The sequence below is a fragment of the Myotis daubentonii genome, chromosome 10 (genome assembly GCF_963259705.1).
Source record: "Myotis daubentonii chromosome 10, mMyoDau2.1, whole genome shotgun sequence".
NCBI classification, from domain to species: Eukaryota; Metazoa; Chordata; class Mammalia; order Chiroptera; family Vespertilionidae; genus Myotis; species Myotis daubentonii.
The window spans coordinates 59,642,498-59,703,445 of NC_081849.1; the positions used below are offsets into that span (position 1 = coordinate 59,642,498).

The 60,948-nt window shown below is 40.2% G+C and overlaps 1 protein-coding gene across 1 annotated transcript; it reads right to left on the reverse strand.

Moving 5' to 3' along the window:
- Window positions 1–41,396: 41,396 nt before the first annotated feature.
- POLR1F (RNA polymerase I subunit F) lies at window positions 41,397–53,632 on the reverse strand. The gene is made up of 4 exons (XM_059712496.1): window positions 53,337–53,632; window positions 47,745–47,886; window positions 43,618–43,826; window positions 41,397–42,377 (listed from the first exon to the last, which is right to left on the reverse strand). The coding sequence occupies exons 1-4, from the start codon at window positions 53,588–53,590 to the stop codon at window positions 41,663–41,665; spliced, it is 1,320 nt and encodes a 439-aa protein (XP_059568479.1). The 5' UTR covers window positions 53,591–53,632; the 3' UTR covers window positions 41,397–41,662.
- Window positions 53,633–60,948: the final 7,316 nt, after the last annotated feature.

Sequence of the window (60,948 nt, forward strand, 5' to 3'; positions counted from 1 at the left end):
AACGCTCAAGCACCATTATATTGACAATTAAAAACTGAAATTGGCAGACGATTTCCTTCTTTTAAAAAGGAAAAGCAAATCCCTAGAAAAATAATACTCTCTATTAACTGCTTTCCAATCTAGCTTGTTGTATAGAAGAGAAAAATCAGGAGTCATCGGCCCTCGGAGAATTGCACCCACCCACAGGTAAGCCTTTCTTGTATGATGAAAAACAAACATACAATTGAACAGTTCTGTTCAAAATAATCCATATGGCATTTTTAAATATGTTCATTTGTGTTTGGTTTACGTAGAGTATAATTCTCTACATATCACATGTAGACTGATTTTCATTGTCAAAGCAATCCTCTGTGTCCACATTTGACCAGAACACTACCTCCATACAAACTTTCTGTGGTACCTCATTAACAGTGTCGACTGCCTTCCATATCATTCCTCAGAGCACACCTCTCGCATTTTCCCACTTTAAGGAATACATAAGGAATACCTTGGGAATCTTTATTGCTATCAGCCCGTTATTCTAACTCATAATTATCTGGATCAGAATTATATTATAGGATGCCCTAAGTAATATGTTTTATGTATTATTAGTAACATATAAGTAATATCAGATAGCTTCTTTCTCTCTCTCTATGACTCATTCATTCTCACTTATTTTCTTTCCTGTAACATGTCCTTATATGTGTACCTGAACCCAAGTTTATACTATGCAAGGCCTTTCCCCATCCTGACTTCCTCAATTCAAAACTATTTTAGCATGGTATGTAGACATGTCTGATTGCAGATTAAACAGAAGGGCCTGCAACTTGATAATCAGGTGCCTCTGTTTCCATCTGACTCTCCTACTTACTAATATTTGCATTGTCTGTGACCACACATTAAGGGTTCCATGTTAAAGCCTAAATGTTTATATGTTTGTGTATTTTATTTTTCATTTTGGAATTGGCTGGTAGATAACTGCTGGTGAGAACACCCACTTAGATAAAATAGAAATCAACCCAGCAAGGCCAAATATCACATGTTTATAAACTGTTATTTTCACACTTTAGCAATTTATTACCCCTGCTTAAGTATATTACACTATCCTGAAACCTTTTAATTATTATTTCTTCCACTTTCCCTTTTGCTACTATTCAGATTCATCCCCATTCTGATTTATAATTGAATAAGTTGCTTCTAGACAAACATAATTCTCAAGTCTGCAACCTGAGACGGAATTTCTTTCAAGAGGAATCCGATTATCTCAACAAATGAGTCATTAAGTTTCATTTCTACTGCCAAGTGCACATTATCTTTTCTTCAACATGATACGCCGAACTCAGAAACTTCCCTCAATGCCAAAATGTCATTTCTCTCTCTCCACACTCTTCTCCAGGGATCCATGCGATTCTGCTCACTCACCTCAGCCTGATCCACAGGCCTGTTCTTTCCATCGCGGCCATCCCTTCGAGCTGCCAATCACCTGCGCTTGGCCAGAAGGCTTGGAGCTTTTGAGTTTGTCCAGCCAACTATCAGAGGCTGGGTTCACTCCACCCGGCGCTTTTGGATTTGGATTTTGGCATTATTTTACACGCAGACTTCCAGAAAGGAAGAGTTGCTTTACCAAATCCCTCTGCCACCAGGCTCTTCCTACTTATTTATATTGCGTTTCCCCAGCTACACCGTAGCAACCACTGGGAGGAGGGAGCAGAGACTCTTGGGGGTACACGGAGTTTCACCCATGCTGCCCAACTGCTGCCCAGGGGCCTTATTTACTGAAAATTTCACAATTTGGTGTTTCCTTCTAAGCCACCTCAGCAAGAGCTTTTCTATCTTTCTTTTTAAATGTGTCTCTATTGTTGAAAGTATTGGAGAGGTCCCATTCCTCCCTTCTTCTCCCCCTCATTGGCTCTCTCCACCGCACTCCCACCCCCTCCCTGGAGCTTTTTTTAAATTTCAGTGGAGACGGATGCTAGAATGATGACAGGTTGGGTGATGCCACTTTCCCGTTTGAGTAGAAAGAAGTTAAAGGTTTTGGAGAACATACCTGGAAATAGCTGGACACCATTAGCTTTGAGAGTGCTGACTGGTTCAGTTGAGTGAGTCTACACCGCTGAAAGTAGCCCATTTGCTTCTCACAGTGACATTCGTATTCTTCTCAAAATTTGGAGTGAAAAGTTTTTGGAATTAGTATATTTTATGTCTTATCACCTTGTGTTTGATAATGCTTATTGTTGGGATATAAAAATTTACAAATACAAATCAACTTGACCAAAAGGGTTAAAAATATCATTTCATCATAGACAATTCATTACTTGCACCTCGTGAATTAAAAAACACACATTACATTTCTTAAATCCATCCCCCTAAAATAAGGGATTTATTATTAATTAAAACTACGTTCTCCTGCACCAAGAGGGTAGTTTTACTGCTATTTGTTAAAAACAGGTGTTTAAATCATCACAGAAGCCAGTCATCACAGCTGCGGAACATCCTTCTCATCCAAGCCGAGAAATCAGAATGGCTGCACCCTAACCCCCAGTGGCACGCATTCGACACGGTTTTCTCGTCTGTCCCTGGACTGAAACGCACTCTGCATTTTCCTCGGGTGAACACAGGAAGGTAAGGCTCAGGCCCTATCATGAGGGTCTCCATGGTGTTTCTGAGCCTTAATGGAGTCACCACAGCGGCCTGGTATTCAGCTCTCAGCTTTCTTTGTGCACGATTTCAGTATCCCAGTTCTTCAGTAAGGTCTTGGGAAATTCATGAGTCTGATCATATATGCATCAGGCAGGCATTTATAAAGCAAATTTCAGGAATATGTATTTATTTGGGAACATACCTGGCAGTAATAAAAAAGATCGCTATCTGCCCCGGAGGACTACTGCAGTCACCTGAAAAAGGAAGGTGACAAGCCACTGTAAGCCTGCAATCAGGAGAACATTCAAGTGTGCATCTGGATCTTGGGAGTCTCCCTCCCGGCCTGCTACCCAGAGCCAGGAGGGGTGCTGCTCAGTTGCAGGGCCTCGGCAGCTGGGCAGAGGAGGGGAGGAAGGGACAGATGGGAAACCAAGGCTCCCGTGGTGTGCAGAGGTGGGGAGGGGGAGGGGGTTGGGGGTTGGGGGGCAGAAAGCGTGCAGTATCTTGGACCAGGTCCCCCTTTTTGTCCCCCTGCTTTCTTCCTCTCTCATGCCCAGCCCCCGTGGCCACCCCCGCCCTGCCCCGTTGGTGTGATTATTTCATCTGTTAGATGTGGCAGTTTTGGCGTAGCATTGGGTGCCACCCCTGCCTCTACCGAATCCCTGTGTGCGCCCCCCTCTGCAATGTATGCCCCTTGCCCCTGACCCACAGTAATAATTTATATATACAAAAATATCTATATGGTGCTCTTTAAAAACATCCCAACCAAAACCAACCAAACAAAACATCCTCATAACTCCCTCCCCCCAAATAAAAGATCGCTTCTATATTAGATAACCAACTCTCAGTATGAAAGTACTTAGATATGAAATTAGCAAGCAGCGGTGGTTGAGGAGAGTAAGATCACATAGAAGGACTGGAGTGGGACTGAGAGTGCCCTCACTCCGCCCGTTGAACAATGTTGCTCTATCGGTCACTTCTTTCTGAGGGCCGGCCCTTACAGTCTCACTCGCATGCCCTCTTGTTCTCTTACTCTTTCTGGCTCTCTTTCTCCTTCTCTTTCTTTGTAAAAGGTTTCTGATAACCACCAGTACAGTTTTTTTCCTGGCATGCTCTCTTTGTCTCACTCCATTATAACTGGGTTCATTTATGCTGCAATAGCACCTTTCTTAATTTCAGCATACGTTCATGCTGTGTTACAATTCACAAGGGGATAGATTTTTTTCCTTTACAATTGCCCAGTGAGGTTACTATTTCTCGTTTTTAAAAAGATTAATCCTATCAGTAAGCAATATCAAGATACTTGGTTTTTGTGGGTTTTTTTGTTTGTTTTTTGTTTTGTTTTGTTTTTGTTTTGTTGTTGTTTTTTTGTTTGTTTGTTTTTTGCTGTGGATGATTTTGGAGAGGGAATCCCATCCATCCATTGTGTACACATTCTATTTAGCTTCTTTACAGTTGCTTACCTTTCCTTTGGGAATCCACCTTTTTCTGGACTTTAAGCCTTATATATCCCCTCAATATCCCTCCCCAAATGGTCTTTTACAAGAATGGCTGGATTAGAAGTGCCATCTGCAGTGAAACTAAATGGGAAAATCAATTGGCTGTAGCCACAACCAATGATTGCATCAAAGGAGGACTGTCTTAGTGGGCAATGCTGCATGCAGGACAGAATCAGTTCTCTTGTGAGAGATTTGGATTTGAACTACAGCTCCACTGCTACTGCAGCTGTGGAGCCTCTCGTAGCTGTAGTTTTTGTATTTGTAAAATGTAGAAAATCAATCCTTCTCCCACTCCAACCCACTCTATCCCACACCACCACTAGGGTTGCCGCAAAATTTCAATGAGACCTTTTATTCTTGGAATAGTTACAGTGGCTTTGTTTTCCTGACTGATCCCAGGCTGATAGAGCTGGCTGTGGTCAAGTTCAGGAAGTTTCCGGAGAGTGGAATTCATTTGGAAGAGGGCAACTATTCTGTCCTCCATTGAGAGGACTTATTTATAGATTATTTGCATAATATTGTTCTACCCCACTACACTGTGGCACCAAGTCCAGCGCTTGGCACAAAGTAGTTACTCAAGTAACATCTGTTGAAAGCCAGCACGCATGTATGACTGCTTCTGTTTATTCCACTGCTCATTCCTCTTCTTAAATATATTCTCTCCACCCCTCCTACCACAGAATGGCCGGGCAAAAGCCACATTTTCTTATGGATCCTACTCTTCTGGTCACATTGCATTGTTCCAGGTCACATCTGGTTGATCAAATGTTTCTATAGAGTTTTTTAAGTGGAAACCAGCAGAAGGACCTCTTTCCGTATCGTAATAGCCTGGCAGCGCCCAGCAGCCATTGTTCCAACAGTGTGGGGGAAGTATCTGGAGGAATGGAATGAACGTGGACATAGAAGGCATGTGAGATGGTGAGGGAATTCTGCCAGTAGTCAAATCTCCTAGCTGGAGTAGTCCCCAGTGGGTGGCATATTCCTCACCATTACAGTTTGGGCGCAGAGGATGGATATAGCACCTTCTTGCCTAAGCAAGTTTGAGTTGAGTTTCTGTCATTGCACCAAAAGATATATCTGTTCATGCACCAATAACTTTTTAATGTTTATAAATGAATGCATTCTGTTCTAGCAAAAGGAACCAAGAGCTGGTGTCAGGACAACCATTTAGTTTCCCATTACATGATCCTCAGGATCCATGCTAACTCACAAGTGCATCGAATCACATGCTTGCAATGTTACGTCACGATTTATCTGCCTACTAGTCATTCTCCTTCATCAGTCTGTAATCGACAGGAAAGCAGAGACCATCTGTTATTTGTCTTCACATTCCCAGCATCCAGCATATTGCTTACTCCATAGTAGGTGATCAGTAATTTTGTGCTGGATGAATGAAATGTATTTAGACAAAGTATATAAAAAACAATATCTCTGTTTTGAAACTCTTTTAAAAAGCATCAATAGGTACATTCATTTAAAGAAATATTGTACTTATTATAGTTAATTAATAAGAAATTTGGACAGCTTCTGAACATTTTGATTACCTGGGGGAAATACAAACACACACAATTATGCACCACTTTAAAGTGTTTTCTTGAATTCAGAGTTGAAAAAAAAAACCGCTGGAAATACTATGAGGTAATTCTTTAGTGTCTTATCCCTATCTCCCTTGCTCCCTTTCTTCTTTCTGTGTGCCCAGCCATATGCTATAAGAGCTGGGGATAGTTAGATGTACAAGCAATCAGTCCTTCCTTAAGACAGATGGTGAAATCTAGTAGTAGAAAGTAGATATAGATACCCTGACTATCTATCTATCATCTATCTATCATCATCTATCTAAAATGCTTAGACTTATTAGAGAGAAATATTATTTTATAGCCAAATGACCAGTACAGGACCCAGTAGCAATAATCATTTTGTTTCTTAGAGTAAAAATTGCCTGTTTTTCATTACTTAAAATATTGAAAATTGCTTTAAAATTTTAACAACTTAAACAAAAGTGGAATAAATATATGGAAAAGAGTACCTAGAGTGACTGCTTTAGAAAAAGAATAATGATGATAATAATAATGTCTAATAGTTATAGTGCTAAGTACCATGAACTCTGATACATGTATTACATATGATATCCATATCAGTGTATTCCTACAAAATCATATGAGGTGGATATAAGTTACCAGGTGGGACAGCCAACATTCAAACCCACAGGCCTCTCTCTGCAGAACCAGCGCTCTCCTGAATATAGCGAGGCAATGTCCAAAACACGCACATGACAAAGAGGAAAATCACAATGTTACCACTGACAATATGGAATGTGGGCCTTATGAAGCTGGTGGAACAGAGTCTAGCACAGGGGTGGGCAAACTTTTTGACTCGAGGGCCACAATGGGTTCTTAAACTGGACCTGAGGGCCAGAACAAAAGCATGGATGGAGTGTTTGTGTGAACTAATATAAATTCAAAGTAAACATCATTACATAAAAGGGTACGGTCTTTTTTTTGTTTTAGTTTTATTCATTTTAAACAGGCCGGATCCGGCCTGCGGGCCGTAGTTTGCCCGCGGCTGGTCTAGCAGAAGCCTAGTGATGAAAACTATGCAGTTAGGGGAGTTGGGAATGAAATTTAAATAGTTTAGAGATGATCTTATCAGGTAAAGGCAAAGGTTTACAATGTCAGAGGTGGAGAACTACTTCAGTACACATGCACATGAAATCCAGCATAGAAACACTGCTATGGAACAGATGATGATCTTTATCAGGTCAGATCTCAGAATTACCAAAGGCTTGGTAGAATATTCTTGTATCCACTTTGTAATGTTTACTCTACAAATGTTTAAGACTCTGGGTCAATAAAGCGAGAAATATACAGATGAGCAACAAGGTGCTCCTAGACTGAGGGACTGAGTCTGGAAGAGGCAGTTCACTGAGGAAGACTGGAGTATTCTTGTAAAAGAAAATGACACCAGGCAGGAAAAATAAAAGCAGACATTTGCTTCATGTCGCATTTGCAATATCTCTGAAATCTGCCCAGTATACCCAGCTGGAGCTTTGCGTCCACATGCGCTCCTCGAGCCTCGACTCCACTACTTTTCCTTTCCACGCTTGGCTTTGCCTGTGCCCTGTCGCTACTGGCCTTAGCCTCAGTCTCTCATGCAGGAGGTGAGATATTATGGTGGAAAGAGTACCAGATTGAGAATCCCGAATTCCAGGCAGGACTCTATGAATTCTTCGATGAGGCTCCAGTTCTCCAAACCTCAACTGAACTTGTTCTAATTCAAAGGAGATGAGTGACCCTGAAAACCCATTCACTTCTAAAATTCTATTGCTCTTTGCTGCTCCTCAGTCCTGAAGGTATAAAATCCCTTTCCTGCAACCTTCCCTCCTCTCCCCGCAAGCATCCCGAGTTGGTACCTTCTCTTCCTGTACACATTAGCATAGGAACTTGTGATCTCTGCCAAACAGGTTTGGTCAAGGTTGGAACATTTATTGATTTGAACATTTATTGGTCAGCTCAGCTCTGAATTATTTTTTAAAGGGCTATATATTATATACTGTGACAAATACAAATTAAAGGCTCAATATATAGTTGTTTAGTTAACTAGAAGCCTCCAAGCCAATTCACTATCTCTTACAATGAAAAAAAAAAAAAGTAATCTGTCTCTAAGAATTGTTTTCATCATTAGGAATCAGTCTGTACTGTTTTATTTTACAGAGGTATAATTTAAAATGAGGCAAAGCCAAGATTCATATCTAGGTCATACCTCATGTTTTGTGATTTCAAATCACATTTTCTTCCATCTATATCACATAACTATTTATATATGTGAAAGGCTAATATGCTAAGTGTCTGACTGTCCGACCGGTCTCTATGATGTGCACTGACTACCAGGGGGCAGATGCTCAATGCAGGAGTTGCCTAGCTGCAGTGACTTGGCAGCAGCGATTCTTGGGTAACGCCCCCCAAAACCAGAGATGAGGGAGCCCGATTCCTCGCGGGGCCACGCAATTCCACCTTCAGCCATGGGTTATGTTGTTGCTGGGGCACTGTTAGCCCTGAATCTGGTTTACTGCACACTTGTGTTTGCGTTGCACACCCTGTATGACAGCAACTTTGCAGAGTGCCTTCTCCCACTCCGGAACCCCTCGGGGGATGTCAGAGAGCCAGTTTTCAGCCCCATCCCTGCAGGCCAGGCCAAGTGACCCCACCTGCTGGAGGGACCCCCGCTCACTCCGCAGATGCCAGGGGGCGGGGGGGGGGCGGGGAGGGACCGTGGGAGGTTGGCTCCAGGGCGTGTCCGGCCCACCTAGCCCAGTCCCCCCCCTCCAGCCACCTTCTAATTAATTTCCTTTCACTGTGCATGAATCCATGCACTGGGTCACTAGTCTGCTATAAAATGTATGTTTGTAATTAACAGTACAGCAAGCTGATTCTGCTTCCAAATGCTCATCCATTTTTTCAGTCAATGTACATTTTGTACCTACTGTGTGTCAGGCCCTATGCTTGGCACGTGCAATAGAAAGAAAAGTAAGCCAGTGATTGCTGTAAATTGACTTATGGGGTGGTGGTGGGTACATGAAAGCAACAGAATGACAACAATCTAGTGTGAGGAGTAAAATGAGGGGCCAGGACACAATGTAGGGGCACCTCTTCCAGACTGAATGGGACAGGGAAGGTTTTCTGGAGCTAAAGATAGCTACATTACATCTTAACGGGCAATAGAAATCAACCAGGCACAGAAGGAACGAATGAACATTTTAGGCAAATGAAGCGGTATACACAAAAGCAAAAGGAGATGAAGATGCCTCATACCTGGGCCCAGGGGCAAAGAGAAGACTCTACATATAAGAATTCTTCTTTAGTAAAATCATTAAATGGGTTTATACTATACTTAAAAGGAACCTGTAATCCATCACAAAGTGAAAATAGTTTTTTTTTAAGGTGTGACAATAATATAAGGGCTGAAAGAACAAGACCAACCCCAGAAGGAAGGAAAATGAGACAGAGAAGTATGAAAATAGCTCGACCTTTGGTAGCTGGGACACAGATGAAGGTCTCTCTGTGGTCTCCCCAGCACAAATCAAGTCAGCCAAGGTGCAAGTCACCTGAAGAAACAGACATAAGTCACCATGTGCATTTATTTTCCCCACCACAATCCAGGAGGAGGACAAAATCAATTCAGATCTTGTGGCTTTGCCGGCGTGAGTGATAGCAGGTCGTTTTCAGTGGGCCAAGTCCAGCACAGTATTTATTCAGTGTTGAAATGTAGTGAGGGAACAGGGAATTGGTTGACTTCCAGAATTATGAAATAAAACATTTGGCCTCAAAATTAACCAAATGAACAAACGTCTTTTGAGGTCTGTTGTGGTAGCTGCATTTTGCATCAAGCCTACTTTGGGATGTATAGGATTTTCATCTTATACTACATCAGTTTGCCTCAGCCAATGAAAATCATCAATGTCAGAATACATATGATATTATGTATTACAAAATCCCCAGTCGTTTCCTTGAGCCCCAACAGAAATTGATACCTGAATCACTCTAAAGGCCGCTTGCTTTCAACACTGGCCATCTCACCAGGGAGGTAAGTTTCTAATTTTTTTAAAATTCCCCAAAGCCAATATTAACACAGACCCTGAGGTTCTATTCACTTAAATTCTGCCTGTTTCCTTTGTCAGCTGAGGTTGAAATTGGCTACCCAACCAGACTTAATTAGGTTGTATTCTATTAACTCTGGATTTTATTACTATTCAGTAAATGCCTAATAAAATGGGCTGGGCCCACCCAGTCTATCAGAATCTCCAAACTGGGAAGAAATACATCAAATTATTTTCTGTATTCTTTGTATTCCATTTTGAGTTCTAAAGCATGATTTTAAACACAGTTTTAAATAAGAGCTATAAATTACCATTTTTTAATAGCAAAAGCAACTTCTTGTTTTGGCATAATAGAAACATCGCTGTGTTTAGGGATTAGAAAACCTGTTTTTCCCCCCTAGATCTGGAACTAACTACACTCTTTATATTGAACAAGTCAAACCTCCTCATTCTTTAAATTCTTCCTATGTAACAAAGGATATGGACGAAATGGCCCCTATGATTCCTCCCTATGATTTGTTGACTGTTTAAACAAACGTAGTTCATTCAAGGCTTCTATTAAAAGAAATCTAGAAGCAAAAGATATCTTACCATGAAGTCGCACCATTAAATGATTTTTTGAATAGGTGATTATGAAGCCCAATAGTGATAGCCTCAACTATCATGATATAGCATTTATCAAATGTCTACATGTTCACGTCACCATGCTGGACGCTAAGATATATCAAATAAACGAAACAGATGTGGTCCTGGCTGAACTCCTAGGAGCACAATAGATAAAAAGAGAAAATGGTTTCCCACATGAAACTGCTCCCTCAAAGGAACTATTCTTCAGGCTTTTCCTTCAGCATGATTCATGATGTGTAGTATTCTGTTCGCTTCCAGGTTAAGAAAGAACAACCAAGAACAGAACTGACAAATTAAGTCAGTCAGTGCCACCTGCAGTTGGAACACTGACACAAGTCCTACCACTTTTTACAAGGAAAATCTAATGGGAACTGTTCAGAAGAAAATCAATGAAGTCATCAAATATTGGGCACTGGTTACATAGAGTTTTCAGAGGGAGGGAGATGGGAGTAGAAGACAGAAATCTATACCTTAGTGCATTCATACTCTAGGTAAGAAGGCAAGAAGTAAAATTACAAATTAAAATGGACTCCAGAGATTATTTGCCATTTCATTATAGTTAAAGCTTGTAAGTACAGAAATACTTATGAGCAAATATAGGACCTGATGATTGTCATAAACAGAAAATCGTCTCTGAGCTGAGCACAGAATGACTGCTGTGCTCTTTCTAAACTCATTTGTGACTTGAATGGGGCACAAACATGGGATAACTTTTCATTTATTTGTGTCATCTTTAAATTTTATCTCATCAATGTCTTAGAGTTTTCAGTGTACAGATCTTTCTCCTCTTTTGTTAAATTTATGCCTATTCTACTCTTTTTTGATGCTGTTGTAAATGGGATTGTTTTATTAATTTCCCTTTCAGATATTTCATTGGTAAGGTTTAAATATGCAACTGAATTTTGTGTATTGATTTTTGTTTCCTGCAATGTAAATGAATTTGTTTATTGGTTCTAATAGTTTTTTGGTGGTCTTTAGAATATTCTATATACAACATTATGCCATCTACAGAGACAATTTTACTTCTTCTTTTCCAATTTGGATGCATTTTGCATTTTTTTTCTTGCCTAATTGCTCTAGCAAGAACTTCCTGTTCATTCTGAATAAAACTTGCAGCTTTGTCTTGTTCCTGATCTTAAAGGAAAAGCTTACTTTCAGCATTTCAACACTTAGTATATGATGTTGGCTCTGGGCTTGCATTTGTGGCCTTTATTATGTTGAGGTATGTTCCCTCTATACCCATTTTGTTGAGTTTGTATCATGAAAGGATGTTGAATTTTGTCAAATGCTTTTTCTGTACGTATTTGGTACTTTTTAAAAAAATGTTTCATTTTGTTTTTATCTTTCATCTTGTTAAGGTGGTGTATTACATTTATTGATTTGCCTATGTTGAATTATTTAAGCCCAAGAATCAATCCAACTTGATCATGGTATATGATAAATTAATTTGCTACTGAATTTTGTTTGCTAATTTGTTGAGGATTGTTGCAAATGTACTGATCAAGGATATTCACCTGTAATTTTCTTTTCTTGTAGTGTAGTTTCATAAAATGAGTTTGTAAATGTTCTCTCTCCTCTTCAATTTTTTGGGGGAGAGTTTGATAAGAATCAGTATTAATTCTTTTTTAAGTGTTTGATAGAATTTGTCAGTGAAGTTATCTGGTCCCAGACTTTTCTGTTAGATTTTTTGATTACTGGTTCCCATCTCCTTACTACTAATGTCTGCTTAGATTTTCTATTTCTTCATGATTCAGTCTTGATAGGTTGTATGTTTCTAGGAATTTATCTCTTTCTTCTAGGTTATACAGTTTGTTGGGATGTAGTTATTTATAGTAGCCTCTTATAATCCTTTGTATTGGTATGAGTTGTAATGTTGCATCTTTGTTTATAATTTTTTTTGCCAGTTTTTTTTATTAAATCTTTATTGTTCAAATTATTACATTTGTTCCTCTTCCCCCCCCCATAACTCCCCTCCTTCCAGTTCCCACCCCACCCTCCGCCCTCACTTCCCACCCACTGTCCTCATCCATAGGTGCACGATTTTTGTCCAGTCTCTTCCCGCATCTCCCACACCCCTTACCCACCCCAAGAATAGTCAATCCATTCCCTTTCTATGTCCCTGATTCTATTATAATCAACAGTTCATTCTGTTCATCAGATTATTTATTCACTTGATTCTTAGATTTACTTGTTGATAGATGCATATTTGTTGTTCATAATTTGTATCTTTACCTTTTTCTTCTTCTTCCTCTTCTTAAAGGATACCTTTCAGCATTTCATATAATACTGGTTTGGTGGTGATGAACTCCTTTAGCTTTTCCTTATCTGTGAAGCTCTTTATCTGACCTTCAGTTCTGAATGATAGCTTTGCTGGATAAAGTAATCTTGGTTGTAAGTTCTTGGCATTCATCACTTTGAATATTTCTTGCCATTCCCTTCTGGCCTGCAAGTTTCTGTTGAGAAATCAGCTGACAGTCGTATGGGTATTCCCTTGTAGGTAACTGAGTTTCTTTCTCTTGCTGCTTTTAAGATTCTCTCTTTGTCTTTTGCTCTTGGCATTTTGATTATGACGTGTCTTGGTGTGGTCCTCTTTGGATTCCTTTTGTTTGGGGTTCTCTGCGCTTCCTGGACCTGTAAGTCTATTTCTTTCACCAGGTAGGGGAAGTTTTCTGTCATTATTTCTTCAAATAGGTTTTCAATATCTTGCTCTCTCTCATCTTCTGGCACCCCTATAATTCTGATTTTGGTACGCTTGAAGCTGTCCCAGAGGCTCCTTACACTATCTTTGTATTTTCGGATTCTTTTTTCATTTTGCTTTTCTGGTTGGGTGTTTTTTGCTTCTTCACATTTCAAATCTTTGCCTTGATTCTTGCGCTCCTCTGGTCTGCTGTTGGGAGTCTGTATAGTATTCTTTATTTCAGTCAGTGTATGCTTAATTTCTAGTTGGTTCTTTATCATAACATCGAGGGTCTCATTAGATTTCTTGTAGATCTCATTAAGTTTATCGGCGGCTTCTAGACAGTTCTTGAGAGACCTTAAAAGTGTGGTTCTGAACTCTATATCTTCCATTGACAATTTTGTCCTGTTTCTTTGTCTCCGCATTTTTTATGCTTTCTTGGTGCACCCCCTAGTGGTCTTTGTGTGCAGTCTTGTTGTAGTTAAGCCTTGATTGTTGTAGTTAATACTGGGGGGATTTGACCTCCAGGACAACTGGCTGTGAGAGTCAGCTGTGTCTGCAGTGGGAAAACTTCTGTCCTCTGAGGAGGTGCTAATCTAGCCTTTGCCTGAGGCTATCCGGCAAATGGCTCTGTGCAGGGCTTGGGCAGGGCGGGTCGCAGGGGATCAACAGGGCGGGCAGAGCAAGCAGTTATGGCTGCTCTCAGTCCCGTCCCCAGAGGCTCTGCCTCTCAGAGTCCCAGCAACTGCTGCAAACCTCGGAGAGAAAGCTGCCCTCGAGTTCTGACTGATGCCAGACAGTCCCACTTCTCCCGTTTGAGTCTGGGTCCCTAGAGACTCGCCCAGAACTGGAGCTCAGGGCCTGAGCCTCCCTCCCGATTGAAAACGACAACCATGCCCTCAGCCACCAGCCCACTCCGCACGCACCTCTGCACCTTTGTATTTTCCACACTGCGCCTCCTCTGAGTCTCGGTATGCTGTTCTCTTTCCTTCTAGTTGAAGAATTTCCCCTCATCCAGCTTTCCTTTGGTTCTGGGTGATGTCCATTCTGTCTTTTAGTTGTATTTTTGAAGTGGTTGTGCGAGGCAGCATTCTCCGGTGTTTACCTATGCCACCATCTTGGTAGAAAGTCCAATAATTTTTTTTTGAGTCTACTCACTTTCCTTGGTTAGTCTAAGGTGTATCAATTTTATCTTTTAAAAATCACTAGTTTAATTTTTCTATTGTCCTTCTAGTCTACTTCATTTATTTCAACTCTAGTTTTTTATGTCCTTCCTTCTGTTAATATTGGGTTTCATTTGTTCATTTTATAACTCCTTGAGGTATACAGTTAGGTTATTTTTTTTTTTAGAGAACTTTCTTTTTTCTTTAATGTAGGCATCTCACTATAAACTTGTCTTTTAGAACTTTTTCTGTACCCCAGAAAGCTTGGTGTGTTGCATTCTCACTTCCATTTGTCTCAAGATACTTTCTGATTCCCCTTTTTTCTATGACCCATTGTTTTATTCAGGAGTATGTTGTTTACTATTCATCTATTTGTGAATTTTAAAGTTTTCCTTCTGTTATTAATTTCTAGTTTCATATCATTGTGATCAGAAAATATACTTCATATTTTTTCTTAAATGTGTTAGGACTTGCTTTGTGGCCTAATATATGCTCCATCCTGGAGAATGTTGTGTGCACTTGAGAAGAATGTATTTTGCTGTTGTTTGATGGCATGTGTTTTTTTTTTAATTTTTATTTCAGAGAGGAAGGAAGAGGGAGAGAGAGAGATAGAAACATCAATGATGAGAATCATTGATCAGCTGCCTCGTGCATCCACCCTACTGGGGATTGAGCCCACACCCTGGTATTTGCCCTGACATGGAATCGAACCGTGACCTCCTAGTTCATAGGTCCACACTCAACCATTGAGCTATGCCAGCTGAATGGGATGACATATTTTATATTTATCTGTTAGGTCCATTTGGTCTACATTATTGGAACATTATTCAGCCTTTTGAAAAAAAAAGAAATTCTGCCATTTGTGACAACATGGATGAACCTAGAGGACATTATGCTAAGTGCAATAAGGCAGACATGGAAGGACAAATACCACATGACACCACTTATATTGGGAATCTAAAATAGTCAAGCTCATAGAAACAGTAGAATGATGGATGCTGGGGACTGGGGCAAGGGGAAAATAGGAAATATTACTCAGAGTACATCAATTATGTAATATGAATAATTCCTAGAGGTCTACTGTATAGCATAGTGGTTGGCAAACTGCAGCTCATGAGCCACATGCCGCTCTATGGCCCCTTGAGTGTGGCTCTTCCACAAAATACCACGTGTGGGCGCGCATATAGAGTGCGATTGAAACTTCATGGCCCATGCGCAGAAGTCGGTATTTTGTGGAAGAGCCACACTCAAGGGACCAAAGAGCCGCATGCGCTCGCGAGCCGCAGTTTGCCGACCACTGAGCATATTCCCTGTAACTAATGATACTGTATTATATGTTTTTAAATTTGCTGAGATTATATCTTATTTTAAGTGTTCTTACCATTAAAAAAGTCTACATGCTGTGTGCTTCTATAAGGACAGTCTACAAACAGGGAAGAGATCGGTAGTTGTAAAGAGGGTTGATTGCAAAAGACACAAGAGAATAATTGGTGGGAGAGAGGAAACTGATCTATATCTTTTATCCCCCCCCCCCCCCCCCCCCCGCAAAAAGCTTTACTGTTCCCATCTGGTCTAATGCATGAGAGGGCTCTAGCTTGGTTAAAAGAATAGCTAGTGATTTCGGGGAGAGGCTCAGGCAAAAGCCAGACACCAGGGGATGCAGAGGGGCCCCTCAAAGGCCTCTGGGCTTCAAAGGCTCCATTGTAAATAAATACCAACTTTTATCTGTTCTTCTGTTGATGGACATTTAGGTTGCTTCTATGTGTTGGCTATTGTGAACAATGCTGCAATGAACATGGGAGTGCAGTTATCTCTTTAAGATCCTGTCATGTTTGAGGGTGAGCCGCTCGAAGAGATCCTTACCCAGCCCCACCTGGGTGCCGGCAGCCTGCCGAGGTGAGTCAGGTGTTGCCCATCTTTTTGATGAGTTTCACCTCCTCACCTAGGAAGTGGTTCTCCCGGAAGTCCCAGAGCTGAGCTCTGCTCAGGTAGACCCCAGGGCCTGCAGCTCCAAGAGGGCCTGGTTCAGGTTCCTCTCCCAGGGCCAGGGCGGCTTCCCTGGCGTCCTGAGTTTTGCCCACTCATCTTAGGAAGGCTTCAGCACATCCTGGAAGAGAACGCGGCCACTGTGCTGGTTTTGCATCTTTAAGAGTCGTTGCCACCCTCGGCCTTCTCCTCGGCCTTCTCCCAGAAGTGGCCCACGCCCTGGACAGCCGCATTGTCACGCTGAAGTAGAAGCCCAGAGGGAGGGAGGTGTAGCGGATGCAGGTTGGCCAGGCGGTTGACGGCAGACTCCACCTGGGCGGAATAATGCTGACTAATTTGGGAGCCCATGGTTGTTCGGCAATAAGGTAAAACAACAAAAAAAGCCCAGAAACCCCCTCCCTCCACCAAAAACACCCACAAAAAAAACAGTGTTGGCTGGTCTCAGAGGCTGAGGATGGTTGAGGTGGTTCCAAAGATGGTGACTGGAAAAGAGGTTGGAAAGTGTCAGAGGCTGGAAGAAGGGGCATCCCTGGGTCTGTTCCGTCCAAACACTGTTGAAGCAGAGACAGATCTGGGGGAGGGAGAGCACTTGTTCCATATCTTGATTGTGGTGGGAGTTAATATTGCTATATATATTTGTCAATATTCATAGAACTGTATACCAAAAAGGGTGAATATTATTGTGTGTGTGTCTGTGTGTGTGTGTGTGTGTGTGTGTATATATATATATATATATATATATATATATATATAATATTTCAATTAATTTGATTTAAATACATATGTATATTATATATATGGAAATTAAGAGGAAATCAAATGTTTTACTTAAAAATTTTATCAAACACAAAAGAAGGCAGTATTGAAGGAGATGAAGAATAAAAAAGATATAAGACATATAGAAAATAAATAGCAAAATGGTAGAAGTAAGCCCTTCATTATCAGTAATCACTTTAAATGTAAATCAATGAAACTCACCAGTCAAAAGATAAATATTTGCAGAATGGAAAACAAAACATGATTCAATGATATGCTGCTTATAAAAGGCTTATTATAGACCCAAAACACAAATAGATTGAAGGTGAAAGGATGGAAAAAGATATTCCATAGCAATAGTCACCAAAGGAGACCTAGTGTAACCACACTAATATCACACAAAATAGAGTTAAAGTAAAAAAATTTTGCAAGAGACAAAGAATGAAATTATATACTAATAGAAGATATAAAAATTATTATAAACAAATACACATCAAACAACAGGGCCCGAGATATATAGAGCAAGCATTGACAGAGTTGAATGGAGAAATAGGCAATTTTAGTCAGAGACTTCAATAATCCACTTTTAATAATGGGTAGTACATTAGATAGGAAATTAATAAATAAGAGTTTGAACAACACTCTAAAGCAACTAGCCCTAACAGAGATATATCACCTAACAGTCACATATATAAAAGATCTAACATATACATATATGACCAAACAGCCACATACAGAGCACTTCAACACTACAAAAACAGGTACACATGGAACATTCTCCAGGTAGAAGATATGTAAGGCCATAAGACAGTTCTCAATATATGTGAAAATAATGAAATTATGTTACATGTCTTCCAATTACAATGTAAATGAAGCTGGAAATCAGTAACAGAAGGGAAACTGGAAATTTTGCAAATACATGGACATTAATCAACACACTTAAACAACCAGTGAGTTGTAGAATAAATCATTAGGAAAATAAAAAAATGCTTGGATATAAATGAAAATTACCAAAACCTGGGATGGAGGAAAAAATAATGCTTCGAGGGCAATTTGTAGCTATAAATGCCTACATTAACAAAAAAGGGTGATCTTAAATTAACAACTCAACTTATACGTTAAAGAATTACAGAAAGAAGGGGAAACTAAATCTTAAATCAGCAGAAGTAAATATAAAGATTAGAGGAGAATTAAATGAAATAAAAGAATAGAAAAACAATGGAGTTAATAAATCCAAAGTTGGTTGAAAAGATAAAATTGACAAACCCTTAGAAAAAACAGACATAACTCAAATCAGAAATGCAAATGGGGACATTACTTCTGACACTGCAAAATTAAAAGAATGATAAAAATACTATGAAAAATTGTAGGCTAAAAAATATATGATATAGATGAACAGACAAATTTCTAGAAAAACACAAATCACCAAAACTGACTCAAGAAGAAATAAAAATCTCAACAGACATATAATAACAAGCAAAGACATTGAATCTGTAACAAATCAGACTTAACAGATAAAATTTCTGGTCCAAATGGTACATGTAAAAATTAACACCCTGTTAATTTTAAAAGGCTTTTAACCAAGATTTGCTTATAATTAACAGGTTTTTGTTATTAATTCAGTTTTTAAAAAATTTAGCGACTAGGCCATATGTTGAAAAAACACTACAGTAATTTTGCTGACATAATGTTTCATACCTACAACTGTAGTCTATATATTTAAATGCAAGAGTCACCACTCTTAAACAGTGTTCAGGGAATGACTAGCAGGTGATCACGCTGCATCTCGTGGTAATTGGTTCTGCTGTCCTGTGGAGTGGCTTTCTGCAGCAGTTTTAATCTGTGGGGCTGACGTTCCGACGTGCACTAAGCCACACTTCATTTGTTTACTCACAGTGACTCATGAACACACCCATTCACTAGACCTACTCAGTATAAATTTAAAATTACAGTAATACATATAGAAAATTTTCTGTGAAATTAAACTTTTCATACATAATTTTAATTAAACGCACGTGTCTATATAAGTAAAAACAGGTCATTGAACTAATTTGTCAATTGTTTTAACATAAGCATTTGGAAAACCTGCTTTATTATATAACAGACTTTTGGCTTTAACAGACACCCTCACCTGAATTAGTCTGGTACATGAAGGTTTTGCTGTATATTCCTAAAAGAATTAAAATCAAGGACACAGACAGATTCTTTTTTTAAAAAAATATATTTTATTGTTTTTTTTTTACAGAGAGAAAGGGAGAGGGATAGAGAGTTAGAAACATGGATGAATCAGCTGCCTCCTGCACAATCCCTATTGGGTATGTGCCTGCAACCAAGGTACATGCCCTTGACCAGAATCGAACCTGGGACCCTTGAGTCCACAGGCTGATGCTCTATCCACTGAGCCAAACCGGTTAGGGCCAGACAGATTCTTGTATGCCAATGTTCATTGCAACATTTTTCTCAGTAGCTAAAAGGTGAAAGCAATCCAAGTGCCCTTCATTGGATGAATGAATAAACAGAAGGTGGTATATACATACAATAAAAAGGAACCATAAAAAGGAACAATATTCTGATACATATGCTACAATATGCATGAATCTTGAAAACATTGTGCTAAGTTAAAAAAAAAAAAGCCAGACACAAAAGGTCATATATTGTATGATGCCTTTTATGTGAAATATCCGTACTAGAGACAAATTCATAGAGACAGAAAGCAGGTTCATGGTTGTCCAGGGACAGAGGAAGTGAGGGGTGGGGAGTGATTATTTAATGAGCACAGGGTGTTCTGGAATGACAAAATAGTTTTGAAATTGAGTTTGTAGTTGCCCAACATTTTAAATGCACTAATTGCCACTGAATTGAACACTTTAAAAGGTTAATTTTTTTATGTTATTTGAATTATTCAATAAAAAGTTGTTTAACAGTTATATACTTGAGTTCTTACCACTCAGCAGTTATAATGGCTTTAAATGTCATCTTTCTCTTTCCAAATTATCTTTCATTGCTAACTTAATCTTGGCTCCATATATATGCACAGAATGAGGTGTGGAGCTAGGGAAAATGGCCTTTTTTCTTTTTTATTTGCTTCATTCAGTGATCATAAGTTGAAATACTTTGAAAAGATAGGTATGTCTGGTGAGTGTTCTGGAGCATTTTAGTCTAAGTCGTGTGTAACATTGAGACACTTCAATGGTCGAGCTGTGGTCGGCAAACTGCGGCTCGAGAGCCACATGAGGCTCTTTGGCCCCTTGAGTGTGGCTCTTTCTAAGCCTTAAGAGTACCCTAACTAAGTTAATAACAATGTACCTACCTATATAGTTTAAGTTTAAAAAATTTGGCTCTCAAAAGAAATTTCAATCGTTGTACTGTTGATATTTGGCTCTGTTGACTAATGAGTTTGCGGACCACTGGTCTAGAGGTCTGAGCTGTGAGCCCCTGGCTACTATTTCAGCATGCTTTCTTCCTTCTCATGCATAATTGGCATTTGTGTTAGGATTATATCTGTGTTGCTCCTAATAATAGCTCCTGCTCTCAGTCTACTGAGTCACATACAGGGGACATCAGGCAGAGAAATGCCATGGGCATGTAATTTCATGACTGTCAAGTCCATGAATTCTGCCCCAGTGGCCTGAGCTTCCAGGGAGACCATCTGCGCCTGCTCTGACTTAAAACAGCATTGAGTAACTGAAAGGAGGTGACTTTTGCTATATCCCAGCTAGGAATTATTTATTGTCAGCAACAGACTTCATTTTGGTAAGTCAGGTATTCAGCATGATGCTTCTAACACAATTCAGTAGCACAGCCCCATTTTCAAAATAATGCAATATATTAAGAACTATTTCTCAACACAAAATCTGCATTATTGCAATGAATACCTATATACATAATGTAAACAATCACCAAAATGGCAGAGTGTGCCAGGACCCCTGCCTTTGAAGAAGAAACGTACACAATATAAAGGAAATTAAATACTACTTCAAGACAATATACCATAACAGCTCACAGGATTGGAGATTGCTTTCTTCTATTGAGGGTCAAGTGAAATATTTATGTTTAATATTTGTTCTTAATTATACCTAATATTTCAAATGAGTCCTATCAAGTTCAAAATTTTAGTGTCCCAAATTTCATCAACATATACTAAAACCCCATTTTACTATTTACCCACATAAGAGAATTAATCTAGTTGGGAATGCTCAGTATAAAAAGGCCCCATACTTAAAGCAATACTCCACCCTGTGGTAGAGTATAAAAACGCATAGAAATTCTTTCAATAACAAAGAAATGATTGCAAATTTAATGCCTCTGAAATAGGCTTTTTTTTTTCCTGACTTGGAGATAATGCAAGATTTTTTTTTTATAATGACTTCTGAAATAATGATTCAAAAGTATAATTTCCATCTAATTAGGAGAAAATAGACCTTTGTGATAAATAAACATGCTCTCTGTGATATTATTGACTAATTTTAATGTGCATATATTGATAAAAAACACATTTTAAATTTAAAATAGAGGTGTTGTGTTAGTTTTCTTTAATAAAAAACAAAGCAGAGACTTTCTAAAATATTAGAAAAGTCAAATATAAAACTAAAATTAATATATGTACATGTTACACATTGATAATATAAGTGATTTTATAAATCATGATTCCACCATAACATACTTGATAACAAAAGAATTATGTTATGGTGAAGAGAAGCCCAAAGCTTAAAAAAAAAGAACTAAAAATCCAGCCTATTATTCAGAAATCTATATGGCCATTACAGTTTCTAATTTAAAATCTGATCTTAATCATTTTAAAGTTTAGTAGTAAAAGTGTTTTGAGATTCTTAAGGGTATATTTTTCTCTGTGGCATTTTTGGTTTTGCTTTTTCAGGAAGAACATCTCTAAAGTATGTTAATACATTTTGCAGGAACAAAGTTTTCTTAGAAAAATCTGTGCAAAGCAAGAATTGATGTTTTAAATAGTTACCATTAGTCGTGGGCAACCATAGCTAGCCAATGGATCAAGTCTTTTTCCTTCACTACCTCGAAACTGTAACATCCCTACATGACAAACCTTATTGTCCCTACTTGAGAGGAAATAGGTTTAGAGTTAAGTAATCTGCCCAAGGATTTGGAACCCTAATAATGCCAGGGTTCAAACCCTGCCACTCCATAAATACCCTTCTCCTTTTCAAGGCAAGGGCAAACGGGCTCATTTATGAAACAAATTTTACAAGTTATGTGAGGACTGGTTTTGTTTTTAAAATATATTTTTTAAATAAATCTCTATTGTTCAGATTATTACAGATGTTCCTCTTCCCCCCCCCCCATAACTCCCCTCCACCTGGTTCCCACCCCACCCCATGCCCTTACCCCCCTCCACTGTCCTCATCCATAGGTGTAAGATTTTTGTCCAATCTCTTCCCGCACCCCCCACACCCTCTTCCCCCCAAGAATTGTCAATCCACTCCCTTTCTATGCCCCTGCTTCTGTTATATTCACCAGTTTATTCTTACTTAATTTTTAGATTCACTTGTCCATAGATATTTGTTGTCACTTTGTTGTACATAATTTTTATCTTTACCTTTTCTTCTTCTTCCTCTTCTTAAAGAATATCCTTTAGCTTTTCATATAATCCTGGTTTGGTGGTGATGGACTCCTTTAGCTTTTTCTTGTCTGTGAAGCTCTTTATCTGACCTTCAATTCTACGTGCTAGCTTTGCAGTAATGATTTCACAGAGAGGGAAACATCCAAGATGAAAGAGAATCATTGAGCCCTAACCAGTTTGACTCAGTGGATAGAGCATCAGCCTGTGGACTCAAGGGTCCCAGGTTCGATTCTGATCAAGGGCATGTACCTAGGTTGCAGGCACATCCCCAGTAGGGAGTGTGCAGGAGGCAGCTGATCGATGTTTCTCTCTCATTGATGTTTCTAACTCTCTATCCCTCTACCTTCCTCTCTGTAAAAAATCAATAAAATATATAAAAATAAAAATCATCATTCTCCCCTTTAAAAAAAGAAAGAGAATCATTGATTGGCTGCCTCCTGCATGCCCCACACTGAGGATCAAGCCTCGGGTATGTGCCCTGATTGGGAATCGAACCTTGATCTCCTCACTCATAGGTCGACGCTCAACTACTGAGTAACACTGGCCAGGGTGTTGTGGGTTTTTTGTTTTGTTTTGTTTTAACAAATGGGAAATAGTATTAAATTTATATAAAACCAATGATTAAAGATACATTGCTATTATCAAAAAAGTTTCAAAAGGTAAATGTCAGGCAATGTGTGAATTTATTGTGTGTGAGTTAACAATACAAGAGTTAGAAGTTTCACCTGAGATCAGGATAAATTCGCCTTTTATTAAAATGTCAGGTCTGATTTTAAATATCATGATGAAAATACAGGTGAACGAATTGAGGAAGATCCAACAGGAGTTATTCACTGTTAGCACATCCTGAAGTAACCGGCAGTGCTCTCAGTTAACCTACATGAAATATCTTGAAAGTACTTAAGAGGAAGAGCTGAAGGGCAGAAACATTACTTAGGGACTAGACTCAGGGATGGGCAAACTTTTTGACTGAAGGGCCACAATGGGTTCTTAAACTGGACCGGAGGGCCAGAACAAAAGCATGGATGGAGTGTTTGTGTGAACTAATATAAATTCAAAGTAAACATCATTACATAAAAGGGTACGGTCTTTTTTTTCAATAGTTTTATTCATTTCAAATGGGCTGGATCCAGCCCGCGGGCCATAGTTTGCCCATGGCTGGCTAGACAAAGGACATATTTATCAAAATTGCCAAACATGTCAAAAATATTATATGGATGGAGTATATCTCTTTGGGGGAAAGAATTATGATTCCTTAATTTCCATAAAGTGATTACTTTTAGGGAAATGGAAAGAAATGTGCTTTGGAGATGTTCTCAAAAGTTTGCAAAAACCATCCAGATGTACTTGCATCTCTGCTTTTTAAAGGGGCTTTTATTTATTTTTTATTTATTTTTATAGCAAATGCTTCTTGAATATTTAATTGGTTGGTTGGTTGTTTGTTTTTTTGTGTTTTTTTTCGTTTTTTTTTAATTTTTATTATTAGTTAAGGTATTACAAATGTGTCCTCATCCCTCCCCATTAACCCCCAACCTCCCCCACACACACAAACTCATGCTCCCATCCCCCTGTTGTCCATGTCCATTGGTTTGGCTTATATACATACATGTATACAAGTCCTTCGGTTGATCTCTTCCCCTTACCCCCGCCCTCCCCTACTTTCCTTCTGGAGATTGATAGCCTGATCGCTGTTTCTCAGTCTTTGGATCTGTCCCTTTTCATCAGTCTATGTTGTTCTCTAGAATCCACAAATGAGTGAGATCATGTGGTGTTTATCTTTCTCTGACTGGCTTATTTCACTTAGCATAATGCTCTCCAGTTCCATCCATGCTGTTGCAAAAGGCAAGAGTTCCTTAAAGGGCCTTTTAAAGGCAGGAAGAATTCTCTTAGAAATGAGAAAAACAAAATCAGCAATCTTGGGGTCTTATGGTCCTCACTCAAAGAGCTGGTATCCTAAGCCTTTCTTATTTAGCTTGTATTTATCTTTATTATTGAGAATATTACAGATGTCCCCCGTTTTCCCCCCATTGACTCCCCACCCTGTTGTCTGTGTCCATGGACAATGCACATATGCATCTAAGTTCTTTGGTTGCCAACAGTTCTCAACCTGTGGGTCGTGACCCCTTTGGTGGTCGAACGACCCTTTCACAGGGGTCGCCTAAGACCATTCTGCATATCAGATATTTACATTATGATTCATAACAGTAGCAACATTACAGTTATGAAGTAGCAACAAAAATAATTTTATGGTTGGGTCACAACATGAGGAACTGTCTTTAAAGGGTCAGAAGGTTGAGAACCACTGGGTTAAACTCTGCCTGCCCCACTTCCTCTTCTGAGATGTCTGTGTCATGCTTCCATGCCTCTGAACCGCTTTTGTTCATCAGTTTTATTCAGTAGATTCCAAATGAGTGAAATCATGTGATACTTGTCTTTCTCTAACTGGCCTATTTCACTTAGCATATTCTCCAGGTCCCTTCAAGCTGTCTCAAAGGATAAGATAAGAGATCCTTCTTTTTCACTACTATGTAGTATTCCATGGTATAAATGTACCACAGCCTTTTTATCCACTCATCTACTGATGGGCACTTGGGGCTGTTTCCAAATCTTAGCTATTGTACATTGTGCTGCTAATGAACATAGGGGTGCAAATATTTTTTCTGATTGGTGTTTCAGGTTTTTTAGGATATATTCCTAGAAGTGGAATCACTGGATTAAACTGTGCAATTTTTAATTTGTTGAGTCAACTCCATGCTGTTTTCCTTAGTGGTTGCACCAGTCTGCATTCCACTAGCAGTGCACTAGGGTTCCCTTTTCTCCCCATCTTTGCCAGCATTTGTTTGCTGATTTATTGATGGTAGCCATTCTGGCAGGTGTGATCTCATTGTCCTTTTAATTTGTGTCTCTCTGATAGTGACTTTGAGCACTTTTTCATGTCTCTTGGACATCTGTATGTCCTCTTTGGAGAAGTGTCTATTCAGGTCCTTTGTTCATTTTTAATTGGATTGTTTGTCTTCCTTTTATTGAGTTGTATGAGTTCTTCACATATTTTGTAAATTAACCCCTGATCAGATGTTTCATTAGCAAATATGGATTCCCTTTGCATTTGAGGATAGTTTCTTTAGCTGTGCAGTAGCTTTTTAGTTTGATGTAGTCCCATTTGTTTATTTTTTTCTTGTTTCTCTTGCCCTAAGCAATGAATGCATCTATGAAAATTCTGCTAAAGTGAGATAGCTAAGATTTTGCTACCCACCCATGTTTTCTTCTAAGATTAATAATGCATTTTATATATAGTACAGATGATATTTTATTAGGAAAATCATCCATACCCACAAACCACTTTAATAGCAGAAAAATCAACCTTTAGAAGTCAAAATAAATATGTAAATGTTATTTTGTAAGAGTTCAAATTAGACATAAGGAATATTGAATTGTTTTGAAAACAATTGATTTCAGGGAGTAAGGGAGAGGGAGAGATAGAAACATCAACGATGAGAGAATCATGGATTGGCTGCCTCCCACATGCCCCCTACTAGGAATCAAGCCCACAGCAACCCAGTCATGTACCCTGACTGGGACTCAAACCATGATCACCTGGTTCATGGGTCTACAATTAACCACTGAGCCACACCAACTGGGCTTTTTTTTAAAAAAAAAAAAAACAACTCAAGAGTAAAGTTTCTAATAGGGATACGTTTGAACTAGATTACAGTAGTTAAGATGCTTGAAAGAACTGTGCTTGGATCACAGTTAATTTGCACACACTATTTTGTAGAAAAAGGTCAAAGGGTCACATGAACTGGAAGTTATAAAATTTTATACACAAATGTATATTCATTCGAGAATTTGAAAGTCTTAAGACACTGCATGTATTTTTTCTTATTTAAAAGTGTGTGCCAAAAGAGAATAAAATGTATAAGAATATATTGCATTTTAAACGCACTAAGATTTTTAAATTAAATACTGTGAAACTGATACCACTGCCTATCCATAACAATGGCCAGAAAGAAAAAGGGGGAGGGGGGAGCTGGCAGTACTAATTGCTGGAGAGGATGCAGAGCAACAATAACTCTTATTCATTGCTGATGTGAATGTAAACTGAGTCAGCTATTTTGGAAGGCAGTTTGGCATCTTATAAACAGTCCAGCAGTTGCACTCAGGTATTTGCCGAACTGATCTGAAATATTATGGCAGCCTTCTTCAGAACTGCCAACATGTAGAGGCAACAGAGAGGTCCTCTGAAGGATGGACGCAAACCACCACGACACAGCCATACACTGGATACTCTTCTGCAATAAAAGGGGATGAGCTCTCAAGCCATCGACAGAGAACATTAAATGCATGTAGCTAAATAAAAGAAGCCATCGTTGTGTAAGTTAGCTGTTCTTCCTTTCTTTATGTATATCCGAGTGTCTGAACTATTTTTTGTCTCTTTGAATAACTTTTTTTCTGTAAAAGAACATTTATTTGATAAATAGAGGTAGGAAGAGTAATTCCTAAAAGAAATGGGCTTAGGAACAAGTTATGGAGGTAAAGGGCCTTTAGAGCTTGGGAGTGAGCAAATGGTAAGGTGCCTGGGGTGGGGAGGGGCAGGTAGGGGGAAGAGAAAAGAAATGCAAGGGCCTGCTCCCTGGAGGGAGAGCACTGGGCCCTCCACACCTGGAAAACTGCTGAGCAGTCTATCGAGATATTCCCCCGGGATCTCCCCGAATAGTTTAATGGGGGGGGGTTTGTGTGTGTGTGTTTTGTTTTTTTTTGTTTGTTTGTTTTTTTTTTTGCAAAGCCAGTGTACTGGCAATAAATTCCCCCAATTTTTGTTTGAGAACGTATTTATTTCTCCTTCACTTTTGAAGGGTAATTTCACACGGTACAGAATATTAGGTTGGTGGTATTTTTCTCTTATTTACATGGTTCCACAGGAGAAACCAATGTAATTCTTACATTTGTCCCTCCACAGGTAAGGTGTTCCCCCCCTGGGTTTTTCTTCTATTTACTATAATTGGAAAGTGATATGCCTAGGTGTTGGTTTTGGCACTTATTCTGTGTTCCGAGTTTCCTGGATCTGTGGCTTGGTATCTGGGCAAATTCTCAGTCGTTACTCTTTCAAATGTCACTTTGATCTCTGTCTCCATCTGATATTCCTATTATGCGCATATTATGCCTTTTGTAGTTTCTCACAGCCCTTGGATATTGTTTTTGTTCTTTGCGCTTCAGTTTGGAGGTTTCTATTATTTCCTTAAGCTCAGAGATTCTTTCCTTGACTGTTTCTGGTCTAATAAGCTATCTAAGGTATTCATTTCTGTCACAGCGTTTCTGATGTCCAGCATTTCTTTTTGGACCTTTCTTTGGATTTCTATCTCTCTGCTCATATCGTCCATCTCTGCTTACATTCTACTTTATGCGTTGAAACAGCATATTAACATAACTTTATTTCCTAGTCAGGTAATTCGAACATCTCTGCTGTCTGGTTCTGATGCCTGCTATTCCTTCAAATTGTGGGGGTTTTTTTTCCTTTCAGTATGCCTCGTCTATGTTTCGTGATAGTTGGACATGATGTACCAGGTTTAAGTACATAGGCTGTTAGCAATGTGGTAATAGGTTGTGTGTGAAGGGGAAGCATTCTGTAGTCCTAGGAGTAGGTAGGTCTGTTTTGGTGAGCCTGTGCCTCTCTAGACTGTGACCTTCACAAGTTTATTTTGTCCCTCCTCTTAGGTGGTCGATGGCCAGAGAGGGCCAGGGTTGGGCTCTTCCCTTCTCTCACAATGCAACCTAGACCTGAATAGTATTTTTCCTTCCCGAGCTGGTCAGGCTCAGGTGAACCAATTTCTGAGAATAGCTGTCCTTAAGAACAGAGTGCTCTGGCATATTTCAAAGTGGTTCCCTTCCCTCCCCTGGCCAGAAGTACAAGGGGCTTTCCCTCCGATATTTACCATGATAACCTGGTCACCGGGATAAGCTCCTGGAGGAAAATCTCTCAGTAGTGTGCCTGCCCCCCTGCCCCCCCCCCTCCCATGACTGGGCTCCCCTGGAGTTTTTAACGTTTAGACTTGTCTTTACTGATCCAGCTGCAACTTGTCAATGACAGCCCAGGTTTTCCTTCTCTGGCCCTGGCTTCTGCTGGGGACAGCTGGGACTCCCTGTATTTGCCTCTCTCCACTCTGGGGGGAGTGGTTTGCCCTGTGACTTCTCCCTGTGGATCCAAGAAGAGTTATTTTGTTTTCTCAGCTTCTTGTCTTTTCAGCTTCTTTCTGTTAGGGATGGAGTGTCGACTTCCAGGCTCTTCTCCTATGTAAAACCGGAAACTGGAAGTCCTCCCATGTGTTTCTAACAAGTTTTTCATAATTTAGGTACATTTATGGGGAGTAAACTAATGGGGAGGATGCCATGAAACAAATACCTATACTGCACATTTAGTAACTGGAGGGGATTTGAAGGGCTCATCTACTCCACGAAGGATTATTTCCAGTATACGAAGGATTCAGCCAGGAGATGTGAAGGGAAATGGGGGGTGGAGAAAAGAGTTTCAGTGGAAGGATATGAGAAAGTGAGAAGAGTCAACAGACAAGAACAGTGAGAAGGGAGTTGTTACTGTACCCTGGGAGCTGTGAAATTGGAATGTTTCTTTAAATGCTCTACAGAAGGAAAAATATTAAAAGTAATGAAATGCAATCTCTCAAGTGCAGACATGAGAAATTAAAGATCCCTATTAATGGTCTGTCATCTTCACCCCATAGTGCTGGTAGGGCCCAAGCATACTCCTCTTTCCTTGACCTCATTCTGCTCACAGAAACCTCAGCTATTAGGACTTGTTTCCTGGCTACCTTCAAGAAAAATTATATGTTTTAAATTTTTTTTAACACAGTTGACTCTTCTTGAATAAATTCACTTCTGGAAAAAAATTTTCAGTTAAAAATTTTCAGTTAAATTTATCACTTTTTACCTAATATCACATTTAAGTTTCTGTCCAATTTTATACTATTATAATCAACTTAACTTTTACATGTTCAAGTTATTTTAGTGATTACTTTGTCATGTAGTTAACTATAATTAAGTGGTAAAATTGAGTTATTTTAATCTTGCATACATCTCTCCAGTCCTTAATTATTTCTATTCTTATCAAAATAACCTTCAATTTGTTAGCCAGATCCATGTCTTTTATATACAGCATTATACTTTATAATAACTGCTTGAAAGTTTTTAAGATCTTTTTCATATTGAACTTTAGGATTGGACAGTTTTCATTAGAAAAAAATATGTAGAAATTGCAAAAATATGTCAAAATATCTTCCCCTGCCCATTCATCTTATCAGATTTGCAACCTGAGCAATCAATTTAGGACTGAAATTTAGGACTGCCTTATAGTATAAATAAAAAGTGAGGATAATTACTATAAACATTGTTTTATCTTGAAACACATTTATCCCTCACTTCATTAAGCAAACAAATATTTCTACATTACTTACTGATCCAATAGTTGGCTGATTGATGATTAAAAACGCTGTTAATTCCTCCCTCCCCCATACATGTTTTCTGTTTGGGGGGTTGGTTTTTTAAAGAGTAAACTATATCTTTTATAAAATAATGTTACCGTGACTTCCAGATTTACCCTACAAATCTTGCCCATTTTGTGAGAAAGGTGACAGTTTTCTAACAATGGTCCTCCACCATAAGCAAACGTTAACTCATTCACATTATTTGGCCATCAGAAGTCTGAACTATACTGACACAATCCAGAACATGGAACATTGCATTTTAAAAGATTTTTAGTTCAAAGGGTCCTCTATAGGGGAAGGAACAATGTGGATACCACCTGTCAGTCACACGTGTACCCTTCTTTATCCTTAACATGAAACCTGCAAATAGTACGTTTTCAATACTCTTTTTTTTAAAAAATCTCATCAATGTTCTTTATATACTTTGGTCACTCTTATAAAATTGGGGGTGGGGGGAGGTAGTTAGAAGGAAAATTACATTTTCAAAATACTGAATAACACCCATTCACAAGCAAATACAAGTAGTTACAAGTCTAGATAGTTCCTCCAAATAGCGAACATGCCACATGCTCACAAGTGTAGCTCTACAGTGCCCAAATGCAGCAGGGTAGTCACAAAACTCAACTTTATTCAGATGAGGAAGGAGAAGAGAAATGCCTTATTTATTTCAGTAATGGGTATCTATCAGAAATCCGAGCAACTTTCTATCACATTTAAAGTGTATTTTAAATACTGCAATAAGCTTATATAATTAACATAAGTCAAAGCCTTACAGTAACCAGTCCCTAATAATAAATTGTAAAAGGTTCTTTGGTTCCAAGAAACAGAACTCCCTCAAAAGGATTCAAATTAAAAGGATGTTTATCATATCATAGAGAATACTCTCATGGAAGCCAAAAGCAGGAAATACAGCCAGGACTTACATGAGGTAGACATTTGGCTGGCAGCCAGCCTCTCCAACTATCCCTCTGGGTCGTACAATCTATCATCTTCTCACAGATAACAAGCTCTGTGTGCAAGGCCCTAATTTTTGCTTGTTAGTAATTTAGTTTGCACCAGAATCTAGCTGACATTATCTCTGTTCTTCATGAATTTACAACTCCAAAGTCCATATAATATGCCGGTTCAGTTTCTGTTTTTCTACCCCAACTTCTTCAGAAAGAGAGCTTGACTGTTTCAGCTTGTGTCACTGTTCATCCCTGATAAAATCAGTGTGGCTAGAAAACTGTAGGTGTATGATACAAAGTCCCCTACTGGGACTGTGGGCTAGACCTGATTGGGTTAAAAGAGGGTGTGCAAGGAAGAGAGAACTTCATTTCTAGTCATATCTAAAGAGCATTTCTCTTACCACTTATTTGTGATGAGGATTTTAAATTGTATACTTCCTTATGCTATTAAGTCATGTGGTTTCATTGCAATAGTTATTTTTATAGACTTTTAGGTATTATATATACAGGCAGTCCTCAGGCTACGTCGCCATCTCCATTTATTAAAAAAAGTTCCATCATTTTGACGTATGTACATATGTGCTTTATGTTTTTTGTTATTTATTTACCACAAGGTCAGGAATTGTTATCCTTCTTTTAAATGATTTTTACTGTTTCACCTCATTACTGCTGTGTATGTGCTTATGTAGGTGGGTTCGGACTTAAGGCGAAGGAACGGATCTCCAACATAACCTGAGGATCTACTGTATCTAAGCATATAAAAAAAGCATACCTGAATCAATAACTTAAGCTTACTGGACAGTAAAATAACACCTGAAACCTATTACATCATCTGTTAAACAGGAGTAATATAATTGATTTAATTATTACATACAGGTTGAAAACCATGAATGTGTGTGTATATATATATATATATATATATATATATATATATATATATATATATATATATATATATATATACTACAGGCCCGGTGCACAAAAATTTGTGCACTGGGGGGGGGGTAAGGGGGGGTCCCTCGGCCTGGCCTGTGCCCTCTGGCAGTCTGGGACCCCTCGGGAGATAACGCCCTGCTGACTTAGGCCTGCTCCCCGGTGGCAGAGGGCAGGCCCAATCCCTAGGTGCAGCCCCTGGTCGGGCTCAGAGCAGGGCCGATTGGGGAGTTGGGGCACCGCCCCCTGTCACACACAGAGCAGGGCCCGTGGGGGGGGGGGAGGGTTGAGGCGCTGCCCTCTATCACCCACAGAGCAGGGCCGATCAGGGGGTTAGGGCGCCGCCACTGTCACACTCAGGGCAGGGCCGATGGGGAGGTTATGGCTCTACCCTGTCACACACAGAGCAGGGCCTGTTGGGGGGGGGGTATTGGGGCGCCGCACCCTGTCACACACACAGCCGCAGGGCGATCAGGAGGTTGGGGAGCAACCCCGTATCAGGCACAGAGCAGGGCTGATCAGGAGGTTGGGGCGCCTTCCCCTGTCACAAACAGAGCAGGGCCGATAGGGAGGTTGTGGCCCCGCCCCCTGTCACACACAGAGCCACAGGGCTATCAGGGGGTTTGGGCGCTGCCCCCTGTCACGCTGATCCCGGTGCCGGGAGGCCCCTCAGCTCCACTGATCCCGGTGCTGTGAGGCATATTACCTTTTTGCTATATTGGGGTGCCTGGACAGCCTGGGTGAGGGGATGATGGCTGTTTGCAGCTGGTCACACACCCTTCAGGGTGGGGGTCCCCACTGGGGTGCCTGGCCAGTCTGGGTGAGGGGCTGAGGGCTGAAGCTCCCAACTGTTCCTTTTTTTTTTTTTTTTTTTTATTCTGGGCCAGCTTTAGCTCTGGCTCCAGCGCTCAGGCCTCTGCTGCTGAAAGCAGGCATCTGGTTTGTGTTCTATAATCGAAACAATGTATAACTCCATCTCTGAGATCCCGGCTCGCTGAAAGCAGGTTTCTGGGGTTTTGTTTAGTTTCTATATTTGTTACAATGTTTCAAACTGCAGGCTCAGAGGCCAGCAAGGCAGGCGGGGAACGTTGGTTTCCTCTGTCACTGAAGCAAGCAAGCCTCGTGTTCGTTTCAAGCTGCCGGCCGCCATCTTGGCTGGCAGTTAATTTGCATATCGCCCTGATTAGCCAACGGGAAGGGTAGCGGTCGTACACTAATTACCATGTTTCTCTTTTATTAGATGGGATATGTAAATTTGTAATTTGAAACCAAAACAGGTAAAACATATTTCATGTGACATGTAACATTTTAATTCTTCTTTTTTCCCCGATGACAGGTCTTTACTTATCCTTGATATAACTAATACTAAAACAATTATTGGGCAACACCATTAATTCCTTCAAAGTAGTTTCTTTAGTCTAGATTATTGGTCAAGGTTAAATCATGTCAAAGATCAAAAAGATGTAACTTTATTTGAACTCATCATGTCTCATTTTTCTACCTTGCTCACTCTAGCCACAGTTATCCTTGATCAGGAAATACTTCAGAAATCTGAAACCCACACTTCTCCCATCTTTAGGCCTCCACTGAACTCTAAAATTCTCTACCTCTAGAATTGATCGCCTTCTAATAGAGCCTTAATTTACTATCCTGTTAAAAACGGTAAACCTCCCCACACTAACATGTCTTTTGCCTTATTTTTGTCTCATAACATTTATCATCTGACATATTACCATGTACTTAAATTTTTGTCTGTGTCCTCCACTAAATAGGCAGTTTGTCTCTTGTTTTCTGACATAATTCTAGTACCTAAAATCTAAGTCTGGCACATAATAGGCATACACCAAGTATTGGTTGCAGGAATGAATGGCTTAGCCCAGTGGTCAGCAAACTGCCGCTCGCGAGCCACATGCGGCTCTTTGGTCCCTTGAGTGTGGCTCTTCCACAAAATACCGACTTCTGCGTATGGGCCATGAAGTTTCAATCGCACTGTATGTGCGCGCCCGCCCGCAAGTGGTATTTTGTAGAAGAGCCACACTCAAGGGGCCAAAGAGCCGCATGTGGCTCGCCAGCCGCAGTTTGCCGACCATGGGCTTAGACGAAAAACCAGAAACTGTCTAAATGTAACAAAGCAACTGACCTTTTTAAGGTGTGAGTATATTCACATTCAGCCTCACAAAATAACTGTAAGCCTTGTGGTACGCCAACCTGTGATATCAAGTAGGTTATGTAGTCTGAAACCAAAATTGACAAAAAATGCAATTTTAGCCCTGGCCGGGTGGCTCAGTTTGTTGGAGGTTGCAACCAAAAGGTTGCAGGTGCCATTCCAAATCAGAGCACATACCTAGATTGTGGGTTTAATCCAGTCGGGTCCAAACAGGAGGCAACTGAATGATGTTTCTCTCTCAAATCAATAAAAATAATTTCCTCAGAGGATTATTTAAAATGCAATTTTAGTTTTAAAAAATCCATGTAATACATTAAATGCAAAGCTTTTCAATTTTATTGGTATTATATATGTTTCCAAGACAAATTGATAGAAACTCCCCAGCTATGATTTCTGGAACCATACTGATCTCTACTTGAGATTAGAGCTGTCACTTTTACGATCTGAGTTGTTTCGGTCTATAAACTCTATTTGGAAAAAATTCAAAGTCCTTTAAATGTAGGTGGAGGAGTATTACTTCTTACTCCAACCTTCTCTTTCCTCTTTAAATCTAAGTGATGTTCTTAGAGCTGACAGAATAGAGAAATATGCATAGAAAATACATTTTAGAAACTTGTTTCACTACATAATTACTTTTAAGACATAAAAAAAAAAAGATGTCCAAAAACAAAGCTGGCCTTAGTCTTTTTTTTTTTTTTTTTTTTTTGAGCTTTAGTCCCGTCTGGTCCAAAGTGTTCATTTTGGACATTTTAGAGACCAAGGAAGTTTTCACCATTTATTTTTAAATGTGTTGGCAGAACAGGTTTTCCATATTTTGAAATAAATCAAACTCAAATGCAGAGACAGTTAACAAAGGAACCCAAATCCAGGCTGTTCCCTCCCTGTCACATGTGGATTGGGAAAATATACAGAATCTCTAACACTAGGCTGGATGAAAACAAGGCTGCTCTTGGCTTCCTTTAATCTGCTGACTACACCCACAAAGGCACTTTGGCATTCCTCTTTCTGTTTTCATTTGTTTTTCTTGCACGGAGCAATAAACAGCATGCCAGCACCACAAGCCACAGCCGCCAGGGCAATGAATGTGGAATCAAACAACGAATGGGAAGACTGGAATAAACTATGCTGCCCCAGGCCTGGTTAAAACTAATGAGTGACCTAAAAAACAAATGGCTTCTTTCCCATTTATTTTAATTTATGATTTTTGAAAGGAGGAAATGAATGAACCTAAGTATTTCACAGAAAAAAAAAATACAAACTTCCAGAACTATAGCTTACTCAATTTATAAATGCCTCGCCTAATCCTCCCACCACTTATGACCCCTTTGTGATGACACAGGCATATTACCTCTGGGTTATAAAAACAGAACATACATCTTCTCAAGGCTGTATGTTCCCAACTAGGATGATTCCTTTAGCAATAGCCTGAGGTTGCAATTTGCTGGTAGATTCAGATGTTAATAATGTATAATTAAGATGATTCTCCATGACTAAAATGTTGCTACTTCCATCTCATTACTTTTTCACTGAATAATGGAAGGTGCAACTCAGTCAAAACTCTATGGGGAAAGAAAAAAACAAAAAGTAAGTGTCACCATTTCAAAAATTATTTAATATGAAAATACTACATTTATTGAGTACCAAAATGTAGAAATCACCTTTTGGAGTATCTGCCAGAAAACAATGATTCCTTTTGGGGGGAAACTTATTTTAACAAGTCCTTACAAGTTATCATAAGTCTGAGTGCCAGGCTTATCTTAGTGCTACCAGGAATGCACAACATCCCTAAACTGGGCCAGATTCTTTCTGCTGAAAATTGGCCAGTGGGACTAACACTCTCCAAATGGTTGGGACTGCAAGTCTGCAGGGAAAGCCTATGAGTGCTCAAGAAAAACTCAGCCCTTCCCGGTACCTTCTAATATTTCTTGAGGTCCAGCTGCATTCTTGTCCTGGAATCCCTATGGCAGCCCTGAATTTTTACAACCAACTCTTATTCCCACTTATGGTTTCATTTGCTTGGAAAAAAATAATTCTAAATTATAACATGGGATTATGGGAAGATGACTCAATAAACTGAAATTCTGATGTGCTCCAACAGACAGATACAAAATGTCAATGCGATGGGTCAAGACAATGTAGCTTTGAAAAACAAAGCAAAACAAAAAGTTATTGGCATAAACTAGCTCTAAGAAGGTAAAGCTCCCCTTCAAACCATATTAGAATTAAGAAGTACTCTTCTCTTCTCTACAGGTGAATTACTCAGACCACTGGCCTGCACTCAAAAGGGTACAGAACAGGGGTTCTGTCCAGTGCACCTCCTGGACTGAAGGATACACGTTCCATGACTGTCCTATATACTCTGCAATAATAGGTCTTAGAGGGTAAGAGGGTACAAGAAGAATTAGAGTGTAATTGTTTTCATAACAATGCATCGTACCAGATGGGTACTTGAATTATCAGGGGGTGAGATGGGGGAGGAGAATCACTTTGTAAATTATGTAATTGACTTAACCATTATGGTATATACCTGAAACTAATAAAATAATGTTAATGTCAACTGTAATTAAAATTTTTTAAATTGTCAAATATATCATTAAAAAAATAAAAGGGTTGATGTGGTTAAGGTTAGGACCACCCAGATAATTTCTCTTTCTTAAAATCAACTGTGCCATGTAATTGTAATCATTGTAATCATAATTATATTATTATAATTATAAGGAATATAAGTATATATAATAAATAAAATTCAGCATCTACAGTTATGAGAATAAGGGTGGGACATATCAGGGGCCACGTAAGAATTCTGCCTACCATATTAGAATAACAGTACAGTCTTATAAAAGAATACATAAGTAGGTCTTCAAATCTGTAGAGAAAATATGGGTTAAATTAACAGTTTGGAAACATGTGAACATTAATTTGGGGAAAAAGTAAATTCCTGCATCAAACTACATACCAATCCAGAAGGACTAAAAAGTATCTGCCCAGCCAGTGTGGTTCAATGGTTGAGCATCAACCCATGAACAAATAAATGGTTCAACTTTCGGTCAGGGCAGGTACCTGAGTTGCAGGCTTGATCCCCAATAGGGGGCGGGCAGGAGGCAGCCAAGACAGATGATTCTCTCTTATCACTGATGTTTCTATCTCCTCCTTGCCCTCTGTGAAATCAATAAAAATGGTGTGGGGGTTTTTTTAAAGAAAATATGAGTTATCTTATAATCTTGGGATGTAAATGCCTTTATAAAAAAATAATGAAATAAAACTCAAGAGATCATTGATTAAATAAATATCTGAACAGCAAATGATAAAGCTAAAACAAATGACAAATTACAAAAATTGAACATATGCAGAAAAAAAACATCATCCCAATTATGGAGAGAGCTCTTGAAAAAGTTACAAATGGAAAAACACCACACAAAAATCAAAGGAACAAATGCATAGACAATAAGTGGTTCAAGCTCACTAAAAACCAAATCAGTATCAATTACACAGCATAATGTTTTCACCTATCAGACTGGCAAGATTTACAATGACCGGTAATCTCCGTGTTGGCATGGCTGCCAACCACACACTGTTCATAGGATTGCAAACTGGTACAATGTCCTGGAGGACAATCTGACAATCTGTATCAAAAACTGAAATTTATTCCTTTAATACAATTTCAGTTCTGGGCTTTTTATCAAATAAGGATGGATATACACATATGCTCAATGTGTGTGTTTAAGAGGGAAAATAGAAACCTAAATGATCACCATTAGGAAATGAAAAATTACATATGGAAATTCTGCCAACATTAAAAATAAGAATACCTTTATACATTCATATATCAAATGAAAACAGTAGGTTCAAATTCTATGAATACTTGAGTGCATTTATATTTTTAAATATTTTAAAGTCTATTTAAAAACAAAATCTAAAACTGTATGTGAAACTGACAACAGTACTTATTTCTGGGATATAATTGTTACATGGGTATGTTGGGGTGGGGGGTTGTGGAGATCCTAACTAGAAGAATGGGGAGCTACTTTTGCATTTGGAACTTTCATAAAGGTGGATACATACTAATTTTATAACACAGTGTGTCTTATTTGTGGATGAAAAATGTCCAAGGATGATCCTAGTGGAATGTGTAAAGCAAGTGAGAGACTCAATTTTGACCATTTGGAAGTTTTCCATCTAAGTTATCACTGACACACTGATGGGATAAAAAATAGTGGAAAACCACATCAGATATAGGCAAAGCACTTAATGAATTAATTGAAATAATGTGAAAACGTTAAAAATATCACATCAGAGGCAAGGTAATGCCATTTGAAACTATGCTTTTCATTTTATCAATTTAAATGAACCCTAGTGCACGCACTGTTAATGGGAATGCAGACTGGTGTAGCCACCATGGAAAGCAGTATGAAGTATCGTCAAAACATTAAAAATGGAACTGCCTTTTGACCCAGCAATCCCACTTCTGGGAATGTATTCTAAGAATCCTGAAACACCAATTTGAAAGAATATATGCACCCCTATGTTCATAGCAGCAATATTTACAATAGCCAAGATCTAGAAATAGCCCAAGTGCCCATCGGTAGATGAGTGGATACAAACGTTGTGGCACATTTACATAATGGAATACTACACAGCCATAAAAAGAAGGAACTCTTACCTTTTGTGGCAGCCTGGATGGGCTTGGAGATCATTAAGCTACGTGAAATAAACCAGTCAGAGGAAAGCAAATACCATATGATCTCACTTACATGTGGAATCTAACAAAACAGGTCCAGAGGCATGGAACAGGCTGATAACTGTCAGAGGGGAGGTGAGAGGAAGGGGATTGGATGAAAGAAGGTGAAAGGATTAGCCAAAGAACAAAAATACCAATTATTTTTTAACAGAACATGAATGAGAAAAGCACCAACTGAAAATATACAAACATCATGTGGAAATTTGCTTATTTTGGTAAGCCACAATTTATTTTTCCATGAATAACAACAATTTGAAGCTTCCTTGGTATAAAGGGGAAATTGTTTCACAAAATTTAATTTTCTACATTAAGTCAGACATGATTTCAATTATGTATTCAAAAAATTTTAAGGGAGCATTTATAAAACATTTTCAGGGCATGCCACTATATTGAACCCTGAGAATATAGCTTGTTTTAACCCTTTTTCAACTCATCCTTCCTTTAAACCAGTGTTGTTCAAAACAAAGATAATATGAGTCTCATATGTAATTTTAAGTTTTAGATCTTTTAGCAAAATAAAAAAAAAAGCCAAAAAAAACTGAAAAGGCTGAATTTTAACATTTTATTTAACCACCAAAAATATTATAATTTCACCAACATACTAAATTGAGATATTTTATATTCTTTCTTTGTCCATCTTCAAAACCTGGTATGCATCTTCTCCTGACACCACATCTCAATTTGGACTACCACATTTTAAGGCCTCCACACTCACGTGAAACTAAACTGTATGGGAAGACACTGGCTCGCACACCTTGCCACTGTCTGGCACATCTACCTGTAGACAAACATCGCAAACTCTGTACTCTATCATTACAGGTTTGGATCAAGAAATACTATGAGCAGAATTTATACAGTAACGGAAATTAAACAATGTGAGACCAGTACTATTTCTAATACTACATAAATGGCAACAAAAATGGCTGCCATTCGGAGTTCAACCCATTCACCCATGTACGCATGCTAACACAACTAACAGCGAGAGGAAGATTATTTTTCTTTGTAGCACTTACCAGTTACTAATTTTCCGTATGCGATCTTACTTTTATTGTATGGGCATCTGGTTCTCCGATATTCTATGAGGGAAGGAGCTGCCTCTGCCTTGCTTGCCATTAGATTCCTGGACCTTAGTAGAATGTGTTGCACACAGTAGATGGTCCAGTACCTGTTAAGTGAGTGAAGACTGCCCTGTATTGGTTATCAACCTGAACCGGCTTATCATTTCATCACTCAGTTATCCAATAGTTAAGGTCTTAGACATGTTAATGCTTGGCATGTTCTCAGTGAAAGCAATGAACAGCTGTTTTCTCTTCAGAACAATTTATAGCAGCCTAACCCAATTATTAAAACATAATTGGGAATTCCCCACTAATCAGAATCACGTTTTTCCTGTCTTCATCCAATTCTATTTTTCAACACACAACAAAAACAGAATGGTTGAGGCACAAATGAGTAGGTACCAGTGAACAACGCTCCGCTAACCTCTGAGACTTAGATATAAAGAAAATGACACCACACATGCATGCGCCTGGAAGGAAAGAATAGTGAATACTGTTCCTACTAGTCCAGTCGTGGGCAAACTACGGCCCGCGGGCCGGATCCGCCTGTTTGAAATGAATAAAACTAAAAAAAAAAAAGACTGTACCCTTTTATGTAATGATGTTTACTTTGAATTTATATTAGTTCACACAAACACTCCATCCATGCTTTTGTTCCGGCCCTCCGGTCCAGTTTAAGAACCCATTGTGGCCCTTGAGTCAAAAAGTTTGCCCACCCCTGTTAACTAGTCAGTACTGACGTGGTTCTCCTAGGAGTGCTGGAGATTGCAGGAGCTCCTGTGGCAAACCACTCCAAGTTAAACAACAGCAATACTGTAGTGGCCATGATAAAGGGAAATCTGTAACTGGTAAATGCCTTGAATTTTTTAAAAAGCTGGTGATTTCATGATAAAGGTGAAATCCATTTTTAAAAAAAGAGCAGTATTTGACCCAGTGATCCCACTTCTAGAAATACATCTTTAAGAATCCCAAAACACCAACCAGAAAGAATATATGCACCCCTATGTTTATAGCAGCACAATGTATAATAGCTAAGATCTGGAGACAGCTCAAGTGCCCGTCAGTAGATGAATGGATAAAAAAAGATGTGGTATGTTTACACAATGGAATAATATATAGGAATAAAAAAGAAGGATCTCTTACCCTTTCAGACAGCCTGGGGGGACCTGAAAGTATTATGCTAAGTGAAATAAACCAGTTGGAGAAAGACAAGTATCACATTATATCACTTATATGTGAAATATAATGAATAAAATAAACTGACAAAATAGATCCAGAGACATAGAAGCATGGAACATACCGAGGAATCTGAGGGGATGGGGGGGGGGGGGGGGCAAAAGAGATTAACCAAAGAGCTTATATGCACAACCCATGGACACAGACAATAGTGCTAGTGCAGTAGGGATGGGGATGGGGGCAGGGGGGGAGGGGGAGAGGGGACATGTGCAGGGTTAAGGGAGTTAATGGGGGAGGGGGGGAAGGGAGACATCTGTAATACTTTCAATAATATAAATTTTTTTAAAAAGAAAGAAACCAAAAATCCAAGCTCAAATTGACTCTTTAATAATATAACACTGTATTATAAAGTCCTTTTGCTGGTATTGAGTTTGTAGAAATAATTTTATTTAGAATGTAAAAACTGGAAAAATGCCAAAGTTAAGACTGAGAGATCTTACCTTTCACTCTGTATACAATAAAATGGCAGTTTAATAGTTTCCTGTTTTGAGAATTATTTCATATTATTCAAACATTTCATCTACTGTGTATAAATCGATCTTTTAAAACAATCGTATTTACAATGTACTAAAGAAAATCATCTTTTCCTTTTCTTTTTAGGAGAGTGTTCCAAAAGTGGGGCCAAGTCAGCCTCCTCACGGTGCTTTCTTTTCTTTTTCTTCTTTTTATGGTCACTTTGGTAACCACTGGAGTCACTGCCCAGAAAAACAGGGTCCTGGTTCTGGTCTTCCTGGTGCTGCTTCTTCTTTGGCTCTTCCTCCCAGAGGCCACTGTTCACATTATCGATCTGCAGGTCTGTCTCTCCCCTCAAGGCGACATCTGGGACATCTGCTAGCTCGGTGATACCGCCCTCTACTTCATCTGGCTCTGGGTCTTTCTTCTTTTTCTTTTTCTTCTTCTTTGGTTCTTCCTCCCAGAGGCCATTCACATTCATGGTGTTATCCACCTGCAAGTCTGTCTCTTCCTTCATGGCGACTTCTGGGACAGTAGCTAGCTCAGTGGTACCACCTTCTACTTCATCCAGCTCTGGGTCTTTCTTCTTTTTCTTCTTCTTCTTCCTCTTTGGCTCTTCCTCCCAGAGCCCATTCACATCAGTATCTACCTGTAGGTCTGTCTCTTCCCTCCCGGTGACATCTGAGAGATCTGCTAGCTCCGTGGCACCACCCTCAACGTCATCTGGCTCTTTCTTCTTCTTCTTCTTCTTCTTCTTCTTCTTTGGAGGTTTTTCAGCAGCTTCTTCAGTCCCAGTTTCTGTTACTGCTTCGGAATGTGCAAGGCACTCGGTTTCTGAACTAGAAATGAACAGTTTAAAAGTTTGAAGAGCAACAAGCAAAAACAGAACAAAAAGATCAAGAGTATCCCAACCTGCTATGATTTTCCTAAGCGACAGCGTAGGCTGCATCCTACAGTGTAAATTTCAAACGGTCTTTCCTATCATCCTTCAGCCCTATGAAATGTTAAAATTACTGTTTCCCAAGAACTTCTCCCAGACTGCTTTCACACATGTGAACGACATGAAAAGGTTGTCAAAACATGGCTCCTAAATTCTGGTTTTGTTCACAAAAAGTTGGTCCCTAAATACTAAACATCACAATATCCAGGCTTATTAGCCAAATTAACATAAAATAGAGAGAAAACATACTTCTGTTACCTATCAAAATAATGGAGTTTCCTGTCCACTTTCTCAATCCTTGCTTCAAATAATTTCATTGTTCTTCCTAACCTCTGCTGAAGCACATTTCACAGTTGTGAATTATTTTATATCACTAAGATAAAAACAAGGCTCAATGAAGCCACCTTCTTTCTAGAACTATAGAGAGCACTAGCCACATATCTCACTGAAATTACTTAAATTTAAATAGTTATAACTTTTAAATTTAGCTCCTCAGTCACACTAGTCATATTTCCAGTGCTCAATCGTGAGGCTGAATTGCACAAATACAGCACATCTCTATCATAATCACAGAAGTTCTATGGGACAGCTGCTCTAGGACTTGAATCCGCACTCTGGTTACTTATCAAAGCAGAATCTAGAAAATTGTTAAATTAATATTAGCAGTATTCCAAAAGTTTCCCCACTCCCAAAGTGAGCTCCTATAGAGCCAAGCTCAAGATTCAAGATCAATGTAATTCTTATAAGAATTTCAAAAGAAATTAAATGGTCTACCTGGCATAATGACAATCAAATTATTTTTGTTTCAAGCATGTACAAATGAAAGCAGGCTAATAGTTATACAATGTGATTAAATTGTTAGTTTCAAGCTCAGGTATCAACTATTTTAAAAAGTTAACAACTAGAAACTATACAGTAAAATTGAGTTATTAAAATACAGACCATTTAGCTAGATGTAGAGCTTTAGAATATTTAATGCATTGTCTTAGCACTTAAGATAGTGATTTACAATGACTTTCTGGTTTGAAAGCATAAATATTGTAATAAACATTTTTTTACGAGGGCGTATGGTCTCTAAGTTCAGAATTAAATAGAAACATTTAAGTATCAAAATGACAATAATGTGAGTAGGAACTGACCTGGTGATATTTAGTTTTCCCCGAATGCAGAATACTCCAGCAGCGTCTGAGTCTAAACGAAATACTTCAAATTCTAGTTCATCGCCCACATTTATCTCCAGGGTCTGCCACTGCTCAGTTGGCATCTGCTCAGGTTTAGGGATGGAGGCATTGAAACACCCATGTACTAAACAGCCAATGTGGCTGGAAGACACTTTATTAACTATACCCTGAGAAGAAAAAAGAAAAAAGAACATCAAGAAGGGACCCAAAGAGTTAACAGATAAACCAAACTTTATAAGCTTCAAACTGATCTTCAAAGTGAAAACATCAAAATAGTATAATTTGGTATGGAAAATATTTATCTCAAAATTTACATGTTATATTAAAGCATTGCTTTAGAACACTGCAGAAAGCTCAAACTTGGTTAAATAAGTAACTGACTATCAACTGCCTAACTGGATAAACAATTACCCTCCCCTTTGCCTCCTGACAAACCCACCTTAGCTCCCATCTAAGATTCCAAGGGGAGTGGAGCACTCTACAACCACACTGAACCAAGCAGAAATCACTCTTTGATATGACCTACATGTAAAAAGACCGCAAGGCAGGAAGCATATGCTTTCTATCACTAGGATCCACTGTATTTCTATAAACAGTCTGAACTTCAAAGTTTAAAGAGCATTCTTTAATGACTAAATTGCGCATCATGTACTAGTAAGCAGTCCTATTAGAAGACAGCTTACCCTTTATATGTAAATCTTGAACAGTTGTTTGGACTAAATTACAAAAACACTAGAAGCTTAAAAACTAAGATAAAAGGATGTTACTATAGAATTTTAAGCTTGAAATAAAAATTTCCAAAGAACGTAGTTTTCTATTCTTCCTCTAGGAATCAATATAGGTAAGGTATATGAATAAAAACTCAAAATAGTTTAAAAATTCATATTTTTAATTATAGATTTTTAAATAATATTAACATGTATAATGTCAGCAACTCCTTATACATATGATAGAATAAAACTTCCTTTTCAGTCATTATCAGGAGGCAGGTGTCCACAATGGTACCTTCCGCAAGGTCTGGGAAAATATGGTACATCTGTAAAATGGAGTAATATTCAGAAATAAAATGAAATGAGCCAACAAGCCATGAGAAGATATGGAGAAATCTTAACTGCATAAATGGTAGGTGAAAGAAGGCAATCTGAAAAGGCTACATATTGTATGATTCCAACTATATGACATCCTGACAAAGGAGAAACTATGGAGATAGTAAAAAAGATCAGTAGTCCAGGGTTCCAAAGGGAGGGAGTATGGATGATTAGGTGAAGCACAGAGGATTTTTAGGGCAGTGACCAATTATTCTATAGGACACTCTAAGGGTGAATGCATGTCATTATACATTTGTCAAAACCCATAGAATATACAACACAAAGAATGAACTCTCATGTAAGGTGCACTATTGGCTCAACAACTCTAACAAATGTACCACACTAACACACAATGTCAATAACAGAAATAGTGTGTTTGTTCCCTTTTTTCTGTACCGCTAAAGTTGCTGTAAAAAATCAAGTCTATCAATTCAAAAATATCCAATAGGGAAAGGAAAATCTTTTCAATATGTGGGTCTGGAATAACTGAATAGCTAATGGGCAAGGAAATGGATCTCAAAGGCCTACCTTACACTATACACCAAAAATTAAAGCTTGAATATAGACCTAAATGGAAAGGCTAAAACTACAAAAATTATAGAAGCTTCTAGGAGTAGACAAGTTTCAAGATAGGATCCAGAAAGCAATAACCATAAAAGTATACTATGCTGAATCGGACCTCACCAAAATTAAAAGCTCCTGGAAATGCTAATTAAAACCATTATGAGAAGCTACTATAAGTAACAGACTGACAGCACCAAATGTTGGCGAACATGCATAGCAGCCGGAAGTGCTGTATGGGAAGCTAGCCTAACAGCAGGTTTTTCATAAAGTTAAACGCACACCTACCCTGCGGCCTAGCAATACTGCTTCTAGTTTTTACCCAGAAGAAATGAGAATGTACGATCACAACAGCTTTATCCTAACAGCTCCGGACTGAAAACTACCCACATGTCCCTCAATGAAGACGGATAATCAAACTGTAACATCTATAATAATAAAAGCATAATATGCTAATTAACCGGACGTCCTTCGGACGAAGCCAGGGCTGCAAGGGAAGCCGGTGCCGGCAGCTGGAGGAAGGAAGGCCGACTCTTGCACGAATTTCATGCATCAGGCCTCTAGTATTCATATAATTGAATGCCACGAGTGTTAAAAAAGAAACAACAATACACGCAATAGTATGGACGAAACTCATGGTGAGCAGAAGAGGCTATTTTAGATTTTATAATGAAAAATCCCACTACTATGGAATTCTAGAACAGGCAAAACTAATTTATGGTCAATGAAATCACAACAGTGGTTGTATCTAGGATGAGAGAAAGGACTGACCAGGAGAGGGCATGAGGGTCATTTCTAAGGACACACAATGGTATATGCCTTTGTCAAAATTAATTTAGTTGCACACCATGATCTATACATTTTATTGCATGTAAATTATCTCATATTATTAAACATAAAGAAAAACTGGAAAAAGTTGATTGGTCAAGAGTATTTAAGGAATGGATATTGTTGTGGAAGATAGAGTAATAGGGATAATTTTACTTTTCATTTCATATTTTCTTTACAATTAGAATGTTATTTCCATGGACATGTTTGTGTTTGTGATAATTTAGACAAAACAGATGACAGTTGAATTGGGGGAATTTTTTTTTTTTAATATATTTTATTGATTTTCCACAGAGAAGAAGGGAGAGGGATAGAGAGTTAGAAACATCGATGAGAGAGATCGATCAGCTGCCTCCTGCACGCCCCCCACTGGGGATGTGCCCGCAACCAGGGTACATGCCCTTGACCGGAATCGAACCCGGGACCCTTGAGTCCACAGGCCGACGCTCTATCCACTGAGCCAAACCGGTTCGGCAAATTGGGGGAATTTTTAACTACAAATCTACTGCCAACTTTAATAGTTGAAGGCTGGTTGTAGGATTCCAGTTTGGCAGTCCAAGTATACTATTTCTTCCAGTTTAATGGATATTGAAAAAAAAAATTTAATTAGAAATGCCATGTAAATCTTGTCATAGTAAAATCTAAGCTATATTTTTATTAACAGTATCAAGGCTGAGTTATTGGCATTAGATTAAACAATTCCTCTAGAAAAATTTTAGGTAAGAAAAAATTATATACAAACATACATATATATATACACATATATATATACATATACACACACACACACACACATATGAACATATACACACACAGAACTGCAAATGAAGAGAATAAATGGATATAATTCAGATTTCATGCCAATTTTTGCATTTCCAGCTTCTCAAGGCATAGTACGAGTAGTCTCACCACCCCCCATCCTGGACTCATTTTTATTACCTGCCTGGCCCCACAACCATTTGAATTTGCAACTCCTGTTTTATATACTACTATATGGTTTGAATCTTTTATAAAGAAACCATATTTATGTATAATTGGGAAATTTAAAAATAATAAAAATTGTTTGTTTGTTTTTTTAAAGAATGTGTTCTTTTGTGGTTTTTTGTTTGTTTTGTCACTCCTCACTCGAGGATATTTTTCCATTCATTTTTAAGGAGAGTAGAAGAGAGAGGGAAAGACAGAGAGAAACATCGATGTGAGAGAAATACACTGATTGGTTGCCTCCTACACAAGCCCTGACCAGGACAGAGCCTGCAACCAAGGTATGTGCCCTTGACCAAAATAGAGCCTGGGGCCCTCTGCAGGCCAACACTCTATCCACTGAACCAAACCAGCTAGGGCTGATTTTTTTTTTTTTTTAATACCTTAAGTTCACTTTGGTGCTATATGAAAAGAATAAATTGGAGGGGCACATACTCTACATGCATGTGAGTTTTAGGATGGTGACGTTTCAAAACGTACCTAGGTTGAAATGATGGAAATTAATTTCCTTTTATCTTTTAAAATAATTTTTAGTTACCCACAATAACAGTCCAAAAGTATATAGTTTCTTAAGTTTTCAAATTACATAATTATATAAAGAAAGCTACAAAAAAGAGACATACGTACCATAAGCTTCTGCCCTGGTTCAGGACAGAAAATAATGAAATCGGCTTCAATATTAAGATGAATGTGTCCTTGATCATCATAAATATCTCCCAGTTCACCCACTACTTTAATGTTATCATATGCAATGGGGACACCTAGAAGGCTGTTAAAAAAAAAAAAATAAAGAAAAGAAAAAATTGTATTTTTTTACCCTTTTTTAACTAGCATTGTCATACTGTTTAGAAATTCTGAGTCCAAAAAGTATATCTCCTAAATATAACCAACCAAACCAAAAATACCATATAGCATATTGGTTAGCCTGTAATAATTTTAGTAGTCCTATTTCACAATGTTCCCAATATATTGGCTAAGTTAAAACTGATTTAACCTAACTTTAAGATAGGTACCCAGTAATGTCCAATTATGCATGAGCAAAGTTGACCCTTCTCTATTTGCTACTCATTTGGATTCTAGTCATGCTAGAATGACAGGAAAACCTGGCCGGTGTGGTTCAGTGGTTGAGCATCTGCCCATGATCCAAAAGGTCACTGGTTTGATTCCCAGTCAGGGCACATGCTCAGGTTGCAGGCTCGATCCCCACTAGGGGGCATGCAGGAGGCAGCTGATCAGTGGTGTTTCTCTGTCATTGATGCTTCTATCTCTCTATCCCTCTCCCTTTCTTTAAAAAAAAAAAATCAATACAAACATATTTTTTCAAAATAGTAATGAAAGGAAAAAATAGGACTTGGCAAGAAAAAATTTATTTTTCTAAGTATGACTGAATCAAAGAAATTTTGGCATTATCCAGCATTACCAAATTTCTGTACTAGATGGCACATAGCAAGAGAAGTATTAAGGTTAAAGCTGAAGCCCCTGAACATTAAAGCCAATGACTTTTAGAGAAAAATTCCAAACTGCAACTGTTGCTTAGTAATGCTAAGAAATACAACTATATTATTGCTGAGAATGACTGACATTTTAGTCTATACGCTTGACAGTCAGGATTAGCGGGCAGCTACTACTGCAAAAAGTCATTTCCAGGTTCTTAAGGAATTATTACTAGAGAGGCAGACCTAGTGGCTTCCACTACCACCCACAACTTGTTCCAGGAAACTTTCCAGGCCGAAATCTATCACACCTTTACTCCTATAGGAATCCATGCACAGCATGATCATGGTTCTTAATCTCATGTATTGAATCTATCTGTATATATGTTTGGATTCCACTAAGACCCCTTTCAGAGACGAGAACATTTTTGTTGAACGCAATATTCTAGAGTAATCTATATATATAAAAGGCTAATACGCAGCATCCCCTTGGGAGTTTGACCAGGAGTTCGATTGCTCGCTATGACACACGCTGACCACCAGGGGGCAGCAGGGAACAAAGGAAAGCCCCAACTGGTGGCCAGCAGCCGGGGAAGGGAGGCCCTGGCCAGCAGCTGGAAAGCCCCAATCTGCCCTGATCGCCAGCCAGGCCTAGGGACCCTCCTATCCGTGCAAGAATTTAGTGCACCGGGCCTCTAGTTTATATAGAATAAGAGAAAGAATTTCTCCTAATAGCAGGTGTTTAAACAAAAACAGCCAGGAGCCACTGGAAAGGAACTTTAATAACTACTAAATTAGGGGGGGAAAAACTCATAGAGACTACTCCAGAAAGCACAATTTTGAGTTGTTAATTTCTGCATGTGGCTTTCCTGAGCAGGAACACCACCACTGAGACAGCATTAGGGGCACAGAAAACACAGAGTTAGAGAGCAAGGTGCTGAAGGGGAGTAGCTGCCATATTAGACAGAAAAACAAAATTAAGACTTTGTTTCCCCTAATCAATTATTAGAAGGTGAGTCTCAAGTGTGGGAGGAATACTGCTGTCCCTTAGGAGGCATTCGGGGATTTGTGGTACTGACCATGGTTGTGACAATCACTGGCTAAGGCCAGAGATATGAGACATTCTACCCTGTACAAGACAGTTCTGTACAATGAAGAAATGCCCCTAGCTCTGCATAACTTTTGAATGAGGGGATAGATTGATTTATAAATAGCTGGGCATAGAATCTAATTTAAAAACAAAACAAAACATTAACATTAAAGTAATTTTTGCATGGTTTTAATATGCATTATAAATTCCAGGAATGTAGCTGGACAGATTTAAGGCTAGACTGTTTTGTGTGGAACTTTACTGAGAATTTCCCATTGTTTCAGAAAAGCATTAGACCACTGGAGACACTGTGTGTGAGGTGTCAACTCAAAACCCCTGCATCAATGTACTTTTGTAACTGACACACAATGACTCTAGGTGTAGGTGTGGGAGGCATCTAACTACTTCATTCTCCCAAGTAATCATGCTTAAGCATTTCCACATTGAAATGCATTTTACTGTACGGTATTAGAGCACTGCATGTGTATTTCTTTGCAATTGTGTAGGTAGGTTATATTACCTTTTAATTTTCATTTCATTTCAGCACAGCAAAGAGCGTTTTCATTTCATTACAGTAGAACGGCAAACTATTACAAGAAGGAGGTTATGGGGTTCTGCAGAATTCAAAACTATTGACTACGGAATGCAACCACAGAGCCTAAGCCCAAAAGGATTTGTATAAATCCATCCAACCTTTGGGAAAGCCAACTCCCAGCAAGAAACTCACTAAAGTCATCAGACATACGATGACAAACCCCTTAACCATGTTATCACCTCTTTTACTTTTGTTTTCCAGATACCATCCTAAGTAGGTTACAGGTCTGGGTGGTAGCCTTAAGTTTAAATAGACGACAATTAAATCAAGTTTAAGGGCTGCTTAGATTGCACATTTAAGGCTTCTACAGAACTAGTGGGAAGGAACATTATTTACCACCTTTAACTAACTCAAGAGAGAAAGCGAGAGAAACATCGATGTGAGACACATGGATTGGCTGCCTCCAGCATGTGCTCCGACCAGGACGGGAATCGAACCTGCAATCCAGGTAGGTGCCCTTGACTGAAAATTGGCTGGAAATTGAACCCGCAACCCTTTGGTGCAAGGGCTAACACTAACCACTGTGCACACCAGTCAGGGCAAGATTTTTTCTTAATGGCCTCTCAAAGATATAACTTAGAAATTACGTGATTTAGAAAACTACTTTCTCTAAGCAAAATTTTCAAAATTGATATGAAATAGCTTTAAAAAATCCTGTCACTGGGGAAAAGGGTGGAGTCTGTCAAATGGGGGACACTACTGAGAGCCATTCTCAATTCCTTCCTTTCCCTCATTTGCTAAACAAAGAGAAGTCCTCTTGCCACTACATCAGTGGTTCTCAATCTTGGCTGCACATTAGAATCACCTGGGAATCTTGTTAAAATCCTGATTTCTGGGCCTCATCCTCCGGAAATTCTGTTTCTTTGTCATGGGGTGGGGCCACAACATTAGTAACAAAGAACCAGAATTTCCGGAGGATGAGGCCCAGAAATCAGGATTTTAACAAGATTCCCAGGTGATTCTAATGTGCAGCCAAGGTTGAGAACCGCTGCTCTACAGGATGGCCCCAGTCGGGAGACAAACAACTACACCTGATGCATGGTTGACTGCTATTACAACTTCCTGTCTGTGCAATGTTTTGCCCCTCATTAGTAATGCACAGTTGAATGTGTGGTGCCTGACTGCCCTGAATACACTGGAGTCTTTAGCACATCCCACAAGTAAGGTGTGTGTGTGGCAGGGTGAGGAGTGGGTGAGGTAGGGTGGGTGGGGAGCTGTTCAGAGCACAACCTGCTCTATAAACTGACATGGCAACACTGTCCAATTCATTTAAAGGAACTACCATCCAATCAGTTCCTAGTCTCTCTGGTGGAATGGCTCCTATTGGAGACATGTGGGTGTTTGCCCTGCCTAGCCTGTCAAGTTGAGACATCAATTGGTTTCAGAAAGTTGTAAAACACATCAAACAGTTGCCTATGTTTCCACATTTTCTGACCACCTTGTATGTCCATCCTCTCTGAACTGGTCTTCTGTCTACTGTGTCACCTCCCTGAAACCATCATCTAATACTACCAAATCATAACCAAACTTACAGTTTAAGAAATGTCCCATGTCAATTTTCTTTACGCCCCAAAGATCAGGGATGTGTACTACTCTCTCAAGAGTGTGCCAAGTTTCAGAGTTAAGAGGATATTGTGCTATTCCTGGTTAAGCAAAAAGTAGAAAACACACACACACAAAACAAACGAACAAAAAACTGGCAAAGGCAGGAAAGAAGAGCAAAATGGCCATCCTCTCTGGGTTGTCTGTCCCCAGCCTGCCTTTGACCCACTGCCCTCCCCTCCAACTGTACCCATCGTCCTTCCCGACATAAACTCACTCTGGTCACTTAATGCGTACAATTCTCTGGTCAAAGCACCCCATTTCCCATCTACCATCCATTTGTTTATGCCACTCTTTCTGCCTGTAACGCTGCCATCTCCTCCTCCTCCTGCTAAGTTGTTCTCAAAGGTCCTACGAAGGAATTCGCCACTCATAAATTAATAGACTTCTGCCAAATTTTAACACTTTGCTGCATTTGGTTTGCCTGTATACCTCTAATAGAGCTTAAAGTTCCTTAAAACACAGATCTTGTTTTTCCTCTGTTTTTTTTTTTCCTCTCTGTTTTTACACCCCAACTCCCTACTATACAAAATAGACACAAGGTGTGCTGGTGCTTGGAGGAAGCTGTATGTTCTATTTGACTCTTAACCTGTGTTAAGGTTCGGGGTTCTTTGAGAAAGTGGAGAAACGTCTGGATACTTTGATGCTGAAAAGTGACATGGGCAAGTCCGGCAATTTCCAGAGGCTCATGAAAGTCCTGAAGGGGGGCGAGCAATCGCGGGAGAATCCACTCGGCCGTTTTGGGACCCTTGCCTTGGAGCCCAAGCAGATGAGAAGAGCATTAGATCCGTCTCCCCACCCCTCCCCGACCTCTGCCCCGGCAACTCAGCGTTTCCAAGTTACTCTTCAAGGCCTTAATTCAAATGCATCAGCAGCAGCAGGTGTTTGGTGATATATATATATATATATATATATATATATATATATATATATATATATATATATATATATATATATATATATATATATATATATATATATATATATATATTCCTCTCAAGAGCAATAGGCGGGCCAGTTAGATGAAATAAACTGCTCTTCAAAATAAAACTAATAGTATTCTCTCATCCCCGATCAGATCCACGGCCATGACAGCAGCATAGCCCTTCACCGTTTACAAATAAAAACTGTACTGAGGCTTCAACTTTCTACAGAATGAGCGAGAATCAACTGAAGGGCCACCTGGGCCATAGGGGTCTCCAGGCCCCGGCTCCATTCTCAGCCCGACGCCCGGCTCCTGGAGCGAGGTTCCCTCCAACCCTCCGCCGACACAACCCCGCCACCTTCACGCGGTCCTTCCGGCCGGGGACAGGGACCCGCACGCACCCCGCCCCGGAGGCCCCTTCCCCGACTGCAGGCGCCGGGGGCTCAGCGCACGAGGCCGGCGCGCTCTCCCCACGCGCCCCTCTCTCCCGCGCCATCAGCACCTCCACCCGCGGACCGCCCCGCCCTCCCCGGGCCCCAAAGGAACGAGGGTCCGCGAAGGAAGAGGCCGCGACCTTTCGGAATAGCGCAGCAGCTCCGCGTCCAGCTGCTCCCGGATCCCCGTGCGTTTCCGGTGCAGGTAGCGCGGCGACAGCGCGATGTGCCTGCGGTGCGGCCCCGCCACCAGGCAGGAGTAGCGGCTGCTCAGCAGCGCGCACGCGGCGGCGTAGGTCGGCAGCTCCAGGCAGGGCAGGACACCCGCGGGCCCCGCCACCGGCCCCTCCGAGGCCGCTTGGGCCCGCGGAGGCTCCGGACAACCGGCGGCCATGCGGCTGGTCAGGTTTCCCACGGCGCGCGCCACTGACGCACACGTAGCCGCCTATTTCCGGTCGCCGGTTTGACGCAACCCACCAGCCGCCACGCCCCTGGTAAAGGGCTTTCCTTGCGCTGCAGTACCCAGCGCTGACCAGCAGGGGGCACCCGCCTTCGCTTCCTGGGACGACTCCTGGAGCTGCGTATTGAGCCTGCTAGAAGGCTGACAGCCACCAGGCTTCTCAAGGGCTGGCAGACCTGTGGATTTAGTATGTAGATTTAATAAGAGTTCGCACGTGGGTCATTTCCAATAGTAAGGTGGTTTGGTGGATTTTACAAGCATATGGACTACATCTACTAGTATAGGTAGCCTAGATGCCTCAAATGAAACAATCTGTAAAGGACCCCCCCGCTCCAGTCCCTCATTCTGTAATTGCTAATTCAGGAAACCTTACCGCTGGCTTTCCAAAGGGCTCATCCAGCTGTCCTCCCTGGGGGCGCCTCTCTTGTTCTGTTGTGGGCAGCAGAACGGCACCAGGGGGTGAGGCCAGTGGGGTAAGATGGACCTGGGTTCAGCGACCTTGTACTTGAGTTCTGGCTAGGGAAGAATTCAGAGCCAAGACCCAAACTACAAGAGAACATGTATTTGGAAAATCACAGAGGTAGAAGAAGTAAGTGATAGAAGAAATGGGCTTAGGGAATAAGTTATAGAGGTAACGGAAGGGCCCTTGGAGCTTGGGAGTGAGGAAGCGAATGGTAATACCCTGAATAAGGGGAGAGAAAGGCACAGCCGTGGGCCGGTCCTTTATCCTAAGGGTTTCAAGGGTGGAGATTTTAGGGGAGGTCCCAGGGGGAGATCCTAATAGAATATTCACAGCATTCCAGGTGTGTCCTTTCAGGGTCTGGGGCTCCACTGAGGGATTGCTCAGCGCCAAGGCTGCGGGTCATTATTCAATGCAGCTGGTCCTGAGGTCATCTGTGGCTGGTTTTGTTGCTTTTCTGGGGCAGCAGCTGACATACAACTGAGGCCTAGATGTTATCTCTAGGGAAGGAAGGTCAGGAGGGTCCAAACCGAAGGACCAGCGATATTCTAGGGGAGGAAAGGTCACCCTGGGGGCCCGGTCCCACCCTACAGTGTCCATTGCTATGTATCTGGGGCCGTCCACTAACTGCCCACCACAGTCCTCCCAAACATCAAATCTGCCCCCAGGCCTGTGGGGACAAAACCAAAACGTCACTCTCTTAGGACACTTCTCTCCGTTCTAGCTCTAAAACTACAGAACTGCATGTCGAAACTTAGCCTAATGGTCAAGAGGGCACTTTGGAGTAGCCAGATGTTCTCTGAAACAGATATGAACATGACTTTCCCTGTTTAAAGCCCCACACAGCTGCCCCATTTTCTTCAGCATAGTACCTGCTCCTCAAGTGCGTATTATATGGCTCTTCAGTTACAGGGCCACTGTACGACCCACCCCCAGCAGTTTCATTTATCACACTTCATCTGCTAGCCAGCACCCATGCTTCTTGATCCGCTTTCATTCAGCTCTCTCTCCTTTCTCTCTTCTCTCCTCTTCTCTTCTCTTCTCTTCTCTTCTCTTCTCTTCTCTTCTCTTCTCTTCTCTTCTCTTCTCTTTTCTTCTCTCTCTCTCTCTCTCTCTCCTCTCTCTCCCACTCCCTCCCCAGTCTTATTCTATTCCTTCTACCTGGGAATATGGAAGCTTCTCTCATATGGGGAAATTCTACTCCTGCATCAAATTTTAGCTTAAAAATTTTCTAAATACGTATTTTATTTCAGAGAAGAAGGGAGAGAGATAGAGTGAAACATCAATGTTGAGAGAGAATCATCAATTGGCTGTCTCCTGTATGCCCCTTACTGGGGGTTGAGCCCAAAATCAGGCATGTGCCCCCACTGGGAATCAAACTGTGACCTGGTTCATAGGGTCCATGCTCAACCACTGAGCAACACTGGCTGGGCTAGCTTAAATTTTACATTCTTCTCTGCAGAGTTTACTACCACACTATCCTCTTCTCCCATGAAGAATTGGGTAGTTTCCCATCTTTGTAAATTACCACCATCAAGAACTTGTTTTATGTTAATTTTATGTTAATTGCCTGTTTGCCGGTTCCTTCACAAGACTCCAAGTTAAGGCAGGGACCATATCTGTGTCCTTCACCACTGCAACCCCTTGTATGACTAAAAAAAAAAAACACCACCAAAAAACAAAACAAAAATATCTCTGTGATAAAGAAGTCACAGTCTAAGTGAGGAAATAGAAACTAAACTAAATATAAACACAGAACACAGATTACACTGTCTAGGTGCCAAGAAAGTTGTATAGCAATTAGTGGTGTGAGTACTAGCACACTTGTGCCTCCCATAGCTCCTGTAAAAAGGCTCTCACCTCTGTAAACCTGTTTTCACACTTGTTAAACAGGGACAATGATGCCGGCTCTCAGTTCCTGACTTCTTGCCGGAAAGATCTCACAACGTGAGGCCAGGTGATTTTGAGAGTATGTTCATTAACGTTGAACAAAGGAAGGTCTTAAGATAGAAGAGGCAAGACATAGCAACCGCAGTGAGCCTAGGTGGAGCTGCCTTGGCCTTTTAGAAAGTCATAGAGGCGAAGAAGTGAGCCATCTGGGCTGCATGGACTCATGAACAAAGTTACTGAAGCAAAAGAAGGGTCCTTGAAGAAAGAAAACAAAGATCCGTGCCTTAGGAAAGAAGGGGGAAGGTGAAGAGTGGTCCAGAGAAAGAGAGGGGGAGAGAGAGAGAGAGAGAGAGAGAGAGAGAGAGAGAGAGAGCTGGAACTGGGCCCATTGCCTTAAGAGTTTTTAATCTGTTTTCTAAAGGCAGGAGTTTTAGGTGAGGTCTCAGGTGAGGATCGAAACAGAATATTCATCAGCTTTCCAGGTGTGGCAGGCAGTTAGACAGGAGCAGAGCAAGGACAAAAGGACAATGGGCCAGATCAGGAGGTCACCCGGGTGGAAAGCCCTGGGTGCCTAGCAAACAACAGTTGTAGGGTGGAACCTTGACTCCAGGGTGACTTTTGCTCCCCTAGGATATTGCTGGACATGAGGTTTGGATCCCCCTGACCTTTTCTCCCTAGAGAGAACATCTAGGCCTCAGTTGTATTTCAGCTGCAAAACCAGCCACAGAGGACCTCAGGACCAGCTGCAGTGACTAGTGACCCTCTGGTGCTGGCCAATCAATGAGTGGAGACCACAACCCTGAGAGGACACATCTGGAAAACTGCTGACTATTCCAAGAGATCTTCCCCTGGTACCTCCCCTGAAATCTCCATCCTTAAAACCCTTAGGACCAGCATGCAGAGAGCTCTCACTCTTGGGAGCATGCCCTCCTCGTTCCTTTTCCCTTTTCTTCTTCCACCTCCTCCTCTCCCCAGGTGTGTTACCACTAGTGTCCCCACTCCCAAGTTCCAAGGGCCCTTCCTTTCCTCTATAACTTGCTTCCTAAGCCCATTTCTTCTAGGAATTACTTCTTCTACTTGTAGGGTTTTATAAATAAACTAGAGGCACAGTGCACAAAATTCATGCATGGTGGGGGGGGGGGCGTCCCTCAGCCCAACCTGCACCCTCTCCAATCCAACACCCCTTGGAGGATGTCCGACTGCTGGTTTAGGCTCGATTCCTGGATCAGGCCTAAACTGGCAGTCGGACATCCCTCTCACAATCCTGAAACACTGGCTCCTAATCGCTCACCTGCCTGCCTGCTTGGTTACCCATCACTGCCCCCCCTGCCAGACTAATTGCCCCCAATTGTCCCCCCCCACCAGCCTGGTCACCCCTCACTTCCCCCCCTGCAGGCCTAATTGCCCCCAACTGTCCCTCTGCTGGCCTGGTTGCCCCCAACTTCCCCCCTGCCAGCCTGGTCACCCCTCACAGCTCCCCCACCAGCATGGTCATCCCACGCAGCCTGCTTGTTCAGTCATTTGGTCGTCCCTCACTAACCCCCCGCTGGCCTGGTCGCCCCATGCAGCCTGCTTGTTCAGTTGTTTGGTCGCCCCTCACTAACTCCCCTGCCGGCCTGGTCATAGGCAGCCATCTTGTGAGGGTATGGTGGTCAATTTGCATATCACCTCTTTATCATATAAGATGTTCTCTTATTGTTTGAGCCTTGGTTCTGAATTCTTCCCCAGCCAGAACTCAAGTACCAAAGTTGCTGAACCCAGGTCTAGTGTGACCCACGGGTCTACCACCCAATGTCCTTTCAGGGTGGTGACCTCTACTGATTGGTCAGTGCTAGGTCAGGGGTCATTAATCCACGCAGCTGGTGTTGCTTGGTCTGGTTTTGCCACATTTCTGGGCCTGGAGCTGAAACACAACTGAGGCCAAACATTAAATCTAGTTCAACCAAAACTCTATGTCTGTGGTCAACAGACGTTAGGCTTTATTCCTAAGACTTTCTGAGGCTGATCAGAGCCTCCTTGTCCTGAGGACTGAATGTTTAAAGGACTGGTAGTGCATGAGAGGAGGAGGCAGGTGAGTCAGGGTGCTGATGGGGCCAGTGTGAATGGGCCAGCTGTCTCACTTTCCCCATTCCACTTGCCAAGGACCTTTCCTAGGTTTTACTCTCCTGCCTCAATAATACTTGCCCTGGCTACTATAGAGAGGACAAGAGGTTCAAATAAGATAAGCAAAAAGCATTTTCTGTGGTATTCTTTAATTGACTTCAAATTCAGCACGAGATGGGAATGGGATGAGACGGCTCCCAAAGCCTGGTGAGAAACATGTCAAGCTCATAAATGGGAAATGTACAAGCCTTTACCTTGATTTTGTTGCAAAGTCCTGCAACAAACCTGTTGGAATTTTAAAACCTAAGGAACTTTAAAATCTCCTGATGCCTTGAGGGCACCCAAACCATCTAAATCTAAACCTCTTCTTGTAGTCAAGCCTCTAGAATACCTGTGAGTAATTTGAAATAAAATAAATTGTCCAAAAGCAATTAAGCAAAAACAACAATAACAACACAACACAAACAAACAAAACCCCAAGCTTGGAAATCAAGATAATTCTGTTGAAACAAAACTTACCTGAAATTGCCCAGCTGGTATGGCTCAGTGGTTGAGCTTTGACCTATGAACCAGGAGGTCACGGTACATTTACCAGTGTGGGGCATGCAGGAGGCAGCAGGTCGATAATTTTCTCTCATCCTTAATGTTTCTGTCTCTCTCCTCTCCTTTCCTCTCTGAGATCAGCTTAAAAAAAAAAAAATCTTAGCTGAAATCGATGATCCCAGTAATGATTTTCTGCAAATTGTAAATATGGAGTAGTTTGTAACGGTTTCTATGTTCATGAGCAATTTAGAAATTTGCCTGTTTTATTTTGAAAACTGTTTTAGTTTTCTTAACTCTGGCCTACTTGCTAGCCACTTTCCACCCTCGGCATGATTTGGAAATGAAAAGGTAATTCAGCCTCCATTCACCATTATGAGCTTACTTTTCCAAATTAGCCGCTTCTACCCATCACCCAGGGAGGAAGATGGCAGAAGAACCGCGAGATTTTACCTACTAATCTCCCGTTTCACAGACACACACCAAGTTTATTTGATCAAGGACCCATCGTTGGACGGCCCATTCTCTTTCCTCCTAAAATGTAATCCAAGTGTCACGTACAGTCAGGCATTGGTGGTCCTGACTCTGGAAAACCCTGTCGAGCCAAAGGTAAGTAAATATATGTGAAGAAAGTCTCCTTTCTCCAAGGTGAGGAGAGAAGGTTCAAAACAACTTTGACCCCGTGTCCACTGACCCCTGAGACAATGTTCCTGGAATACTCTGTATTATTATTTTTTAACCATTGACCTTGCCCTCTCCAACATGCACATAATTATGTTAGCATGTTTCTATTCCTCACAATCAAAGAATCTCTGGAATAACCACACGTGCAATGATTAGTAGTTTGCTGACATAAAGTACAAAAGAGTTTGTGCTACATGCTCCAGTTTTCACAGGTAATACACACACTCATATAATTAAAAAAAATCTGGATGTGTAAATCCCATGAATTCAACTTCCTAATCTGTAGTGTAGAGGTATGATGATAGGGAGAAGTTGTGAGGATTAAAGAAATAATGACAGTGCAATACTAAGCACAATAACTGGCCACTATTAAATGATCTATAAATGATCAATATAAATGATCATATATAAATAAATGATCAATAGTATATCCCTTTTTGAGTCCGCGACCAGCACTTCAGTTATAATATGCATGATTCAGCTTAATTAAGGCTGTAAAAGCTAAACTTGGGAGCAGGAGCATATGACCTCCTTGAATAAATAGTAAGATGGAGCCCTGGACTTAAGAGGAAATTTCTGGAAAAGAGTGAGTATGAATAAAAACTGCGGAATGCCTCGGCCCCATCTCTCGGAATGATGTTTTGTTTTGGTATTATTAGCATGATTAATTTCAACTCCACTTCAAGGTACTGTTATTATAAGCAATTGACACATATAAACATTTGATTCAGCTTAAAACGCAGATTTCAATATAGTATCCTCTTAAAATATTTTATTGATAAAATTCACTCTATATGTGCAGTAGGTATACTGAGATACAAGTGTGCAATTTTATTTTTCAGTAGCAAGAATTAAAATAGGTTCAACACAAACTGGTTGTTTGAAGTAATTTGTAAAATAGAGTGCCTCTGGGAGAAACACACGTTTAAAATTTGCCTAATGGGTTTGGAAAATGAAAAAACAAACAAATACCTGAACACAACACAAATCAGTATCCACCAGCTATTGGTTGATGCAGACCCCTTGTAACTCAAAAATACGCCAGCAGATGGCAAACCTGAGCTATAAATTGGTAAATTTCACTTACCGGAAGTACTGTAGGAATGGCAAGAATTCAGGCAATTATTTACTGACAACTTGTTTTGAACTACAATCCTTCAAAAGAGGACTTAGGATCAACTTTTGACTCTGAAAACCCTTCTCACTTCCCCATTAGATTGTTGAACTTAGAGATGTACGCCATGCTCACAAATGTAGAAAAGAACTATTACATTTTATTAAACAGACTGTTACTGGAAACACACAGAAATGAAATAATTCACATGTATCTGTCTATAAGGTAAGACCCAAATCCTTTCATTAGGTTACGTTTTCTTGGTGGTGCTCAAAGTCAGGCCTCTGACCAGGGCCCTGGGTATCACCAGGGAAGTGGTTAGAAATGCACATTGGCAGGCCCCTCACAGGCTCACTGACCCAGCCTTGGGGTGGAGCCAGCACCCTGTTCACCAAGCCCTCCAGGCCATTATACTACCTGCTGAAGGGCGAGAACCAGCACCTAAAGAGTCCTGACTTACAGGACAGGGGCCCTGAGTTGATCGTTTTTATTCAGATTGAT

Bases quoted from the DNA above. Each gene is read 5' to 3' on its own strand.
- POLR1F (XM_059712496.1), bottom strand. From the start codon at position 53,590: ATGGCCGCCGGTTGTCCGGAGCCTCCGCGGGCCCAAGCGGCCTCGGAG. The intron at 47,887-53,336 runs GTCGCGGCCTCT...TTTTTTTAACAG, and splicing joins CTGCTGCGCTATTCCGAAAG to CCTTCTAGGTGTCCCCATTG. The intron at 43,827-47,744 runs GTACGTATGTCT...TTTTCTTCTCAG, and splicing joins AACCAGGGCAGAAGCTTATG to GGTATAGTTAATAAAGTGTC.